We start from the raw sequence: 72,089 nt of genomic DNA, 5'->3' as shown, positions 1-72,089 counted from the left end.
CTTGGCTACATTACACTTGGTCCCTTGATCCACATCATTAATGTAGATTGTAAATAGTTGAGGCCCCAGCATGATCCCTGTGGCACCCCACTAGTTACCGCTTGCCAACCGGAAAATGACCCATTTATCTCGACTCTCTGCTTTCTGTTAGTTAGCCAATTCTCTATCCATGCTAATTTATATCTTATGCAGTAACCTTTTATGTGGCACCTTATCGAATGCCTTCTGGAAATCCAAATACTCCACATCCACTGGCTCACCCTTATCCACCCTACTCGTTACATCCTCAAAGAACTCCAGCAAATTTGTTAAACATGATTTCCCTTTCATAAAACCATGCTGACGCTGCTTGACTGCATTATGATTGTCCAAATGTCCGGCTACTGCTTCCTTAATGAAGGACTCCAGCATTTTCCCAATGACAGATGTTAGGCTAACTGGTCTATAGTTTCCTGCTGTCTGTCTCCCTCCTTTCTTAAATAGGGGTGTTACATTACAATAGGAGGAAGGGAAGAGGCCAGAATTAATTACAGAGTGATCACATACTCTTTCCATCCGGGACGCAGCAGTCCCCTTGACCATTATCCATGACCGCTCTATACCTGGCTGATGGCTCCCCTCCTCAACTCCACCACTTGTGGCCAGCAATCATTTAATGACAGTCATGCTGCCATGAGGAACCCAACTGAGCAGACCATTAGGGTGCTCAAGCAACTTTTCCACAGCCTTGACCGCTTGGGAGAAGTTCTTTAGTACTCGCTGGAGCGGGTGTCCCATTGTGTGGTGGTCTGCTGCATCCTCCACAACTCAGCCATCATGAGGGCGCGGCCCTTGGCACCACGGTTTTCGCAACCACCTCAGGAGGAGGAAGAGGAGGAGGGGGAGGAAGGGAAGAGGCAGGCAGAAAATCCCCATTCCAGACAGGCTGTCCGTGAGTGCATCATCAGACTTTGGTTCCCATGAATGAAACCCCAGAGCCCCCGTTGCTCAACACTTCCCCCACCTTACCATCCCTCTGTCACGGAACATCACAGCGTCCTCTTGGCCACAATGCTGACATGAAAGCCACCACAAAACAAACATTCCAAACATAATTTATAAATGATTAATTCCAATATTACATTACAAAGTCAACTAATCACACTTGTGCATTCCCCTAGTGCCTGTCTTTCATGTTCCTTTGCCTATTCTAGTGCTCCTACACAGTGCTACTCCAGTGGCTGCAGCATGGCTGGTGGAAAACTGCTGGCTTTCTGTGGGGGACACTGCAGATGGCCTTGCAGGATGACCTCAAGCAGCTCTGGATCTAGAAGGCCCGGCTGTAGACTGCACCACCTCGGCATGGGCGGCAGCAGTCTATGCTGGCTGGCTGACAGGCAATGGCACTGGTGGAGTGGCAGTGGTGGAATTACGAAGGCTGCCATCCTGAGAGAGGACAGCAGGTTCTTTGCTCCTCAGAGCCACTGCCACTCCCCCGGGGTGGCGCCTCAGCATTCCTAGCCATCTGTTGGAGGACAGATTGCTGGACTGCTGTGAGACCCTGCAATCCCCTTTCCATGTTGGTAAACCCAGCCACGATGACAGCAGTCTGATCTTGCGTGGCAGCGAGCTGAGCCTGCATGACAGAAGTCTGAGCAGCACTCAGACGTTGTTTCGCTTCCGCTTGTGCTGCAATGGAAGCTGCAACATCGCCCATCGCACCCAGCATCATAGTTGGGTCCACAAGTGCGCTAATGGAGTTGCCCATCATTTTCATTCTGGAAATCATGGGCGCCAAGCTCTGCGCAAATCCCTGTGAAACGTTGGAGCCGGACTCCTCCAAGCTCCCCGACAGTGACAATAGGCTCTTTGGTAGGTCTGCCATTGCACCAAGCATTTCTGTGTGCATGCCCATCACTCTTCTTCTGAAGGCCGTCCCATCGAAGTCCTCATCGGAGTCCTGTGTGCGACCTCGCCCTCTGGGCAGCTGACACCTGCGCTACCTTTTCCCCCTGGCCTGGCAGCAGCCCACTCGTGCCCGGTGACTCACCACATGCAGATCCTGCCTTTGTACTACCCTGTGAACTTCGTGCAGTGCTATTTTCTGAGCTGGTGCCTGGAAGTGTCAGATCGAGTGATGGTGCCTCTTCTTCTCAATCACTCTCCTCCTCTACTTCTTCCTGCACAGGCTGGGCTGCTGACAGTTCTTGAGCATCTGAAAGGAGAAAGGCATAAGAGCAGGGTTGTGGTGAGGGAAGGGGGGAGGGGAAAGCAAGATGTACGTGCTTACACCATCAGCAGCTTGTAAGTGAGAAGAGATTGCGGGATGAGGGGGAAGTGTGATTTGAGAAGAAGGATTAGGTATGAGCATACCGTCATCATCAACGGTTTCAGCCACGCCAATCGCCACGGCCTCAGTGACAGCTACTGCAATGATCTCCAGCACTGTCTCCTCCAGCTGGGTCAGGTTCTGCCGCCGTGCTTGCCCCCCACCTGTTTGCTCCTGCTCGCACCTGTTGTTGGCCAACTTGGCCTGCAAGAGAAAGGGAAGTGTGTCAATGAGTGTGGTGCAATGTGTTTGGGTGATGTGCCTGTCATGTTTAATAGCTGGCATTGTTTGCAAGGTGTCAGATATGGGTATGAGGTTTGCAGCAGTGGTAAGTGTGTGAAGGTGAGGTATGAGTGGTGATTGCTAGAGATTGTTGGTAGGTGAATGATGGGGGTATGGTGCATTGAGCAGTATGTGAGGCTCGTGGTGCAGTTGGTGGGACATGGCATTTGAAGATGCATTCATTCACCTTGACCACTCGCGTGAGGTCATTAAACTTCTTCCGGCACTGGGTCCATACCTGGGGAAAGACTGGTGGCACTGACTGCTTCAGCGATCGCCTCCCACTGCCTTTGAACAGTGTGTCTGGACGGCCTCCTGGCCCCCCTTGCGGGTAGAGGACCTGTCTCCTCCTGTAGACACCCTGCACCGAGGCCTCCAGTGCTGCATGGAGGACCAAGCTCCAGCTCCAGTCACAATGAGGTACTTCTCTCACAAAGCACCTCCCCTGTAAGAAGTGCAGACAGCCTTTCACTCTTCAGGCAACCTTTAAACAGAGAGCAGGCTCCACACAATATTGGGCCCCCTGTTGAGCACTGAGCCAACCAGTAGTGCTTTTAGCACTGGGCTCAGCGCGACAATCATGGTAATGAGCAGGCAGCATGAATTTTGTGTGCTGCCTGCACTACCTTCAACGGGCAGGGGCAGATTTCACATCATGATCTCTGTGCTCATTTTTGGGCCTTATCCAATTTAGCCCCCAAAATACTGGAACAGACAAGATGGGCCAAGTGGCCTGCTTCTCTGCTGTAACATTTTATGATTCCGTGACTGAGAATTGCCCAGGCCAATACCAGAATGAGACTTTCCGTTCCGTACACTTAAGGAGATTTTCAAGCTAACTCTTACTGTTTATGACAAGTTAGTTGAAACCATTACAGGTACAGGACGACAGGCTGATGCACAGGAGTAGTTTATCAGCAAACTTTTTCAAGCTGCTGCCTTAAAGCACAATAGGAGCATGAAAAAATGGAAGTTGTGCCAGGAAGTATTACTGCAACTGCTGAACGAACATAGACAAGTATGATAGCAAAATACTGCGGATGCTGGACACAGAAACCCAGTGTAAGCTCGAGGAACAGCACCTCATCTTCTGATTAGGCACTTTACAGCCTTCCGGACTCAATATCGAGTTCAACAATTTCAGATCATAACCTCGGCCCCTATTACATTTTTATATATATTTTTTATCCACACCTTTGTTTTGTGCCCTTCCCCCTTTTTTCTCTCTCCCACATGGCAGCTGTCTCTCATTCTGCCAGCGCATTTCACACCTCATCTAGAGCCGTCTTTTGTCTCCACAAGTCCTATCACCATCTCGTCTCGTTTTGAATACCTCTTAATGTCTCTTCACTTCTCTTTTGTTCTTTCATCCCCATTTCCCAGCCCCCAAACTGGCCTTTTAATCTGTTTCATTTCCTGTGTTTTTTCAGTCCCGACGAAGGGTTTCGACCTGAAATGTTGACTCTATTTCTCTCTCCACGGATGTTGCCTGGCCTGCTGAGTTTTTCCAGCATTTTCTGTTGTTATTTCGAACATAGACAAGGTCCGTCTAGTTTATCTTCTACCATCCTGGTAGTCGCATGATATAATAATGTTGTTGATTAATCATGCAAACCCAAAAGTCATTTATAAACATATAACAACAACAAACAACAACTTGTATTTATATAGCATCTTTAACGTAGTAAAACATCCCAAGGTGCTGCACAGGAGTATTATAAGACAAAGAATTTGACACCGAGACACATAAGGAGAAATTAGGGCAGGTGACCAAAACCTCAGTCAAAGAGGTAGGTTTTAAGGAGCATCTTAAAGGAGGACAGAGAGGTAGCAAGGCAGAGAGATTTAGGCAGGGAATTCCAGAGCTTAGGGCCCAGGCAACAGAAGGCACGGCCACCAATGGTTGAGCGATTATAATCACGAATGCTCAAGAGGGCAGAATTAGAGGAGCGCAGATATCTCGGGGGTTTGTGGGGCTGAAGGAGATAACAGAGATAGGGAGGGGCGAAGCCATGGAGGGATTTGCAAACAAGGATGAGAATTTTCAAATCGAGGCGCTGTTTAACCGGGAGCCAATGTAGGTCAGCGAGCACAGGGGTGATGGGTGAATGGGACTTGGTGCGAGTTAGGACACGGGCAGCCGAGTTTTGGATGACCTCAAGTTTATGTAGGGTAGAATGTGGGAGGCCAGCCAAGAGTGCATTGGAATAGAGTCATAGGTGGGGATCTTACCTGAAGAGGCGCGTTGGGGGTGGGACTGCTGCCTTTTGGGTTCTAGTCCTGCCCCCAGCAACGTCTGACTTACAGATGCTATTTTGCATCAATTGGCCTTGTTAAGCCTGCCCTGCGGGCTTGCCAGCCAATTAAGAGAAAGCCAGTGTCAGATGGCGTCAGTTGATGACGCATCATCTGCCAGTTTTCTTAAAGGGGCCACCACCATTTCTTTTTGACAGATGATTTTTTCAGTGTTTGACAGCATTGAGGTGCTGCAAACACTGACAATCACAGTACAAAGGTGAGCCCTTGCACCCAGGCTCTCCAGTGACTCTCTCCTTAGGCTAAAACAGATGGCAGCTGCAGGTGTGGTTACAGAAGTGATCTGTCACTGGTGAGAGAGGTTCTCCCAATGAAGTGGGGCTATACAAACACTTCAAAGCTTGTCACGTACAGAAAATTCTAAACACATTAAAAATGACTTTCCCAACATTTTCTTACCTCTGCAACTCACCAGTGTCCCATTGGATCCTTCACACCACTTCTGTAGCTGTCATCTATACACAAACATTACAGTGGACCCACAGCATGCCACATTTACCCTGGTGGGGTTTCCCGACGTCAGGCAGCCTGCAGTAGGTGTGTCAAAATTGGAAAAAGCTTCTTAACTGCCTGTTAAATACCGGTTAACAAGCAGTTAAGTGCCTATAATCATCTTCCCGCCGCTAGGAGTCGGGTCCCAGCGCAAATCGGGGACCCAACTCCTGGGAAGATTGATTGGAGGCGGGTTGGAAGCGGGTTCGGGACCCACTGCCAATCTTTTTGATTTTGCCAGCAGTCCCGCCTCCAAATCCGACCCCTGAGCGCCTGCAAAATCACCCCCATAGAGTCATAATGGCACAGAAGGAGGCCATTCAGCCCATCGAGTCCATGTCAGCTCTTTGTAGAGCAATCCAGCCAATCCCATTCCCCCGCTCTATCCCTGTAGCCCTGCAAGTTTATTTCCCTCAAGTGCCTATCCAGTCTCCCCTTGAAAACATTGAGTCTCCGCTTCCACCACTTCCTTCGGCAGCGAGTTCCAGGTCCTCGCCACTCGCTGCGTAAAAAAGTTTTCCCTCACATCCCCCCTGTATCTCTTGCCCAAAACCTTAAATCTGTGTCCCCTAGTCCTTGTACCATTGGGTACAGCCTTTCCCCGTCTAGCCTATCCAAACTCGTCATAATCTTGTACACCCCTGTCAAATCACCCCTCAACCTCCTTTGCTCTAATGAAAACAAATCCAACATCTACAACCTGTCCTTGTAGCTAAGATCCCCCATCCCCGGAATAGTCAAGTCTAGAGGTAACAAAGGGATGGATGAGGATTTCAGCAGCGGATGAGCTGAGGCAGGGGCGGAGACGGGTGATGTTACGGAGGTGGAAATAGGCGGTCTTTGTTATGCTGCGGATATGTGGTCGGAAGCTCATTTCAGGGTCAAATATGACACCAAGGTTGCAAACAGTGTAGTTCAGCCTCAGACAGATGTTAGGGAGAGGGATGGAGTCAGTGGCTAGGGAACGGAGTTTGTGGCGGGGACCGAAAACAATGGCTTCGGTCTAGTAACTAGTAAAACGGTAGTCAAAGGAAGGGTGGGGCTGATTAGTGACCAAAAAGGAAATCTTCTCATGGAGGCAGAGGGTATGACTGAGGAACTAAATGAGGACTTTGCATCTGTCTTCACTAGAGAAGAGGATACTACCATTGTAGCAGTAAAGGAGGTGGTAGTAGCGATATTGGATAGAATATAAATAGATAAAGAGGAGGTACTTAAAAAGTTGGGAGTACTCAAAGTAAAAAAGTCACCTGGTCTGAATGGGTTGCATTACTAGGTTACGGAGGGAAGTAAGGGTGGAAATTGCAGAGGCTCTGGTCACAATCTTCCAATCCTCCTTAGATATGCCAGAGGACTGGTGGATTGCAAATGTTACACCCCTGTTGAAAAAAGGGGAGAGGGATAAACTCAGCAATTACAGGGCAGTCAGCCTAATGTCAGTGGTGGGGAAACTATTAGAGACTATAATCCAGGGCCAAATTAATTGGCACTTGGAAAATTACGGCCTAATAAATGAAAGTCAACACGGATTTGTTAAAGGCAAATTGTATTTGATGAACTTAATTGAGTTCTTTGATGAAGTAATGGAGAGGGTTGATGAGGGTAGTGTGGTTTGGACTTTCAAAAGGTGTTTGATAAAGTACCACTTAATAGGCTTGTTAGCAAAATTAAAGCCTATGGGATTAAAGAGACAGTGGCAGAGTGGATACAAAATTACCTAAAGGATAGAAAGCAGAGAGTAGTGGTGAATGGTTGTTTTTCAGACTGAAGGGAAGTGTACAATAGGGTTCTCTAGGGGTTGGTAGTCGGACCACTTCTCTTTTTGAGCTTGGGTGTACACAGTATAATTTCAAAGTCTGCAGATGACACGAAACTCAGAAATGTAGTAAACAATGAGAAGGATAGTAACAGACTTCAGGAGGACATAGACAGACTGGTGACATGGGCAGACACAAGGCAGATGAAATTAACGCAGGGAAGTGTGAATTTTAAAGGGGGTGCTGGAACAGAGAGACCTGAGGGTGTATGTACACCAATCTTTAAAGGTGGCAGGACATGTTAAGAAGGCCGTTAACAAAGCATACGTGATCCTTAGCTTTATTAATAGAGGCATAGGGGGAAAAATTCAGTATCACCCCATTTGGGGCGCCATTATCGGCCGTGCGCAAAGTTTAGCGCCTGGCGCTAATTATCACCCCCGACGGCAAACTTGGCTTTTATCGCCCCTGGAGGTGATTGGAGCGCTAAATCAGGCGCTTCACACCTGTCTTAAGGCGCAAAGGCCAAGCAGCGAGGTGCTACCTCAGAGCGCTGGCGAAGCAAGGAAGGGCAAATCAAAATGAACCCGCAAAGTGCTGCTCAGTACTCAAAACTCCTTCACACAGCGTTGAATCTCTCCAGAAGTCTCTCTCTCTCTCTCTCTCTCTCTCTCTCAATGCGTGGTGCAAAAAAGGCAGGAAGCGGTCGCCTTTAAATAGTGCTCCTCATGTCCCTTTCTGACAGCAAATTGCTCCCCTCAACCTGTCGTTGCTAGCGGCAGGCGGTAAGGCAGGGGGCGCCACTCAATATCCGGTCCGGGGCGCTACCGGGGCGTTGCGCATTCGACTGACGTCACGATTTGCCGGCACAGGAGATCGTGGCGGTAGTGTTTAGTGCCGCCACAAAATGTCTAGTTAATTTCGTGAGCGGCGCAAACATCGCTGCGCCCAGGCACTAGTTGCTTTGCGCCCCATCAGCGCCCTCTTAAGGCGCTAACGGGAGGCGCAAACAACTGAATTTTTCCCCCATAGAGTACAAAAGCAAAGAAGTTATGCTAAACCTTTATAAAAACACTGGTTAGGCATTAGCTGGAGTATTGTGTTCAATTCTGGGCACCGCGCTGTGGCAAGGATGTTAAGGCTTTGGAGAGGATGCAGAAGAGATTTAGTAGAACAGTACCAGGAATGAGTGACTTCAGTTATGTGGAGAAACTGGGATTGTTCTCCTTAGACCAGAGAAGGTTAAGAGGAGATTTGATAGAGGTGTTCAAAATGATGAATGGTTTTGACAGAGTAAATAAGAAGAAACTGTTTCCAATGGCAGAAGGGTTGGTAACCAAAGGACGCAGATTTAAGGCAAGAGAACCAGAGGCGACATGAGGAAAATATTCCTTACACAGCGAGTTGTTGTGATCTGGAATGCGCTGCCTGAAAGGGTGGTGGAAGCAGATTCAATAGTAACTTTCAAAAGGGAATTGGATAAATACCTGAAGGGAAAAAAATTTACAGGGGAAAGAGCAGGGGAGTGGGACTAATTGGATAGCTCTACCAAAGAGCCGGCACAGGCACGATGGACCGAATGGCCTCCTTCTGTGCTCTGTCATTCTATGATCACATGAATCTATGATCAATCTCTATCAACTAGTCTATAGCAGACACAGATGTGAGGTAAGTAAACACCCCCATGGTGGAAAACTTTGGGAACTATAGGTCCAATGTCAGTTTTTCCCTCCCAAGCATGCTACATTTACCACACATCATGTCTCAAATTCTCTTAGGCAAATTACTCATATACTGTATCCTAAAGTATTATCTTCTGAAAGAAATCTGTCTGATTTGCATTTGAATGAATCAACAACATCTGCTTCTACCGTCTCCCTAGGTAAAGATAAAGATAAATGGTTAATATTTAAGCAGCACACTTCATTCCTAAACTAGATAAAAATATACATTCCGTAAACTTATACCACATGAAGCCATTGCTGGTCACATGATTGAAGGCAACGACGAGTGCAATATTGAACCACACAGACCACGGAAGTCCTAGATGCAATTATTCTGTCTGTGTTGAGTTAACCCATCTCAGTCAGGGTAGCAAGCAAAATCATTCAGACTTCAGACTTCCCACCTCTGGTCACTATTCAGTAACCCCTGCTGGAAATAGCGTGCATGTCAATGTTGAGTGAGGGGAGGATCAAGCTTAGCTGTGAAGCACTTCATGGTCTGTCCTACTGTCTAAAGTAAGGTAAGAACTTGAATTTTATAACGCCTTCTGCGACATCAGGACGTCCGAAAGCACTTTACAGCCAATGTAGTATTTTTGAAGTGTAGTCACTGTTATACTGTATAGACATGTCAGCCAATCTGCACACGGAAAGAAGGAAAGAGAGAAAGTAAAATCCATATAGCCTTTCATGATCTCAGAACGTCCGAAAGTGCTTTATAGCCAATGAAGTACTTTTGAAGTGTAGTCGCTGTTGTAATGTAGGAAACGTGGCAGCCAATTTCCCACAAACAGCAATAAGGTAATGACCAGATAATCTGTTTTAGTGAGGTTGATTGAGGGATAAATATTGGCCAGGACACCGGGGAGAACTCCCTTCTCTTCTTCAAATTAGTGCCATGGGATCTTTTACATCCACCTTCAAAGATTTCTGTATGTGAACCCCCAGGCCTCTCTGTTCCCGCACCACCTTTAAAATAGTAGCATTTAGTTTATATTGCCTCTCCTTATTCTTCCTTCCAAAATGCATCACCTCAAACTTCTCTGCATTAAATTGCATCTGCCGTGTGTCTGTCCATTTCACCAGTCTGTCGACGTCCTCCTGAATTCTGCTACTATCCTCCTCACTGTTTACTATACTTCCGAGTTTTGTGTCTCCTCCCTAGCACTTGAAACTCTGTCCGACCTCAACCCTTTTCTTACCTATGTCATTTGTTCCAACATGGACCATGACTTCTTGCTGTTCCCATCCCATTGTTCTGTGGCATCCTCTACCCTGGCACCAGGGAGACAGCACACCACGCAAGACTCATGTCTGCAGTGGTAGAAACATCTGTCGATACCTCTGACTATCGGGTAACATAGAAACATAGAAGATAGGAGCAGGAGTAGGCCATTCGGCCCTTCGGGCCTGCACCGCCATTCAACGAGATCATGGCTGATCATCCAAACCCTAGCACCCGGTCCCTACACCGACAGCCATCCCACCCAAGCCCTATCCCCGTAACCCCGCGTATTTAATCCCCCCTAACACTAAGGTCCAATTTTTAATTTTTTAATTTTTTATCATGGCCAATCAACCTAACCCGCACATCTTTGGACTGTGGGAGGAAACCGGAGCACCCGGAGGAAACCCATGCAAACACGGGGAGAATGTGCAAACTCCACACAGACAGTCACCCGAGGCCGGATTTGAACCCGGGTCCCTGGCGCTGTGAGGCAACAGTGCTAACCACTATGCCACCGTGCTAACTGCATTGCTACACTTCCCTGTGCCCCCCCCCATGTAGTCATTTGCCCCACGATGCCATGGATTTGCCTTAGACTGCACGCCCCTGAGGTGCCGTCACCCTGGCAGCACAGAAAGTGAGATTGCCATACTCCAGGAGGTTGCTGGCACTTCTGACATTTTCTCATTTTTATTGCCGATCACCAGCATTGGCTTTTTCTTTTCCATTTCTAAACAAGAGAATCCTTGTCTGGTGCCACCAGTTGAGGAAGGATGGGGTTAATGGTTTCATTAGACCTCAGAATCAACAAAATAACCAAACGTTCTTTTGTGCTATATTTACGTTTTCTGCATTTCCTCTTTTCTTTCCACACCGCGAGCTACCTCTGACTCAGCGACCAGCCCGGGCCAAGATCAACGGTAACATTTAAAGGAACAGATTTACCAGAATGGTTCCGGGGATGGGGGATCTTAGCTACAAGGTCAGGTTGGAGAAGCTGGATTTGTTTTCATTAGAGCAAAGGCGGTTGAGGGGTGATTTGATAGAGGTGTACAAGATTCTGACGGGTTTGGATAGGCTAGACGGGGAAAGGCTGTTCCCTCTAGTTGATGGTACAAGGACTAGGGGACACAGGTTTAAGGTTTTGGGCAAGAGGTACAGGGGGGATGTGAGGAAAAACCTTTTTACGCAGCGAGTGGTGATGACCTGGAACTCGCTGCCGACGGAAGTAGTGGAAGCGGAGACACTCAATGTTTTCAAGGGGAGACTGGACAGGCACTTGAGGGAAATAAACTTGCAGGGCTACGGGGATAGAGCGGGGGAATGGGACTGACTGTATTGCTCTACAGAGGGCCGGCACGGACTTGATAGACCGAATGGCCTCCTTCTGTGCCGTTATTACTCTATGGGCTGGATTTTATCAATGGAGGCGAGTAGGAGGCGGGACTCCCACTTTTGGGGTTGTAGTCCCGCCTCCATCGAGTTGTGGCCAACTCACGTGATTTTCCCTTGATTGACCTTGTTGAGCCCGCCCAGCGGGCTCAGCAGGCCAATTAAGGGCCACCCGGCAACAGGTGACATCACAGATTGACATTTCATCTGTCAAGATAATCTGTACTCTAAGTTAATTCCTTCCTCTCAGGCTGATTTAGAGATCTCTCCAGAACAGAAAGCAGAGGCTGCAGCTTTTGACAGCTCGCAGCCATTCTGCTATCTGTGCCGGTGGGCTGAGGGACTCCCGAGACCTGAAGGAAGGAAGCCTGCATTAGTAAGTAAAGGTGAATAAAACTTATTTAAACACTTTACACACACCAAACACACTTACCTCTGCACTCATGCACCCATCACTCACCTGAACACCGGACATCGCGAACCCTCCAAGTCCTTCAGCCCGATGGTCCGCCTCGCTAACTTGGCATGGTCTGGAGCTGTCGGGCAGCCCACACTTCAGGGATAAAAATAGGGATTAGGCTAAAAACTGCCTGTTAACTACCTGTTAACAGGCAGTTAATTGGCACTAATCCCCTTCCCGCCTCGGGGAGGCGGCTCCCAGCACAGGTCGGGTACCCGCCTCCTGGGAAACGGGCATGGAGGCGGGTTGGGTTCGTGCCCCCCGATTTCATGATTTTAACACCCCACACGCCATCATTCCCGCCTCCACGGCCCTGGGAAATTCTAGCCCATTATGACTCTATGACCTGGGGGTGTATGCACACAAGTCTTTGAAGATGGCAGGTCAAGATGAGAAGGCTGTTAAAAAGGCATATGGGATCCTTGGCTTTATTAATAGAGGAATAGAGTACATAAACAAAGAAATTATGCTAAACCTTTGTGAAACAAATGTAAGAAGTCACACAACACCAGGTTATAGTCCAACAGTTTTATTTGAAATCACAAGCTTTCGGAGCGCTGCTCCTTCGTCAGGTGAAGTGGAGAGATGCATAAAGACACAGTTCATATAGTCAGAGAATAATGCCAGATGATTACAGGTTAGTCCCCAGCTGCAGTATTCTGGCCAATTCTGGGCACCACACTTTAAGAAGGATTTCAAAGTGTAGTGTAGAGGAACAAAGGGACCTTGGAGTGCATGTCCACAGATCCCTGAAGGTACCAGGCCAAGTAGATAAGGTGGTTAAGAAGGCATACTGAATGCTTGCCTTTATTAGCCGTGGCATAGAATATAAGAGCAGGGAGGTTCATGCTTCAACTGTATAAAACACTAGTTAGGCCTCAGCTAGAGTACTGCGTGCAGTTCTGGTCACCACATTACAGGAAAGATGTGATTGCACTAGAGAGGGTACAGAGGAGATTTACAAGGATGTTGCTGGGAGTAGAGAATCTTAGCTATGAGGAAAGACTGGATAGGCTGGGTCTGTTTTCCTTGGAACAGAGGAGGCTGAGGGGAGACCTTATTGAGGTGTATAAAATTATGAGGGGCCTAGATAAAGTGGATAGAAAGGACCTATTTCCCTTAGCAGAGGGGTCAAAAACCAGGGGGCACAGATTTAAAGTAATTGGGGGAAGGTTTAGACGGGATTTGAGGGGAAATGTCTTCACCCAGAGGGTGGTGGGGATCTGGAACTCACTGCCTGAAAGGGTGGTAGAGGCAGGAACCCTAACCACATTTAAAAAGTACTTGGATGTGCACTTGGGATGCTCTAACCTGCAGGGCTACGGACCAAGAGCTGGGAAGTGGGATTAGGCTGGATAGCTCTTTGTTGGCCGGCATGGACACGATGGGCCGAAATGGCCTCCTTGTGTGCTGCAACTTTCTATGATTCTATGAAAGTCTTAGAGAGGGCGCAGAAGAGATTTACTAGAATGGTACCAGGGATGAGGGACTTGCATGGAGAGACTAACGAAACTGGAACTGTTCTCTTTAGAGCAGAGAAGGTTAAGGGGAGATTTGACAGAGGTGTTCAAAATCATGAAGGCTTTTGGTGGAGTAAATAATGAGAAACTGTTTCCAGTGGCAGAAGAGTTGGTAGCCAGAAGACACAGATTTAAGGTAATTAGCAAAAGAAGCAGAGGATTTTTTTTTTTTACACAGTGAGTTGTGGTGATCTGGAATGAATGCACTACCTGAAAGGGTGGCGGAAGCAGATTCAATCGTAACTTTCAAAAGGGAATGGGATAAATACTTGGAAAGGAAATTAATTGCAGGGCTATCTGAAAGGGGCAGGAGAGTGGGACTGATTGGATAGCTCTTTCGGAGAGCCGGCACAGGCACAATGGGACAAATGTTCCATAATAGTGGAGTATTAGTGAGAATAGATCATGCTGGAACTGTAGAGTGCCCTAGTCAAACCGTCCATTGAGCACTGTGTCCGGTTCTGGTCACCGAGACTGAAGAGAAACATTCAAGCACTGGAAAACCCACATGATTCATTCCTAGCACCGGAGCATTGAGATATGAGGAACGACAGTGGAGAAACTTGGGCTATTCTCCCTTGAGAGAAGACAATGGAGAGGCAACCTCGCTGAGATATATGAGATAATAAACAATATTAAAGAGGCAAATCCAAAACAACACTTCAAATTAAACAAAGGGGCACAGATTCAAACCAGCAAAGGGCAAATTTAGGACTACCATCAATGATCAGTACACTAAATAGACTTCTGGGTAAGGTTGTGCAGGTATAAATCTTTGAAATCATGTAAGAAATAACTTGATGCTGTGATTGGGGAAAGGCAAGGAACTGCAGGGTCTTTGGGAATGGATAAGTTATTGTTGTGTGGTCTTCCTCATCCATATTTCTGCTGTGATCTTCTAATTATGTTTCTCTGTTTATTTTATCAATCTAATGTAGTTACAAAGCCAACAGCTGCAGATACTGGAAATAGGAAAATGCTGGAAACACTCAGCACTCAACAGTCAGTCCCTATGGAGAGAACAGACAAAATAATGTTTCAGAGAAAAGCCTCCATGAGCGTACAATGTTTCTGATGAAAGGTTGGTTATAACTGAAATGCTAACTTGTCTGATCTCTCCACAGACGCTGACTGACCTGCTGAGTGTTTCCAGTATTTTCTGTTTTTGTTTCAAATGTATTTACTTTATTATATTTATACAGAGACCCTTAAGGAGGAGCTTGTCCCTTAGTTTGATCCCTGGTGTTTGGCACTGGCTGACCACAGCTGGAGTACTTCAATTCACGTCAGCACCCTGAGGGTTGAGAAGAGGTCAAATCATCCAGGGTTCCTGCCACTGCTCATTATCAGCAACTCGTGTTTGAACTGCATGTGTGTGGGTGTCATCAGATGGGCAGGGGGAGCGGGTTTGACCGTGACGCTACCACTGGTCGAACGGCATGGTGATGCACACTGTCCCAGACTCACATGTGGAGAATTGGTCTCTTGGGTGAGGTATTGGAGGGCAAACAGTAGCTGTGGAAACGTACTCCATCAAGGAGTCAATGACTCCAGGGGAGGAATGGAGCAATGATCTCTGACTGAAAACGGAAGAAGAATAAAGAGGAACTCTCATACTGTAATGGTCCTGTTAAGATTTGGGCTTAACGTGACCAAATAGATTGTTCATAACAATTGTCTGTTCTGGCATGAAGCTAGTTAGTGAACTCTCCTGTACAGTAAAATGTATTTTAACACAGACATATGAGTTGAAATACTCTTGTGAGATATTAGTGACAAATGCTTTCATATCTTTGTTGGAATGCCTTTGTCTGCTAATTTAAGAAAAGTTTAAAGTGGATAGGTTAATACCTTCAAGTTCTGGCAAACTTCAGGAAATCTTTCTTTATGCAGTGTGATTAATACTAAGAACTAACTTTTTGGCAGGGTAGAGAAACCTTTGGAATGATTGAAGAGGCAGTTGGGGGCTATGTTGGAGGAAAGAGAAATCACAGGTTACAATGGAAGGATGTGCTAGATGGGTCGAATGGCCTCCTTCAACTTTACTTTGTGTTCTTCATTACAAGAGCAAAGGAACTCCATAGAAATAGACTTCATAGAATCGCACAGCACAGAAGGAGGCCATTCCGCCCATTGTGCCTGTGCTGGCCCTTTGTAAGAGCTCTCCAATTCCCTTTCCCTTTCCCCATAGCCCTGCAAATTTTGCCCCTTCAAGTATTTATCCAATTCGCTTTTGAAAGTTATGTTGAATCCGCTTCCCGCGCCCTTTCAAGCAGTACATTCCAGATCATAGCAACTCGCTTTGTAAAAATAATTCTCCTCATATCTCCTCTGGGACTTTTGATTAGCTCCATCCATTCGTTTAAAGGGCAGAATATCATGTTCAGCATGCCTGCAATTTCCTGTTATGTACGACCCATCAATCGTGCGTCTTCATAAAATCTTAAAACCCTCGAGGTTGAGAACATCTTGAGGTTTTAGGTTTTGGAGCTTCTTTCAGAACGATGGCAGGTCTCTTTATCTTTCCCTTTGAGGTTCCACTTGTCAGATAACGTTGGTAGATTTTCTGCTCGTGAACATGAGAGACGTTAGCACTCTGCATGTTCACTTTGACGTTTCGGGCAATCATCAAGCACTTCCAGGGTAAGCATAACTAGGGCAAGGAACTTGATGGGGAGCAACTTCCCACAACAAAGGCTGTAATTTCTGCACTTGCTGTGCGTTTTAAAACCTTGACTTAGATTTTGCCTTAAAAAGATTGTGCATTAAAAGGCAGTGAAAAAGGCTAGTTTCTGAGTTGTAAAGAAAAAACACGACATGCCACAACAAATCATTTGCTGCATTTCTACCACTGTTAGACGTACAGTACAGCTCCTCCTACTCTGACCCAATGTTTCTCCCCATCAGCTTCCTGCTACACCCTTGCAATGTCTCTCGCAACAGCCATCCTGTGGTTCATTTTGTGAAAACGGATGTCAGATTACCAGTGCTTTGTGCGCAGTGTGTCCACTCTCATGAGGATTGAGCATCTGACCGTTAACAGTAGCGTCCTTACAGTTAACTGAATTGTATTCAGTGCCCAGGTCCCAGTGGTGCAAACCACTGTGAAAAGCCATTGCACCATTCACTCGCCTTTTGAGAAATAACTAATTGCTGTTACTCGCAAAAGAAGATCGAATCACAGAGTGGTTACAGCACAGAAGGAGGCCATTCGGCCCATCGAGCCCGTGCCAGCTCTCTGCAAGAGCACTTCAGCTACTCCCACTCCCCCGCCCCTTCCCTGTAGCCCTGCATTTTTTTTTCCTTCAGGTGCTTATCCAATTCCCTTTTGAAAGCCACGACTGAATCTGCCTCCACCACCCTTTCAGGCAGTACATTCCAGATCCTAAGCACTCGCTGCGTAACAAAGTTTTCCCTCATGTCGCCTTTGGTTCTTTTGCCAATCACCTTAAATCTGTGTCCTCTGGTGCTCGACCCTTCTGCCAATGGGAACAGTTTCTCTCTATCTACTCTATCTAGACCCCTCATGATTTTGAACATCTCTATCAAATCTCCTCTCAACCTTCACTGATCTAAGAAGAACAACTCCAACCAATCAGATCCAGCAATGCCTCCTTCCACGTTGGGCTAGAAATGTACTGATCAAGAAAGTTCTCCTGAACACACTTCAGAAATTCTTCCCCCTCTTTGCCCTTTACATTATTACTATCCCAGTCTATATTAGAATAGTTGAAGTCCCCCATTATCACTACTCTATAGTTCTTGCACCTCTCTGTAATTTCCCTGCAAATTTGCTACTCTATATCCTTCCCACTCGTTGGCGGCCTATAAAATACACCTAGTAGTGTAATGACACTTCTGTTGTTTCTCAACTCTAACCAAATAGATTCTGTCCTTGACCCCTCCAGGACATCCTCTCTCTCCAGCACTGTAATATTCTCCTTAATCAATACTGCCAACCCACCTCCTTCCTTCCCTATCTTTCCTGAACACCTTATATCCAGGAATATTTAGTACCCAATCCTGCCCAATTTTGAGCCAGGTCTCCGTTATCACCACGACATCATATTCCCATGTGTCTATTTGTGCCTGCAGCTCACCAACCTTATTTACCACACTTCATGCCTTCACACACATGCACTGGAAACCTACCTTAGTCCTTCTTGTACTCTCTCTTAGTCTGACCCCACCTAACACCGTACTATTTCTTATTCTAGTGCTATCTGCCTCTTCCAATCCTTTGTGTACCTTGTTTCTCCTTTCTAATGTTACATCCTGGTGCCCGTCCCCCTGCCAAATTAGTTTAAACCCTCCCCAAACAGCACTAGCAAACCCCCCTGCGAGGAATTTGGTCCCAGATCTGTTGAGGTGCAACCCGTCCGGCCTGTACAGGTCCCACCTCCCCCAGAACCGCTTCCCAATGTCCCAGGAATCTAAAGCCCTCCCTCCTGCACCATCTCTGGGCAAATATGTATGTATGTATGACTCCAGTGACTTGAGCACAAAAATCTAGGTTGACACTCCAGTGCATTACACAGGATATACGGCACAGAAACAGGCCATTTGACCCAACCAGTCCATGCTGGCGTTTATGCTCTACACAAGCCTCCTATCTTCTTTCCTCATCTAACTCTATCAGCATAACCCTCTATTCCCTTTTCCCTCATATGCTTGTCCAGCCTCCCCTTAAATGCATCTGTACTATTCGCTTCAACAGTAGCAAGTTCCATATTCTCACCACCCTCTGGGTAAAGAAGTTTTCTGAATTCCCTATTGGATTTCTTGGTGACTATCTAATATTGATGGCCTCTAGTTATGCAAGTGGAAACATTCTCTCTGTATCCACTCTATTAAAACCTTTCATAATTTTAAAGACCTCTATTAGGTCACCCCTCAGCCTTCTTTTTTCAAGAGAAAAGAGACCCAACCTGTTCATCCTTCCCTGATAGGTGTACCCTCGCATTTCTGGTATCATCCTTGTAAATCTTCTCTGCACCCTCTCCAGTGCCTCTATATCCTTTTTATAATATGGCGACCAGAACTGTACACAGTACTCCAAGTGTGGTCTAACCAAGGTTCGATACAGGTTTAGCATAACTTCCCTACTTTTCAATTCTATACCTTTAGAAATAAGCTTGGTTTGCTTTTTTATGGCCTTGCTAACCCGTGTCGCAACTTTTAGTGATTTGTGTATTTGTACTCCTTTGTTCCTCTACCCCACCTAGACTCGCACCCTCCAAGTGATAAGTGACCTCCCCATTCTTCCTACCAAAATGTAATACCTCACATTTTTCTGTGTTGAACTTCATTTGCCAATTTTATGCCCATTCTGCAAGTTTATTAATGTCCTCCTGTAATTTGTTGCAGTCCTCCTCATTATTGACTATCCCCCCCAATTTGGTGTCATCCGCAAGTTTAGAAATTGTGTTTTTGATTCCATAGTCTAAATCGTTAATGTAAATTTTGAACAGCAGTGGTCCCAGCACTGATCCTTGTGGAACACCACTACCCACCTTCTGCCACTGTGAATAGCCACCCTTTACTCCTACTCTCTCCTTTCAGTCCTGAAACCAGCCAGCAATCCATTCTGCTACTTATCCCTGACTCCACATTCTCTGACCTTGTTCATCAGTCTATTATGGGGTACCTTATCAAAGGCCTTTTGAAAATCCAGATAAATTACATCTACTACATTACCATTGTCTACTCTCTCTGTTACCTCTTCAAAAAATTCAATGAGGTTGGTCAAGCAAGACTTTCCCTTTTGAAATCCATGCTGACTATTCATTGTTATATTTTTGATTTCTAGATGTTCTTCTATTTTCTTCTTTAGTAGGGATTCCATTATTTTTCCTACCACCGATGTAAAACTGACTGGTCTGTAATTCCCTGGACATGTTCTATCCCCCTTATATATCGGTATTACATTAGCTATCCGCCAATCCTCTGGCACTATACCTTTTTCTAACGAATTATTAAATATGCGTAGTATTGCCTCTGCTATCTCTTCCCTAGATTCTTTTAAAATGCGTGGATGCAATCCATCTGGACCAGGGGTTTTATCTTCTTTGAATTTGATTAGTTTATTTAATATATCCCCTTTTTTATTTTAAATGCACTTATCTCATCACTACTCTCATCGTCCAATGTCATGTCCACTTGTTCTATCTCCCTGGTAAATACTGAAGCAAAATAATTATTTAATATTTCTGCCATCTGCCTATTGTTACCTGTGGTATTATCCTGTCTATCCCTTAATGGCCCTATTCCCATCCCAACCTTCCTTTTTTTATTGATGTGCCTATAAAATATTTTACTATTTTGTTTTATGTTCCTTGATAATTTAATTTCATAGTTCCTCTTTGCCTCCCTAATTGTTTTTTGACTTCTCTCCTAATCTTTTCATATTCTCCCTTATCATGCCCTCCCCTGCTGTCTACATACTTAATGTATGCCTCTTTCCTTACCCGCAATTGTTCCTTTATGGCTTTATTCATCCATGGAGTCTCATTATTGTTTAGTTTGTTCTTTCCTTTTAGCGGAATATATTTTTCCTGCACTCTGTTGAACACCATTTTAAATGTTCCCCATTGCTGTTCTATATCGTTATTTGCCAATATTGTTGCCCATTTTATTCCCCAAGTTCTTTTCCTAGCCCCTCAAAATTAGCTTTTCTCCAATCCATTCACCTGGTTTTTGTCATACTTATGTCCTTCTCAATTTTCACCTTAAAGTGTATTATATTATGGTCACTATTGCCTATATGATCCCCTACTTTTACTTCTCTTATCTGCTCTGGTTCATTCCCCATTATTAGATCCAATAGTGAATCTTCCCTTGTTGGGCTTTTTACATATTGGGTTAGAAAGGAGTCATGTACACACTGTAGGAATTCCATTCCCTTATCCCCTTTAATTACCTCTTCTGTCCAATTAATATTGGGGTAGTTGAAATCCCCCATGATTATTATTCTATGTTTTTTACTCATTTCCCTAATTTGTTTGCATATTTCTTCCTCCACCTCCCTTCCATTATTAGGTGATTTGTAGACTATGCCTATTAGTGTGATTGATCCTTTATTATCTTTTATCTCTATCCATATGGATTCTATTTTTGTCTTGCTGATATCTGCATCACTTTTTCTACTGCCATTATATTATCCCTAATAAGTACAGCTACTCCACCACACCTTTTTCCCTTCATATCTTTTCTACATATGTTATACCCTGCAATGTTTAATTGCCAGTCCTGATTTTTCTGTAGCCATGTCTCAGTAATCCCTACTATGTCTGGTTCCTCCCAGTGCATGATTGCCTCCAGCTCCCCTGTTTTATTACGGCCACTATGTGCATTGTTGTACAGAGAGTTTAACTCATTTTAATAGGGTTTCCTCTCACTTTATGTTTAACCATCTTTTTAGACTCCTGTTCTATAACTTTATTTGTTCCCTTGCCATCAATGTCCTCCCTTACTTTATTTTTTCCTATGCTCTCTTTTCCTGTTTTGTTTATATTTAGGCTGGTTACATTTCTTGTAGATCCCTCCCTCCATCTTACTAGTTTAAAGCCTTTGCCACCTCCCTATTAACCCTTTCCACTAGGACATGGGTCCCATCCCAATAATGAGGGAGTGCTGCACTGTCGGTCTATCAGATGAGACATTAAACTGAGGCACGGTTTGTTTTCTCAGGTGTGTGTCAAAGATCCCATGGTATTATTTCAAAGACGAGCAGGGGAGTTATCCCTGGTGTCCTAGCCAATATTTATCCCACAGCAACATCACTAAAACAGATTATCTGGTCATTGCTGTTTGTGTGAACTGTGCACAAGTTGGCTGCCATGTTTCCTACATTACAAAAATGGCTATACTTCAAAAGTACTTCATTGGCTGTAAAGTGCTTTGGGACTTCCTGAAGTTGTGAAAGGCGCTACATAAATGCAAGTCTTTCTTTTTTGAAGGTTCTAGGCAAAAACTCATTGCTTTGTTCTCCACCCCATTTCTGGTCCTCAATCCTACAGAACAATGTTGGCAGTCCACTAGCCTGTCTAGTTCCTGTTATTAAATCAGTTCTGCCCCAGATTTCACAGCTCATTATCAAACTGATTTTCTACATTATTTCTGGTTGCTTTTCTTGTATAACCTGAGAGCACCAGCATGGGAACAAATAAATGGAAATAAAACGGAATTATTTGTGATGTACAATATTCCTCTATAGACACTTCTAGTAAAAACAATCTCCGAACTAAGAGGAGATGGAAGATATGCTTCCATTCACCATTATTAAGCTGAGCAGGCATTGCTATCCTTTATATTCCTGACTGCAAAGCCTGGTGCACAAATCCAATTAAAAAGTTAAGTAATAGGAAACAAAAGCAAAACACTGCAGATGCAGGGAATCAGAAATAAAAACAGAAAATGCTGGAAACGCTCAGCAGGTCAGGCAGCATCTGTGGAGAGAGAAACAGAGTCAACGTTTCAGGTCGATGACCTGTCATCGGAACCGGAAGATGTTAGAGATGAACAGCTTTTAAACAAATGCAGAGCCAGGGAAAGGGAGGCAGGAAAAGTACAAGAGGGAAAGGCCTGATAGGATGGTGGGCAGGAGTGATTAAATGACAAAAGTGATGATGGTTCAACGCAAAATGAGTTGATAGTGAGACAGGTAAGAAACAAATTTTTTTTTTTATTCATTCACGGGATGTGGGCGTCGCTGGCAAGGCCAGCATTTATTGCCCATCCCTCATTGCCCTAAACTGCATGAGATGCTAGGCCATTTTAGAGGGCTGTTAAGAGTCAACCACATTGCTGTGGGTCTGGAGTTGGAGTCAGACTGGGTAAGAACAGCATTTTTCCTTCCCTAAAGGACATTAATGAACCAGATGGGATTTTACAGCAATTTAGTAGTTGCATGGTCCGCCTTTCTAGGTCCTGTTATTAAATCAGTTCTGCCCCTGATTTCTCAGCATATTATCAAACTTCTGATACTAGATTTTTATTCCAGATTTATTTATTTAACTGAATTTAAATTCCCCAGCTGCTGTGGTGGGACTTAGAACTCATGGCCGCGATCTTACCCGAGGAGGCGCGTTGGGGGCGGGACTGCTGGTTTCCGGGTTCTGGTTCTAGTCCCGCCCCCAGCCACATCTGATGAACTGATGCTATTTTCCCCCGATTGGCCTTGTTAAGCCCGCCGAGGCCCCGGAATTTTTTGACAGATGAATTGTCGGTGTTTGACAGCATTGAGGTGCTGTCAAACACTGACAATCACTGTCCAAAGGTGAGCCCTTGCCCCCAGGCTCACCAATGACTCTCTCCTTAGGACAAAACAGATGGTCGCTGCATGTGAGATTGCAGAAGCCATCTGTCAATTCTTCCGATCAGATGAGGCTTCACAGAAACATCAAATCTTGTCACCTGCAGATACATATAAACAGAATAAAAATATTTCTCACTACATTCTCTCACCTGCCATACTTACCTGTGCACCATTATGCCCATCACACTACCTCTGCAGCTGTCATTTGCACACTTGCACTGCAGCAGACCCACAGCTCGCCTCGCTGACCCTGGCGGGGTTCCCCGACGTCGGGAAGCCTGCATCAGCAGGCAGAAATGGTGAAAAGCCTTTTAACTGCCTGTTAACTACCTGTTAACAGGCAGTTAATTTGCTCTAATCCCCTTCCCGCTGCTAAGAGATGGGTCCTTACGCATCAGCACCCGAGCACATTGCTGCCTTTGAGGCCGGGGTGGCATCATCATGGCCAGATATAGTTAACTTTACGTTGTACACACATGGCTGCCACATAATGTGACAGGTTGGCACCAACCCACACCAACACTATAAAGCATCCCTACAATGCCCAAGCCATTCCTTTCACACTCACCACCATTACAGGGTGCACCGTTACGTCTCACCATTCATTGCAACTCACTAAGCCAATTCCAAAGGTGCACACAAATCTGTCCAAGACCAGAAAGTGTTGAAAATAAAGATTTTTATGTTTGACACCACATTAACAAAAACTTTACATAAACATTGTATTAAACACCCAAGTGCCTACCCTTGTGTGTTGTTAGTTGGTATAATTGCACTAGGATGAGGGCGAGTGTGAGGTGGGGATGTGATAATGTAGATAGAGAGAGGGGGATAGGTGGAGGTGCAAGGTAAGCTGGTGTGAGTAAGGATGTGCAGGAGTAGGGTAGGGAAGGCATGTGATGAGAGGCACTGCAGGATGCAGTAGAGTGTGGCTTTGTACTAACGTTTCCTGCTCTAATGAGATAATTGAAACATTTGCGGCACTGCATCCAGGTTGTCCTGACCACATCCCTGCTTGTGACCTCTTCTGCAATCTGCCACCAGGCTGTCTTGGTCTCCTGGGGAGGTCTCTTCCGCCCATCGAAAGGGAAGAGGACCTCGCTGCGTGCTCTGACTCCCTCCATAAGCATGAATGATGTCACCAGGCCTGCTCCATCTCATTGGGCTGGGTAACGTGCTAGGCAGGCTTAATAGGCCCCATTAAGGTAAGTTCATTTTCAGCAGCGGGGTCGCGACCTGCCACAGACACCAGCCGCACTCGACCCGCCCAGGTAGGCAAAATTCCGGCCAATGTGTTTGTGTAGACAGTTTGTTTTGATGAAATAGTTCAGGGAGGACTGAGGGTCACAATCTCTAGTTATGTAAGGCCAGGTCTAGGTTAGGAGGTGATTCTTTTTCCAGAGAATAGTGGACTTGTGGAACAGACTGCTGGCTCCTGTGGTGAACGCCGATTTGCTGAATTCCTTCCAGCGAGAGCTAGACCAGCTTCTGGCTGGGGCGGAGATCACTTCATACAAAGGATAGGTTATTGTACAACATTAATCAGGGTCAGAGTGGACTCTTGGGCTGGTTTCAATCGCCTAAGGGTGTCAGGGAAGAATTTTCCAAATTTTATTTTTCCTCCTAATTGGCCTTGGGTTTTTATCTGGCTTTTCGCTTCTCCCAGGAAAGTACATGGCTTTCGGATGAGGTGGGGAGTATATGTATTGTGATCTACAAGGCACCGCAGTTGTGTGGGACAGGGCTGGATGGACCATGGGTCTTTTCTTGTCTATCATTGTTGTGTGTTCATAATATACAAAGTAGCATCACTAATATCTCTGAGGTGAGATATTATACTTGGCAGGTGGGACACTAGGTATGCACCTTTGTACTCAGGAGGCAAGATGGTTTGATAGTTAGCATACCTCCTGGAGATAACTGTTGTAGTCTTATCTAAGAGACTGTGACAACACTGCTCAATGAAGAACCGCCATAAAGGGGAACAATTCAGAACCTCAGAGAAAGAAAGATTTGCATTTATAAAGCACCTTTCACAACCTCACGAAGTCCCAAAGCGCTTTACAGCCAATGAAGTACTTTTAGAAGTGTAGACACTGTCATAATGTAGGAAACACAGCAGACAATTTGCACTCAGCAATCACACAAACAGCAATGTGATAATGACCAGATAATCTGTTTTTAGTGATGTTGATTGAAAGATAAATATTGGCCAGGGCAGCAGGAATAACTCCCCTGCTCTTCTTTGAAATAGTGCCATGGGATCTTTTACACACCCTTGAGAGGGCAGTCGGGGCCTCGGTTTAACATCTCGTCCAGTAGATGGCACCTCCAACAGTGCAGCACTCCCTCAGCACTGCACTGGGAGTGTCAGCCTAGATTTTTGTACTCGAGTCTCTGGGAGTGGGACTTGAACCCATGACTTTCCGATTCAGAGGCGAGGGTGCTACCCACTGAGCCACAGCTGACAGAGAGTAAACAAGATATTGAGACAGACGCTGGGCTATTAAGAGTGTGCACATTGAATCAGTCACCCATTGTTTGATGAAGGCAACCAGCTTTTTGTTAAATAAATTTGCAATCTCAGAAACATTGTTGAGAAAGGCCCATCAAAACACCAATTTGGCTCTTAAAGGGGAAGGAAATTGTAGTACCTTGCATTCATATCATGAGCTGTGCATTGGTTGTGCAAAAGACCAGCACAGAAGTTATCTGTACGGAAATAGAAATAAAATATTTGCATTTTTATAGTTCCTTATGTCATTGAAATGTCTCAAACAGCCTCATAACATGAAAACGCTTTGGGTTATGAAGGTTATTACAGCAGCCAGTCTATCTCATAGTAACCAGAGGAAGTCTCCCTTGTGGTGACCATGGGAAACATTTCCCCACAATGCACAGAGAAAATCTTCTGAAAATAGCTCACAGAGGAAATCTTCTTCCAAGTTAACCAGAGGGAATTTTCCTGATCAGTGACCAAAGGAAATCTTCCCCTCCTATCGAAAGTGCCATCTTTCGGATGAGACATTAAACGAGGTGGGTGTAAAAGATCCCACGGCACTATTTTGAAGAAGAGCAGGGGAGTTCTCCACCATCCCCCCTCCCCCCGATGTCCTGGCCAATATTTATCCCTCAATCAACATCGCGAAAACAGGTTATCTGGTCATGATCACATGTGGGACCTTGCTGTGCACCAATTGGCTGCCACGTTTCCAACATTACAACAGTGACTACCAATGTTCTCTGGAAGCTGCACATGTGCGCGGCCGCGCAGTAATCGGCACGGTCCCGCGCAGGCAGGTCACAAGCTTTTCCAATTGAAACGCCCGCGCATGCACAGAAATTTAAAGGGACCGCGCATTGAAATAAACAGGCCGCACACAGCAAAGACAATTTAGAAGGAACATTGGTGACTACACTTCTAAAGTACTTCATTGGCTGTAAAGTCCTGAGATCATAAAAGGCGCTATATGAATGCAAGTTCTTCCTTCATCATGTAGTTAAATGACGTGTAACAAAAAGATCAAATGCAAATATAGTAAATTGAAACAATGATTTTTTTTGAATATGGCAAACCTTTCGTATTGTATGCGAAATCACGGTTTTTCCCTATGACATCCCTGTACTTCCACGCTCCCTGTAGTTAGGTGCTTGTTAAACTACCTATTGTAGTCCCTTTTCTGATAGCAGTACCCCTGTACCACTAACGGAATTTGGCTCATCTGACTGGTGACGTCCAATTTGGCATCCCCACTACACTTCAAGAAATAATTCATTGCATGATAAGCATTTTGAGACATTTTGATTTGATAAGGTGCTATCTAATTGCAACTAAAATACTATTGTTTATGATCAGTGGTACTCACTGATGATAGTATTAGGATACTAATGCCTCAGATAATCACCATTAAGGGCTTTGAGTGCAGCAGCTGATGAGATGTATCCGGAGCTCTCTGACGTAGGGTGCTGAGTCTGATCTGAGTTGTAAAATACAGTACCTTGCTTCTGAAGCTCCCTACTTGGGCCACAGGTGTCCTGTATTAACTCATAGCTGCTAATGATCTGTCTCAGAACAGACCATGGTCTATCCATAAGTTCAGAGAAGCCTTCCCTCACAGTTGACAGCAGTCTATCCAGGCCTAAACACAGAGCCCTTTCAATATTAAATCCTATCTGGATCAGAGCACTTTGGAGCAGTGGCCTCTGTTGCTTACTGTCTACATTGGATTGCAGCCATCATGTTGGTGGCCATTTCTTCCATGATGGACTGCCATTCCATGGGGGCGATTTTGTCAATGGGGGCATGTTGGAGGCGGGACTGCTGCTTGTTGGGTTTTAGTCCCGCCTCCATCGATTTGTGGCCAACCCACGCTATTTTCCCCTGATTGACCTTGTTAAGCCCGCCCAGTGGGCTTAGCAGGCCAATTAAGGGGAAGCTGGTTACAGAGAACGTCAGCGTATGACGTTTCATCTATCAAAAATTTTTGACAGGTGAATTGTCATCGTTTGACAGCTCTGTGAAGCTATCAAACACTGACCTTCTCTGTAGTTTGATGAGTTCTTGAATTCAAGACTCATCAAACCTCTTTCTTTAGCAGAAATTAGATGGTTGCTACATTGGAGAATGCAGCAGCCATCTGTCATCTCTGCTGCAGAGGTGCGAGACTCTCCGCATACCCAACTCTTGAAGCCTGCAGGAAGAAACAAAGATAAGTAAACTTTTTCTAACACTTTCCACTTACCTCACATACGCACCTCCCTACACTTGAACCCATCACTTACCTTCACAGCGCACTTTTGCACCCCTCTGACCCCTGCAGACCCACTGCTCGCCTCGGTGACCCTGGCGGGGTTCGCAACCTTCGGGAAGCCCACACTTGTGTGGGTAAAATGGGGATAATCCTCTTATCTGCCTGTTAACTACCTGCTAACAGGCAGTTAAGTGGCTGCAATCCCCTTCCCACCTCCAAGGAGACGGGACCCGGCACGGGTCGGCTACCCACCTCCTGGCAAGATGGCACGGAGGTGAGTTGGGGGCGGGATGGGCACCCACCCCCAGATTCTGCCATTTTCCCGGCAATCCCACCTCCACACCTGCCTCCCCAGGGCTGGCAAGATCGCGCCCTTGCTGTCTACATTGGATTGTAGCCATCATGTTGGTGGCCATTTCTTCCATGATGGACTGCCATTCATTGTGTATGTTGAAAATGGAGTAATGAACTCTGGAATCTCCCACTCTCTGGTCTATCATACAATGCTTTCGATATCTCTCTGATGCTCTAACACTCTCACATTGAAGATGGGCCTGCTACCTATCTGCCCTGTTGCGATCTTACATCTACTGTATCTGAGATTAAAACTCTTGCCCCTCCAAAATCATTGAACCAGTAGAAGAGCTATGAAATCTTTGTTGATATCTTTAGTGCATGGACATTTGATGGGTGTATATGTTCTTTCTCTGCTGTCACCATTGTTAAAATAATGGGCAATGGATGTCACATGAACGCATTAAACATTGATGCAACAAAAATACAGACAATAAGTTGATGGCTCACAAAATCATAACGTAATTACAGATGAGGAAGGGTATTTGGCCCAACCTAGTTCATCCACCACCTTCTCAAGGCCTTGCCAGTGACTCCCACATCCTGCGAATGGTTAATGAAAAAATCCATCCAGATTCATCCTCACATTCCATTGCAGCATTCAGCTGTTTCTTAAATGATTCCAGGGTTTTGACCTCTATGATTTCATCTGGAACTCCAATGCCTAGGCCCTAAGCTCTAGAATCCCCTCCCTAAGCCTCTCCACCTCTCTCCCTCTTTCTCCTCCTTTAAGACGCTCCTTAAAACCTAGCTCTTTGACCAAGCTTTTGGTCACCTGCCCTAATATCTCCTTATGTGGCTCGGTGTCAAATTTTGTTTGTTAACACTCCTGTGAAGCGCCTTGGGGCATTTTACTACGTTAAGGGCGCTATATAAATGCAAGCTGTTGCTGTTGTTATTGTGTTGTTCCTTTCTTCCTCTGAGTCAGAAGGTTGGGGATTCATAGTCCCACTCCACGGACTTGAGCACATAAAGTTAGGCTGACACTCCAGTGCAGTGCTGAGGGAGTGCTGCACTGTTGGAGGTGCCGTCTTTCAGATGAGACGTTAAACCAAGGCTCTCTCAGGTGGATGTAAAAGATCCCGCGGCACTATTTCGAAGAAGAGCAGGGGAGTTATCCCCGTTGTCCTGGTCAATATTTATCCCTGAACCAACATAACAAAAAACAGATTATCTGGTCATTATCACTTTGCTGTTTGTGGGACCTTGCTGTGGGCGAATTGGTTGCCGCATTTTCCATATTACAACAGTGACTCCACCTCAAATAGTACTTCATTGGCTGTAAAGCACTTTGAGACATCTGGTGGTCGTGAAAGGCGCTATAGAAATGCAAGTCTTTTTTTTTTACTTCCTCTTTTTCTTTCTGTGTATCTGTGCTGGTGCCTTGTACCATTTTAGTGGATGTGTGATGATGGAGGGGAGGTTGTTCTGTTGCAATATGTGGTACTTGTACTCCAGGTGGCCCAGCTTTATCTCTGGACAGAAAATGGAGCATACCAAAGAGGATTTATTGATGTGTCCATACTGAACGCAAACGACCACAGGTTTTCCAACTGCGATTGGTCACAGGTTAAGATGTGGTATACCAACTCATATAATCAAGGAGCCATTTACCAGAGTCTCTGACAGTTATGCTCTTATCAGCCTCACCCTCCCCTACCACAGTTCCAACCCTGACCCTGATCAGAGTTTTCAGTTGCTGTTTTTTCTGGCTCGTCAGTTAAACACTACTTTTTCTTGTCTCCTTGACACCGTTAAACTGTTCTCTGAGTTCGGCGTTAAACTGGCTTATGATTTCCTCGTGGCCTGTTTACTGGAGTGTGGATTAGGAGTAAGGGGCAGGGAAGGGAATGCACCCTCATGATTAGTTTGAGATTTTCCAATCAGCATGTCTGGATTACTGGTAGTTTACAAAGATCAAGAAGCTCATTAGCTGCTTGCTAAGCCATGATGATTGAGGCTTAACGCCTTAATATACAGCCAGTGGTGAGTTAGATGTGGTCTATAGGCCTTGGCTCAGTGGTAGCACTCTCGCCTCTGAGTCAAAAGGTTGTGGGTTCATAGACAAACTCTAGAGACTTGAGCCCATAACCCAGACTGATACGTCAGTGCAATAATGAGGGAGTGATACACTAGCAGAGGATAAGGAGTTAAATTGAGCCTGTCTACCCAATCAGGTGGATGTAAACTATCTCAAGGTACTACACAAAGAAGAACAGTGGCGTTCTCCCAGTGTCTTGGCCAACATTTATCCCTCAACCAACTAAACCAGGATGGGCCGGATATTCCGATCCCTACGGGTGGGTACGCGCTGTGTACCCTTCCGTAGGGACATCAGAAATGCCAGTTTCAGGCATGCACTGCGCCTGTGCTGGAAACCGGCATTTCCGATCTGTCAAGGAAGCTCTCGACAGATCCTCCGGCTGCCCGGGAGAAGGGCCTCTGCGGGGGTGAAGAGTTCTGTTTTTTGGAGACCCTCCGCCCACAGAAAACACTTACAATTCTTGCGCCTGGTAAAAGCAGGTGTAAGGCCTGCTTTTACCAGGGTAAGAGTTGGAAAAAAAACTTTAAAATTTTTTTTTTCCACTGATTTATCATTTAAAAATACTTTAAAGAAAGGTAAGTTATTTTTAGCTCTGTTAAAAACTTTAATTATTTTTTCAAAAATTTAAATTTTTGTTTAAAATAGTTAATTTATGTAATTTCAAGTCATTTTAAAAATGTGATTTAAAAAAAAAATGTATTTGAAGTTTTACTATGTTTTGGGGGTGATCTCCATTCATATATTTGACAAGTCTTCCTGTGGCCAATGGGAGTCGGGGATTTGGGTCAGGTGACCAATGGGAGTTGGGATTTGGGTCAGATGACCAATGGGAGTTGGGATTTGCTGGAATTGATTTAAAAGAAACAATTTTAAATAAAACAAAAGTTCAAGAAGTTTGTTAAAAACGGTTTGGAAGGAAATTCGGGGATTCTTAATCAACCATGAAGGACATCACCTTCCAGCTTGCTGTTTTCTTCATACGATGTCCACATTCTAGCAGAGGTCAACTAGTCCTGGGACTCAGTGAAGTAACTACTAACACTACTAACAATAACCAGCCCCAGGACAGTGACAGCGTAACACAGAGAATTCGACCCAACACAATCGTCGCTAAGCAAAAGGAAAAATATCTGTCATATTGGGCAGAAACAACAAAAACCCAAAGCAAACTCAATTGCTACTTGGCCCTAAACAGACAATACAACATGGCTGATTACCTGACCATGGTAAAGGGTAGCAAGCTGAGAAAAACCTTGACAATGTACAGACTTAGTGAACATAGCCTGGCGATCGAAAAAGGTAGACACAGGCAGACCCGGCTACCAAGAGAGGACAGGATATGCTCTCACTGCAGTCAGGGAGTGGTGGAGACAGAGATGCACTTCCTCACAGCTTGTAGAAAATATCAGGGCATCAGGGAGAATTTCTACCCAAAATTCACAAAAATATGCCCGGAATTCAGAAATTTGAATGACGACCAAAAACTCCCATACCTACTAGGGGAAGAGAGAAATTGTGTAACCTTAGCGGCACACTATGTCACAGCTTGCCATAAACAGAGGGACAACCACTAAATATAAGAAAAGAGTATATACAAATTATATGAATGTATATTTATGTATGTTTATACACTGTATGGATAGATCTGTATTTTTGTGAACAAACATGAATGTTTTTCGATGCTTTGGCAACATAAGATGTAACTTGTCATGCCAATAAAGCAATTTGAATTGAATTGAATTGAATTAATGGCTGAAGTTTCATCTTCTTAGCCTAAAGGCGCGGGGAGAAGTGAAGCTCTCCAGCTTATCATCTTGGCCTGGTCTGTGCGCATCAGTTTTACGCTGGGGTAGTGCCTTGATCCTCTGTGGCAATTGGGGAGGCAACAATTGCTTTTTTTTTGGGTGGGGGGCCGGAGGTGATGAGGCAAACTGTTGTAAAATCTAAAGCGGCCACAAAAAAGGGTGTGTGCACCATCTGCGGTTCATAGTGCCTGGGAACTTAAGGGAGCTCATTCTGGGTTGGTAGCAAGAAACTTCCTGTTATAGAACAAGAGCATCGTTGCAAAACATATGCCTCGTTATTCGTTACAGAGAAGCTAACTTCAAGTTAGCACAAAATCTGCCCAGAAAATTTGGAATGAAGGCGTATTTCCTTCATAGTGGTTATGCGTTTGTACAATTTTTCAACAATTGTATCTTATCTACAATTTTTTTTAAGTGAGCGGTTGTGAAAGGAACTAAGAATTTAAAAAGTGCGCATTTGTGAAATGGAATAAGAATAAATGACACAAAGTGTAGTTTTTTTGGTTAAAATTGCTGGTTTTCAATGTGCATGTGGGAATTATCGAGCGTTCTTGTCCTTTTTTTTGATCTGAGAATCAGTTGATAAGGCAAGCAGACGCTTCCTTGTGAAGCGTCATTTCCTGACAGGTACATGATGTAGTTCTCGGGAGGATCAGGCAACGATGCAGAGATGCTGTGGTTCTGCTGCGTGCTGGCCAACCTCGCACTTGCCAGGTGAGTCCTTCGAGCACTTTACTATCTGGCAGTATGTTATGTAGGCAAAGCTTTCGGTGTCCATGTACTTACTTACTTGTGTGGTGCACAGACAGACACAACCTGGATCTCAGCGCTTCCAAGTTTCTCATTAACAGCGATCCAGTCACTTTTCTACAATGTGCACTTGAAGAGACAGCACATCTCCGAAAGTGTGTTGCGCCTTCTTTCAGAAAAAAAACACTAAACTTACGCCTTGTGCGATTTGTTCATGATTTTTTTTACAAATTTAGTGATTGAAATAGTTGCGTGAATTCCTGTTTAGATCGCCACTTGATAACACAACGCGTTGGGGAGGGAGGAGGACGAAATGTGGTGTCTAGTAACATGTCGTTAACAGCCTGTGGTCGAGAAGCAGCTTTTTTTTTAAAAGTTTTTTTCCGGTGGAGTGAAAGTTATACGGGAAGCACCAACCACCTAGCAAGAGTGTTGAACCTGTGGAATTCTCTACCACAGAGGGCGGTGGAGGCCAATTCATTAAATATATTCAAGAAGGAGTTGGATATATTTCTTAAGGCTAAAGGGGTCAAGGGATATGGGGAGAAGGCAGGGACAGGGTACTGAATTTGGATGATCAGCCAGGATCGCATTGAATGGCGGAGCAGGCTCAAGGGGCCGAATGGCCTACTCCTGCTCCTATCTTCTATGTTTCTATGTTTCTCCAGCATAGAATGGACTTTGCTGGTGGATGAACGAAGAGAGTCCAACTCAGCATTAGTTATTACACACCAAGCTGGCAAGTGTCATATTAATAGAGCTTACATATTATAATATTAATGGCTATTTTATAGACTTCAGTTTTCTGTCGTGTATAAGTGTCAAGGCTGCTAGGTAGATACCATTTGAATGTGCCTGGCTTTGCAGCCAAGATGTTCGTTGCTCCTGATGTATGCTGATTCTTCGTGCGGGGCTGGGGGAGGGGGGCGGTAGTGCGGATAAAAGCAAAATACTGCAGATGCTGGAAATCTGAAATAAAAACAGAAAATGCTGGAAATACTCAGCAGCTCGGGCAGCATCTGTGGCGAGAGAAACAGAGTTAACGTTTCAGGTCAATGACCCTGCGTCAGAACTGGAAAAAGCTGGAGATGGAACAGGTTTTTAAGCAAGTGTAGGGGCAGGGAAAGGGGGGAGGGGAGGAAAGAACAAAAGGGAAGGTCTGTGATAGGACGGAAGGCAGGAGAGTTAAGAGACAAAAGGGATGATGGTGCGAGGCAAAAGGAGATGGTAATGGGACAAGTTAAGAAACAAAAGATGGCTCTAGATGAAGTGTAAATGGCAATGGCAGAATGATTGACAGCTGCCATGTGAGAGAGAGAGAAAAAAGATAGGGGCAGAGGTTATGGTCTGAAATTGTTGAACTCGATGTTGAGTCCAGAGGGCTATAAAGTGCCTAATCGAAAGATGAGGTGCTGTTCCTCGAGCTTACGTTGAGCTTCATTGGAACAGTGTGAGAGGCCGAGGTCAGAGTGGTCTGAGTGGGAATGGAGCGGAGAATTAAAGTGACAGATGACTGGAAGCTTGGGGTCAGATTCTATCCTCCGCCACCGACGCACGGTGACTTTTCTTCCCACTTAGCCATTTGCATCACTTTTCTTTAGCAAAGCATTTCTGTGGCAGAAACGTGCAGCTCCACCCCCCCCCCCACCTCGCGTTCCACCTCCCCACTGCAACGAGGAAGAGAAAGGGAAGTCACCACATTGTGATCCGCGGCCACCAACCCACGTCCTAAAACTCCCGTCACAGACAGTGCTGGACTGTCAGCCTGACCAGATTCGATTTTGGTTTAGCCCGGGTGGCTGCGAGTTTAAGAAGGGTGCGCCTAACAAGTGGGCACCTAATGGGCTCTATGCCAGCCATGGCTCGGCGGATAGCCCGCTCGCTTCTGAGTCCGAAGACTGGGACCTGAGCACAAAATCTAGGCTGACACTCCAGTGCAGTGCAAAGGGAATGGAGCACTGTCGCAGGGTGCCGTCTTTCGGACGAGACGTTAAACCGAGGCTCCGATTTCCCTCTCGGGTGAGCGTAAAAGTTCCCATGCCGCTATTTCGAAGAAGAGCAGGGAAGTTATCCCCAGTGTCCTGGCCAATATCAACCAGTATCACTAAAAAGCAGATTATCTGGTCATTATCTCATTGCTGTTTGTGGGATCTTGCTGTGCGCAAATTGGCTCCCGCGATTACAACAGTGACTACACTTCAAACAAAAAAAGTGCTTCATTGGCTGTAAAGCACTTTGAGATGTCCTGAGCTCATGAAAGGCGCTATATAAATGCAAGTCTTTCAGTTTATATTTCTTGCTGGGTTAGAGTTTAGGAAAAGCTGATAGCCCTATTGCACCTCGCTTAAAGTGTGGCCACTCTTTCAAGTGACAGTGACAGCCAGCGAGCTACTCAAGCAAAGAGGAGCCGGCGACTCAGCTGTGCCCAAACGCGGTCTCCACCCGTCTCCGTACCCGCACTGTGTCCACCAGGGGTAGGGGGGCACTGGATCGGGAATCCCAGCTGGCATTGTCCTCTTCCCTATCCCAGCCCTGAGCAGCTGAGGCAGATTACAGCATACCGGTAGCTGCCCCGATTCTGCAATGGTGTGGAGATGCCGGAGTTGGACTGGGATGGACAAATGTAAGAAGTCACACAACACCAGGTTATAGTCCAACAGCTTTATTTGAAATCACAAGCTTTCGGAGCGCTGCTCCTTCGTCAGGTGAAGTGGAGAAATGCATAAAGACACCGTTTATATAGTCAGAGAATAATGTCAGATGTTTACAGGTAATCTTGCCAACTGCCATTTATCACACCTCGGCAGAGAGATAATCACAGCAATCAAAGGTGTGAATGGTGTCCAAACAGGTCAGTCAGGATACAGCCCACCTGTATCACGACCCGGAATCATGTGTTTTTTTTTTGCATCAGTGGGATAGCAATTTGCAGCTTGCTGCCACCATCTGTTTTTTTGGTTGGCGGCGATTGGAAACGTGTTGTTTATCTGCACTTGTGCGTGGGCGGGCTCAGGTATCTCTACGCCTTTTTTTAGTTGTGGCCCAGCAGGTGCATTGTGGGTTTTTGCAGCTGGCACTTGCAAGAGGATGGTAGCAGCGACTGATGATGCCGCTGACACGAGCCATGTGTGGCCCCATGGGGATGTCTCTTTTGGAAAGTTCTCGATCGCTGCCTGGTCACTGGGCGTCGGCAACTGAACGGAAGCTGTTTCCACAATGGGTGCAGTCTCGCACCCTGTAGCTGCATTGCCAGTTGGTGTCTGCAGGGCTTCTGCGCCAGTCAGCCACCCACCCTCTTGGATGGGCATTAGTGCAAAGGGCAAGAGAGGAAAAAATAACATTTTATAATATTCAACATTTTATTTCCAAACTCTTTTTTTTGAAAAAAACGACGGCCCAGAAATTGCTGGGAATATAACAGCGAGTTTAACGCGCCAGGCTTTATTAGCGCGAAACCTCTCAGCATCCACCCTTATAAAATATAAATGAAGGACTGCACATTGGAAATTTAAAAACAACCTGCTTTTGCTTTTCCTGTGTGACAGGATGATGCATAATGAGAATGGGAAAGATACAGGGTCATAGAGTCATAATGGCACAGAAGGAGGCCATTCGGCAGATCGAGTCCGTGCCGGCTCTCTGTAGAGCTCTGTAGGAGTCAATTTTCTACCTGTTGGCTGGCCGTAATATTGAGGATGAGGGTTGGCCGCCCATTATAGAAACTGCCCAACATTCATCTCCATTCAAATCATTGGAAATGAAGATCCGAATGGGGGTCAACTTTGAGTGGCCGTCGCCTGGCATTCACGGGGCGGTACTGGCCTCAAAATGGATCCGGTTGCCTTACCGCCCTGTTAACTCCGGCCAGCTCCATTTTGACACGGGCCTACCGCCGGGTGTCCAAAGCGGCTGCCTGTTTCAGGCGATAGTCCCCTTTTAATATGGAAACTGGGATTCCTATGAGGTAAATAGGACGCGGAGGCTGCGCAGTGCGGGCTCCGACCAGTTCTGCAAGCGCTGGAATGGAAGAGGCCCAGCTAAAGCCAAGTGGTGAATTATTTTTGTGGGCCCCGGAGAAACAGGTGTGCGTTGGGGAGGAACATTGAGGCAGTAAAATAGAATATCTAAACTAGCTCGGTGTGGAGAGAGGGAGGAGGAAACTGCATCTCAGACAAGACAGATTGTCGGGTAGAAGGCAGTCAACTGGTACATATACCCAGGGAGACACAGATGAACCAGAGGCGGGTGGACACTAGTGTATGTGAAAGGTTGTAAATCTATCATAAGATGTGTATGCTTGGATGCTAGAAGCATTAGGAATTAGAAGTCAGAACTGGAATGATACAGCACAGAAGGAGGCCATTCGGCCCATCGTGCCTGTGCTAGCTCTATGAAAGGGCTCTCCAATTAGTCCCACTCCCCCTGCTCTTCCCCCATCGCCCTGCAAATTTTTCCTTTTCAAGTATATATCCAAATCCCTATTGAAAGTTTCTTTTGAATCTGCTTCTACCACCCATTTAGGCAGTGCATTCCAAATCACAACTTGCATGAAAAAACTTCTCATCTCCCCTCCGGTTCTTTTGTCAATTCCCTTAAATCTGTGCCTCTGGGTTGGTAACAGACCAGTGGAAACAGATTCTCCCTATCTACTCTATCAAAACCCTTCATGACTTTGAGCACCTCTATCAAATCGCCCCTTAACCTTCTCTGCTCTAAGGAGAACAATCCCAGCTTCTTCAGTCTCTCAACCGGTGTCTGTTTTGGCAGTAAGGAATGAAAATGGGGTGGGATTTTCAGAAACATGGCTAAATCCAGAGGAATGAAATTAATATAACATTCAGGGGTGCAGAAACTTGTTAAAAGGATGATCAGAGGGGACAAAAAGAGACCAAGAAAAATGTATAGCTTTAGACTCAGAATATGCAAATGAGAAAGTCCTTTAGTATTTCAATCGTAGGAGGACAATAAGTGAAGTATTCAACAACAACTTGCATTTATATAGCGCCTTTAACATAGCAAAACATTCTAAAGCACTTCACAGGAGCGTTATAAAACAGAATTTGACACCAAGCCACATAAGGAGATATTAGGGCAGGTGACAAAAAGCTTGGTCAAAGAGGTAGGTTTTAACGAGCATCTTAAAGGAGGAAAGAGAGGTAGAGAGGTTTAGGGAGGGAATTCCAGAGCTTAGGGCCTAGGCAGCTGAAGACATGTAAGAATTAGAAGCAGGAGTAGGCTATACTTTGACCTCAACTCCACTCTCCTGCCTAATCCCCATATCCCTTAATTTCCCTAGTGTACAAAAATCTATTTATCTCAGCCTCGAATATACTCAATGATTCAGCATCCACAGCCTTCTGGGGCAGAGAATTCCAAAGATTCACCACCCTCTGAATGAAGAAATTCCCCCTCATCTCAGTCTTAAATGGCCGACCCCGTATCCTGGGACTATGCCCCCTAGTTCTTGACTCTCCAGCCAGGGGAAACAACCTCTCGGCCTCAATCCCCCTCAGAATCTTGTATGTTTCAATGTGATCACCTCTCATTCTTCTAAACCCCAGAGAGCATAGGCTCAATCTACTCAACCTACTCTACTTCCACCCCCCTCACTGAAGCTTCCTCTCCCAGCTACACATTTAATGACACCAAATCTCATCTTGGCCTCTCCCCCTACTCACCTGCCACAGTCTGTTCCTTCATGCACCTTAGCCTCTTCCATCCCTTCTGCCTCTCACTTAAAATAATTGCCATTTACCATCCTCCCAAGGACAACGTTGACCTCGTTACTAAGATCCTCTTCCATAGCCTCTACACTCAGTGTCTCATCATCAACCTACACAAAACCTCCCCCCAGCCCCTCTCCTCTGATTTCTCGGCCCTTCTGTCCTAACTAAATCTCACTCTTCACGTAAACTTTTCCACCCAAACCGAGGAGTCACCCTCTCAACCTTGTCCTCTTACTTGGCCTCTCCATTTCTGAAGTCTTGATCATTGATAAGGCTATCCCTGACCACCACTACTTTCCCTTACCACCTATATCCTGCTACCTTCCTCCAACTTCAGTAGCCTTACCTTCCAGACTGGAGAAGAATCTCCTCCAGCTCCCTCACAAACTCATTCTCAAACTACCAACTCCATCCCCTCTGGCCTTCCACACATCGTTACACCTCTGGCATTGTTGACTTGTTCAACTGTTTCCTCGCCTCTGCCATCACTACTTCTGTTCTCACTAAATCACTCACCATCTCCACCGCTGCCATCCCTCTGATACAGTTCCCATCTTCCCTCCCTTAAACCCAAGGGCCACAAACTCCTGTGCACCTTGTACACGACTGCTCCAGTTATTCATTGCTAGAGCCTGTTAAGCACTAACATGCCTACTTCTCCTTATCTAAATCCTTCCACTACTCCTGAAAAATGAAGGCATGATTGCTTCTCTCTAGGGTGACCCACCTTCTCAAACCCCTTTTCCCTTGCACCTCCAAGCTCACCTTCGACACGAAATGATGAGAGCGCACAGATCCCTTTGTTTCTGAGATTGAGACCCCCTGTGCAGCTGTCTCTTGCAGTGCCCCTTCCTCTCCCCCTGCCTCTACCCATTCCCAGTCCCCCTTCCTCTCCCCCTGCCTCTACCCATTCCCAGTCCCCCCACTCATCCAACCCTATCCAGTCTGTTACTGATGATACCACTCTACTTTCAACTTCCTTCAGACTGCCTGTCAGCCTGGCTCAGTGGTAGCACTGTTTCCACTGTCAGGAGGGTCGGTCACCAGAAGGCACAGATTTCAGATAATTGGCAAAAGAACCAGAGGGCAGATGAGGAGACTTTTTTTTTTACACGATGAGTTGTTATGATCTGGAGTGCGCTGCCTGAAAGGGTGGTGGAAGCAGATTCAATAGTAACATTCAAAAGGGAATTGGATAAATACTTGAAAAGCAATAATTTTCAGGGCTATAGGGAACGAGCAAGGGGAGTGGGACTAATCGTATAGCTCTACCAAAAAGCTTGCAGAGGCACGATGGGCCAAATGGCCTCCTTCTGTGCTGTATGATTCTATGAAGGTTTTGTGTGTTCGGTATTTCTCTTAGTGCGTGTTCATGTTTTTTTCTAAAATTATTAACCGGAGGAAATTTTGATGTAACGTGTTTACCTTGTCACTACAGAGAGCGAGCAGAGGAACTTGTATCTCTCTGTGACGGCCTCAGGTAGAAAGCTTTTTCGTATTGGCCCAATTGGAAAAGTGCCAGGGGTTCAATCCATACTCAGCGTCATCTTTTGTTCAGTTACACCAATGAAACTCTTGGGGAAGAAGTTTTAACCATCTAGACAGTCCCTTCACCACGAAGTGTCAAGTCTGCATTATCAACATGACTCCCCACCGCCACACAATCAATAACCAGAGTGAAAAATTTCCAGTTTTTACATCAGTCATTTCATTTCCAGTTAAAAGCAGCTTCTTTGAATATCCTGTAAATGTGCCCTGTGACAGTGACAAGGCAAGATTTAACGCACACAAAGGCAGTCGCACATCAGAGACTTTTGTTTTCTGTGACAGAAGGGCAGAGCCTCCATGACACACTCAGGAAAGCAAAAAAGGGTCCGATTTTAACTTGTACTGACTGGCGTTGAGGGGCGGTAACAACGCCGAGGTGCGGTCGGTAGCCTTACTGCCCCAGTGACGCCAACGATGCGACCGCCGCCATTTTGAAAGGGGCCTACCACTGGGAGCCCAAAGCGCCTGCCTGTTTCAGGCGGTGGAACCATTTCAATATGCAAATCAGGTGTCCTGGGAGGACCCCAAGCCGCCATTTGTGGTTGGACCTAGTCGGAATGTGGACCGTGCGCACTCCAGATCGTTTCCACGGGCGACAGAGGAGTAAGCGTCCGGCCGAGGCATGTCTGGTATTATTTCTGTGGGTCCAGGAGCAGCAACAGTGACTTTAATAGAAAGGACTTTCAGTTGGGGTGTGTAATGGGTGGCTAATGCGATATTGCCCGTTTCACAAAGGTAAAATAAGCCCCCCACCCCCCCTCCCGGTAAGTAGATATATTCAAGTACATTAATTTATCCTGGTTCAGTTGGGCCAAGGAAACAAAGGCACCCGGCCTAGCTTGAAGTCCTATTGGACGCAAGTCTCCTTTCTGCTGTCTATTAAGAACCTATGTAAAATAAATTTGGAGAATTTCAAACCAGTTACTAATGGGCATGGAGGGAAATATTGGGCAGGACATTAAAAATAGCAACATTCATTTTCATCAAGGGATCCTTTCTTTCTTCCCTAGAAGTGTGCCGCCCATTTTCTTTTTTGTTTTGCTCTGAAAGCATCAAAATTGGACATAAACATTTCAAATCAGATGGCTTATCACCGAACAGTCAGCGCTGCCGAAATACAAGGAGGCAGGAATCAAGCGGTGGAAGAGAGCAGCTTGTCTGAACATTGTTGTAAGCTCTTCAAATTGCAGCGTGTGTCTTCAATTACTTTCAATTAGACAGAGTGATGTCCACATTACAAACAGTGGCTACACAGCAAAAGTACTTCATTGACTGTAAAGCGCTTTGGGACATCCTAAGGTCATGAAAGGCCCCATCTAAAACTTGGCTGCCCGTGTCCTAACTCGCGCCAAGTCCCGTTCGCCCATCGCCCCTGGGCTCGCTGACCTACACTGGCTCCCGGCTAAGCAACGCCTCAATTTTTAAATTCTCATCGTTCCACCAGCCCCGCAACTCTCCGAGAACTCTGCGCTCCTCCAATTCTGGCTTCTCGAGCATCCCTGATTATAATCGCTCCACCATTGGCGGCTGTGCCTTCAGTTGCTGAGGCCCTAAGCTCTGGATTCCCTGCCTAAACCTCTCCGCTTCTCCACCTCTCTCTCTTCCTTTAAGATGCTCCTTAAAACCTACCTCTTTGACCAAGCTTTTGGTCATCTGTCCTGGTATCTCCTTATGTGGCTCGGTGTCAAATTTTGTTTGCTAACACTCCTGTGAAGCGCCTTGGGACGTTTTACTACAGCAAAGGCGCTATATAAATGCAAGTTGTTGTTGTGTAATGTAAGTCTTTCTTTCTAGACAGGGGCCTAGAAATTCGACAGGTCAGTGCCCATTCTTCGGGGGCTAAATGGTCCCCTAAGCCTTGAACATGACGGGCAGGAAGCGGAAGTGCGCCGCCCGCCATATTGGTAAAAGCCAAAAAATTGGCGCGCGGTGCCCACATCTGAAACAGGCGATAGGCTCTTTGCGTATGTAAGTAAAGGGGCATAAGGCCTGATTGAGGGCCCCGCTGTAAGATTGGTTTGCCCTGAGGCAGCCAGCCAGGAAAACCAGGCCACGTGTTTAAGAAACCACTCAAATTTCACTGCCGTTTGACTGAACCACAATATTAGTTTTACATCTAGCCCCATATTTTTAACTGTCGTTTTAACCAATCAAAAATATAGAAGCCTGGAAATTCCTGTTGCCAACGTTATCACTGGAACATTTAATGAGGTCGTATCACGTTCCTCTCTCCCTGTTTTAAAGTCTCCATGAAAATAGTGGAGAGAGAATCTGGATACAAACCTTTAAACCGCTTACGTGACGATATCAGTGGCAGTCGCTTCTAGCCTATAGCCTTTTTTATTTCTTTATTATTTTTATATTTCCTTGCCTCCAGAATGTTACCACAACCTCAGGGTGTTATGTAACATTTCGCTGAGTGCAGTGTGCCTGAGAAATATTGGGCAATTTTGTTAGCATTTTTGAAACCAAAATGCTGAGATGGAGATATCCCTCACGCTTCATAATTGTGCTCTTCGAGGGCCTGTTTTGTCTTTATATAAGGCAGGAGCTCATTGAAATCTGTAATTACACAGTTAAAGGGGCAAGGCCAGCCTTGGCGAAGGAATGATGGCCTCCAATTGCATCGCCCCTGACAAACTCCGCTTCTTAACTTTTTATTGTATTTACATTCCGCTGCAGGAAGTTGCTGGACTGATGAAAGAGAGCGGGAACTATTTACTTTCAGGGCAATTGCTTCACTGCCACCTTATGTTTTTGGAGAATATCCCTCTCTGCATACAGTCCGTGCACATAAGAGACCCTGGGCCTGACATTCCTGGGTATGGGAGTGGGCCGGAAAAGAACATTTCCTCCCATGGGTGGAGCTGGGGACCAGGAATTTGGGGCACAACCCGATTCTTCCGGGATTCCGTCTGCCTCAGCTGAAGTGCCCCTTTAAATTCTAGTGGGGGGGGAGAGAGGGGGTCGTTATGGCGAATCATCTGCCTGCACCCTCCCCCCCACCCCCCCATGTCAAGGGGGGCATGTCTGATAGAGTCCCATGCTACCACAGCAAATTCTGCCCATTCTGCCCTTGTAAGGCCTCAGAGGAACTCAAACCAACTGAGAGCTGACATGAATCCCACTGAGGTCCTTATAAAACCCCAAACCTTCATGAAGGCAAGGCACTCGATTCCAGAGAGGATTGATTACCTTCCTCAAAAGGTCTGCTTTCTCCTCTGTGAGCGGAAGAGGTAGAAAAGATGATTCTCGTTGGGGATCCTATCTGCCATTTGCGTGGCATTGCGTCACTCTGTCATTCTTACTGATGGTTCAAGGGTGGGCACTTCCCCCAACCACACAGATGACCCTGTCCCCGCAATTTGGGTCTGTGTTGTTGGGCATGAGTGGAGCGGGGTTCCACTCCACTGCACTTGTGTGGGCAGAGTGGGACTCCAGCAATATCAGGGTCATTGCAGTTCCGTGGAACGAACGCAGTGCAAGGGGATTCCCATTGCCCAACTTCGTGGATAATGGGATTACTTTGGAATGAGCTAACTTTGAAGTGCACGTTGAAAGGTTAGTGCAAGAGTGAATATGATCGCTCCTGATGTTTAAACTGCACTAAAGGATTAATGTCGAAAAATAATTATGTGGCACCTTATCGTGCTCCTCCAACATCTCAAAAGTATTTCATATACATTGAAGACCAGTGACCATTGTAGGAAAACACGGCAGCCATTTGCACACAGCAAAATCCAACAAACAGCAGTCGTAGATTGGCTGAGGGAGGAATGTCAGCAATGGAGGAATTCCCTGTGGCAGGAGAGTGCACACAACTCCTATTCTTGCTGGACTGCAGTTCCTACTCTTCAATACACTAGATCCTAGTTACACTGTACTCTCTTTTGGCAACTTCCTGACTTTCATTTCCAGTGGACAGGGACACTTAAAATAGACCCCTAGGACTACAAGTACGTGAAAACCTCTCACGCTTTGCTGAAGAACCTTGTTAACTCATATATTGGAAAGACCCGGGGTATTTTTGTGAGACAACGTGTTTAAGCAGTTTCAATGTAAAATAGAGGAAACTGGCTAGAGATTTTGATAGTTTGTTTTGTTTCTGATATGTCAGTCCAAATGATGGTAGATCTTACCCGATGTCAGTTAAATGTGCCTATGAAGTTCATGGAGCAGCGTCCCCAGTTCTAAAGGTAAGAACATTCACCTTTTCAACTTATATCCCACAGTGTCAGCTGTGGTGCAGTGGATAGCATGCTCACCTCTGAGTTAGAACTAGTTGTGGGTTCAAGTCCCACGCACAGAGGCTTCAGCACAAAAATCTAGGCTGACACTCCAGCGCAGTACAGGGGGAGCGCTTCACTGTCAGAATGGTGCCGTCTTTCGGATGAGACGTTAAACCGAGGCCCCGTCTGCTCTCTCAGGTGGATGTAAAAGATCCTATGGGTCTATTTTGAAGAAGAGCAGGGGGAGTTCTTCCCAGTGCCCTGGCCAATATTTATCCCTCATCCAACATCACTAAAACCGATTATCTGGTCATTATCACCTTGCTGTTTGTGGGAGCTTGCTGTGTGCAAATTGTCTGCTGTGTTTCCTACATTACAACAGTGACTGCACTTCAAAAAGTACTTCATTGGCTGTAAAGTGCTTTGGGACGTCCTGTGGTCGTGAAAGGTGCTATAGAAATGCAAGACTTTCTTTCTTTCTTTCTAAAATCCTCATTACAGTTGAAGCCACTCTACAAGGAGCTTAGGAAATGGGCTAAACTGGGGACAAGCCAAACTTTAAATCACGAGTTCTTTTTAGTCATTGTTAACCTCAACATTAAAATTAGTGTTACATTGGCGCGCTCTATGGTATTGTTAAACCATATTTCTTACCATAGACCCTAGTTCCTTAGATAGCTTGCATGCAAATCAGTAAGCTTTAATTAGGTTTCTGTATTAAACGAGGAAACAGAAAATAACGGATTTTTTTTTAGGTAAGAATCTAAACAGGATATGATACAGAGGCCAGGTTCAAATCTTAAACATGTCGGGTAGAAATTCATTTTGGCCCCTTTTTGAGCCCAGACCGAGTATTACTCAGGCAGTGCGCACCCTAACCAAGAGGCCCGAGGCCGGCCCGAACTTGGGCCATTATGCGTGAGCTGCCTGTTGCACCTCCATAGACAGCTTGTGCATTTGAACTTCATCTTATTGAATGACGGAGCAGGCTCGATGGGCCGAGTGGTCTACTCCAGCTCCTATTTCATATGGGCGTCACAAATGTTGGGCCACTTGCCTCCTTGGTGGTGGTCCGCAGGTAAGTCCCAGGAGAAGGCCTGACTCTTGTCCCACTCATCTCTGCCCAATTTCACAGAGGAGGCCTCCTACCTCTCTACTGCCAATGGGCCTGGGACTTCATCAGGGCTTGGAAAGAGGAAGTGGAGAAAATGGTGAGTAGTTAGCAGCTAGTGGAAATGAAAGAAAGAAAGGCTTCCATTTATATAGCACCTTTCGCGACCTCAGGTTATCCCAAAGTGCTTTACAGCCAACTGAGTACTTTTTGAAGTGTAGTCACTGTTGTAAAGTAGGAAACGCGGCAGCCAATTTGCGCACAGCAAGCTCCCACAAACAGCAAGCTCCCACAAACAACAATGTAATACTGATCAGATAATCTGTTTTTGTGATGTTGATTGAGGGATAAATATTGGCCAGGACACCGGGGAGAACTCCTCTGCTCTTCTTTGAAATATTGCCATGGGATTGTTCACATCCACCTCCGAGAGCAGAGGGGGCCTCGGTTTAATGTCTAATATGAAAGACGGCACCTCCGGAAGTGCAGCACTCCCTCAGCACTGCACTGGAGTGTCAGTCTTGGTTTTTGCACTCAATGGCACAAAAATAGTTTGCTCAATGAAGCACCATGCTATGATGTAGACTGAGTGAAGGGGATAGTTAAGTGATGAGAAATGGATGGTTATAGGGTCAAGCACCCTGTAGCACACTTCTCCCTGCTTCGTACTCTGCAGCAGCTCGGGCACTCTCTCTGCCCATGATAGCCACAGCAACCTCTTCAGCAGATAAGAACACATTAGGGGATGGAGTCCTCCTCCTGTGCGGCTCCTGTCTCTGGCATTGTGCACTGGTTTGTCCTGCAACTCCTGTTAGTGAGTGGCGTGCTGAAGACTTCTGAACACTTGCGCGTGACGGTAAAATAGTCTGTCTGGAAGCATCAGGTGTGTGCAGGAGGGGCCATTAATTGTGTGAGCAGTGGCAGAGTTTGGAAGTGGTAGCAGCGGGGGGGCCACTGAAGGATGTTGCAATGATTGGATGAGAGAAAAGTGAAGCGGGGTCAAGTTATTCAGTGGTGCTGTTACAGTAAAGTGGTACAGGGCTGTGCTGACAGTGACAAGACTGTGAACGGGATTCCTCGTAGCAGCTCGGGGTCAGGTCATTGAACTTCTTCATCCCTGGAATGAGAGGGTTGTCCTATGAGGAGAGATTGAGTAGATTGGACCTATACTCTCTGGAGTTTAGAAGAATGAGAGGTAAGATACTGACTTGGATAGAGAACTGGTTGGCAGACAGGAAGCAGAGTTGGAATAAACGGATCTTTTTCTGAGTGGCAGGCAGTGACTAGTGGGGTACCGCAGGGATCAGTGCTAGGACCCCAGTTATTCACAATATATATTAATGATCTAGACGAGGGAACTAGATGTAATATCTCCAAATTTGCAAATGACACAAAGCTGGGTGGGCGTGTGTGCTGTGCGGATGGTGCAGAGAAACTCCAGTATGATTTGGACAGGTTGGGTGATTGGGCAGATGCATGGCAGATGCAGTATAATGTGGATAAATGCGAGGTTATCCACTTTGGTGGCAAAAACAGGAAGGCAGATTATTATCTGAACGGCAATAGATTGGGAAAGGGGAAGTGCAACAAGACCTGGGTGTCCTTGTGAACCAGTCGCTGAAGGTAAGCATGCAGGTGCAGCAGGCGGTTAAGAAGGCAAATGGTATGTTGGCCTTCATAGCGAGAGGATTTGAGTACAGGAGCAAGGATGTCTTACTGCAGTTGTACAGGGCCTTGGTGAGACCACACCTTGAGTATTGTGTGCAGTTTTGGTCTTTTTATCTGAGGAAGGATGTTCTTGCCATGGAGGGAGTGCAGTGAAGATTCACCAGACTGATACCTGGGATGGCAGGAATGACGTATGAAGAGAGATTGGGTCGATTGGGCTTGTATTTGCTAGAGTTTAGAAGAATGAGAGGGGATCTCATTGAAACTTATAAAATTCTAACAGGACTAGACAGACTAGATGCAGGAAGGATGTTCCTGATGGCAGGGGAGTCCAGGACCAGGGGTTACAGTCTAAGGATAAGGGATACGCCATTTAGGACAGAGATGAGGAGGAATTTCTTCACCCAGAGAGTGGTGAACCTGTGGAATTCACAACCACAGAAGGCAGTTGAGGCCAATTCATTAAATATATTCAAGAAAGAGTTAGATATATTTCTTAAGGCTAAAGGGATCAAGGGATATGGGGAGAAAGCAGGGACAGGGTACTGAATTTGGATGATCAGCCATGATCTCATTAAATGGTGGAACAGGCTCGAGGGGCCGAATGGCCGACTCCTGCTCCTATCTTCTATGTTTCTATGTGATTGAAACATCTAAGATTCTGAAGGGGATTGACAGGGTAGATGCTGAGAGGTTGTTTCCCCTGGCTGGAGAGTCTAGAACCAGGGGGCATAGTCTCAGGATAAGGGGTTGGCCATTTAAGACTGAGATGAGGAAGAATTTCTTCACTCAGAGGGTTGTGAATCTTTGGAATTCTCTACCAGAAAGGGCTGTGAATGCTATATCATTGAGCATATTCAAGGCCGAGATATAGATTTTTGGACTCTGGGAGAATCAAGGGATATGGAGATCAGGCGGGAAAGTGGAGTTGAGGTCGAAGATCAGCCATGATCTTTTTGAATGGCGGAGCAGGCTCGAGAAGCCGCATGGCTGACTCCTGCTCCCAATTCTTATGTTGTTATGTTCTGCACTGCTTGTAGGCGTGAGGGGTTAAACCACGGGCATTTACACGTCTAGCCATCTCGGACCTTCTTCCCTGGCAGTATGGCCGGAAACCTTTCTCTCATCTGCTGGAAATAATATATTCTTCCTCCTCCTTATTTCCTCAACTAAGGCCTCCAGGGCATAATCGGAGAATCTGGGCACACTCCCAGTCGCAGCTTATGGGCAAATAGAAAGGAAAGTTGAAGACCAATTATCACAGTAGTATGGATAAAATAGAGACAAGAGAAGCTGCAATGGAAAGTGGAAGTTGATGGTGAAATAAAGAGGCCCTTTCAAGCGACAAGTGTTTACTTGTATTGTGCCCAGGAGTACCAGAGAGATGCCCACCCAGATTGGTGAATGGTATTTAAACACCACATGGCACCAGACTTCATAGACAGTGACGAATAGCTGTAATGAAATAAATAAATACTTGTCATAATAGGGGGCAATCAGCTTCTTGAAATGCAACATTTTGAAAATGAAAATGGTTTAATGTAAAAAAAAATGTGAAATTTCCCTGAGTGGCAGTAAGTGAGAGGGAAATTCCAAACCAAATGATGCAGAATAATGATCAATTCCTCTGTGGTTGATGGTGCTGGTTGAGGAAGAGTATTCGACCATATATGGATTCTTTATGATTACGTGAATACGTGGTTGGTACTTTAGTTCAACAACCCATCTGACACATTGTACCTCTGACAATAGATCACTGCCTAAACGCTGCCCTGGAATTTCCACCTGGATTATGTCCACGTCCAGCAGTGGGGTTCAAACCATCAGCTTGCTGACTTGGAGGTGATGTCGCTGGGAAGTGAACCCAATCAAACCGCTTTCCCATTCATATTTCAAAATAGAAGTGAGAAGGTCGGTAACTGTTATAAATCTCATCATCATCAAGAAACTACTCATGAAATAACGCTGGACGGCCAGCTGGTGGCGCCGTCCAAGGAGTATAAATACTTGGGCATGGGCCCAGCTTGCTCAGGGACATTTTGTAAGACAGGAACTAGTGAAGTACAACTAGACCTCCATGTTCTGAAACAAGTTGATTAAAGCCTTGCTTTATACTCAAACCAAGTGCGTAGTGAGTTTTATTACGTCAGTAACTATCTGGGTATATGTTTGTGTTTCCTGCTGTGATCAGTGACGAGCCAAAGTTTCACCTTTGAACTGTTACCTGCAGGCATCTTTGGGCCCATCAGAAATAATGGAGGAATAATATTGCTGAGGCTTTGCCAAGAAAATATCTCTATTAAGGAGAAATACAGAAAGTACTTGCATTTATATAGTACCTTATCACATCCTTAGGATGTTCCAAAGCACTTCACTTACTTGTCGTCACTCTTGAGATATGGACAAACGTGGCAGCTAATTTGGGTAGAGTAAGGCACCACAAACAGCAAATGAATTCATGATTAGATAATCTATTTTTGGTGGTGGTGGTTAAGGGAGGAATGTTGGCCAGGGCAATAACAACAACAACAATAACTAGTATTTATATGGCACCTTTTAATGTAATAAAACATCCCAAGGCACTTCACAGGAGTGTAATCAAAAAAAATTGACACCGAGCCACATAAGGAGATGCTAGGGCAGATGACCAAAAGCTTGGTCAAAGAGGTAGGTTTTAAGGAGCGTCTTAAAGGTGGAAAAAGAGGTGGAGAGGCGGAGAGGTTTAAGGAGGGAATTCCAGAGCTTAGGGCCTTGGTAGCTGAAGGCATGGCCACCAATGGTCGAGCATTTAAAATCAGGGATTTTCAAAAGGCCAGAATAGGCAGAGTGCAGAAGTCTAGGGGGATTATAGAGCTGGAGGAGGTTACACAGATAATAATGGGTGAGGCCATGGAGGGATTTGAAAACAAGGATGAGTATTTTAAAATCGAGGCGTTGCTTAACTGGGAGCCAATGTAGGTCAGCAAGCACAGGGGAGATGGGTGAGCGGGACTTGGTGCGAGTTAGCACATGGGAGGCAGAGTTTTGGATGACCTCAAGTTATGGAGGCTAGAACTAGGGAGGCCGGCCAGGAGTGCATTGGAATAGTCAAGTCTAGAGGTGATAAAGGCATGGACGAGGTTTTCAGCAGCAGATAAGTTGAGGTAAGGGTGGAGACGGGCGATATTACGAAGGTGGAACTGGGCAGTCTAGAGGTAGGAAGCTCAATTCGTGATCAAATATGACACCAAGGTTGCGAACAGACTTGGTCAGCAAGGGCACTGGGGAACGCTCTGCCCTTCTGTGCAGAGTGCCACGGGATCTTACATGTCCACCTGAGCGGGCAGACTAAGGCTTGGTTTAATGTCTTATCTAAAAAGTGAAGCGTTGGCCTAGTTTATGTGATCAAGTCCATAGCGGGGTTGGAACTCACAACCTTCTGACTCAAAGATGAAGAATAAAACACTGACACTGTCTGATCACACTTGCCGTTCAACCTCTGCTTGACTAAATGAAGTGTGCTTTCTGTATTATAGGATCTATTGAGATAAAGATTAGGATGGGTGCCACCATGAAGTCTGAAGCAGTTTAAGTAACAGTGTTGATAAGCCTCTTGAAAATACTGGAAATCTGTTGAATTACCCAGCATCCTTTGGGGGAAAGTCAAGTACAGGAAGCTCTCGATTTACTGGCACCCAAACAATCGGAAAACTCGGTTAACCGGCAAAATTCAGGAGTAGGTTCGGGTAAGTTTTTCTTCATATTAGTGGCCGTTCCTGGATCTGTGGCTGTGTAGTTGGGGTTCCTGCACTTGTTGCTAAGCAACAGGGACGCGTGGTCTGTGGCTGGGGTTCCTGCAGCTGTTGCTAAGCAACAGGGAAGCCTGGATTTGTTGCTGTGTACGGAGCTCTCATACCTTTTAACTATAACTCTCTGTAATCCGGACTTTTTGATAAACCGGCACCACGCCGGTCCCGTTGGTGCCGGATAAAAAAGAGTTTCCTGTAACGTGCTGTAAAAGGTTAATACATTTTGATATTTCTAATACTTATTTGTATATTTGAATTAAATATTTAATTTCAACTGCATTTGGTTCCCTAGGGGGTTTCAACACCTCTTGCTTCTGGGGTCTTGGTTGAAGTCCAACGCAGATTCACCTGAATAATATTGAAGTGAAAATTGTTGAATTATGAGGACAGGTTACATAGACTAGGCTTGTATTCCCTTGAGTACAGAAGATTAAGCAATGATCTAATTGTACTGCTTAAGATGATTAAAGGAGTTGACAGGGTAGATAGATAATTATTTCCTCTGGTGGGGGAATCCAGAACAAGGGCCCGTAACCTTAAAATGAGAGCTGGACCATTCAGGGATGATGCCAGGAAACATATCTTCACACAAAGGGTAGTGGAAATCGGAACCTCTCTCCTCCAAAAAGCTGCTGAGGCTGGGGGTCAATTGAAAAATGTCAAAACTGGGATTGACAGATTTTTGTTAGACAAGGGTATTAAGGCATACAGAACCAAGGTGGGTAGATGGAGTAGAGATTCAGATCAGCCATGATCTAATTGAATGGTGGAACAGACGCGAGGGGCTGAATGGTCTTCTCCTATTGTTATGTTCCTAAATCAAGCCCAGACTGATGTGATGAAAGGCTCCTCCTGTAAAAAAATCTTTGTTATATTAGTTCGTCACAATCTCACCTCAGCCCAAATACAACTTAGCACTAAACTTTCAGGCTCAGGGAAGTTGCAAGGTGGCTGGTTGGAAAGTGGAGACATCCAGATTTGTGCAGTTCAGGATGCTCTGTTGAGGTTGTGGTTGGCGCACACATTTGAGGCAGAGTACAGATAAAAGGAGAAGTCTGCAAATAATAAAAATCTGAAACAAAAACACCAACGTGCAGGAAATGCGTAGCATCTGAAAAAAGAGACAGGTTAAGACCCTTTTTTCAGAAATAACAGAGCTGTCACGTCATTTGAAGTGAAACTCGCTGCTTTTGGTTTACAACTGTGACCTGCTTTGATCGTCTTGGTTAGGATGGGCTGACTGGCTTTCCTCATCCGAACCTAGTTTGTGATCTAGAAATAAGCAAACGTCTAGACTTGACTATTCCAATGCTGTCCTAGCCAGCCTCCCACCTTGCACCCTCTGTAAGCTTGAGCTCATCCAAAACTCTGCTGCCCATATCCTAACTCGCATCAAGTTCCGTTCTCCCGTCACCCTGAGCTCGCTGACCTACATTGGCTCCCGGTCTGGTAGCACCTCGATTTAAACATTCTCATTGTTGTTTTCAAATCCCAACATGACCTCGCCTGTCATTATCTCTGTAACCTCTTCTAGCCCTACAACATTCTGAGATCTCATTGCCTATTGCGCATCCCCAATTTTCGTCACCCCACCATTGGCGGCAGTGCCTCCTGCTGCCTAGGCCCTAAGCCAACATGTTCCCGTAAAGGCCAAGGGTGGGACCAACAAGCCCAGGGAACCTTGGATGTCATGGTATATATAAGACTGGATTAGGAAAAAAAGGGAGGCTTTTGGCAGATACAAAGGACTAAAAACAATGGAAGCCCTAGATGTGTATCGAAAGTGCAGGGGGGTACTTAAAAAAGAAATTAGGAGAACGAAGAGGGGGCATGAGAAAACATTGGCGGGTAAAATAAAGGACAATCCCAAGGTGTTTTATAAGTATATTAAGGGCAAGAGGATAACCAGGGAAAGAGTAGGGCCCATTAGGGACCAAAGTGGCAATTTGTGTGTAGAGCTGGAAAATGTGGGTGAGGTTTTAAATGAATATTTTGTATCTGTGTTCACTATGGAGAAGGACGATGTAGGCATAGAAATCAGGCAGGGGGATTGTGATATACTTGAACAAATTAGTATTGAGAGGGAGGAGGTACTAGCGGTTTTAGTGGGCTTAAAAGTAGATAAATCCCCAGGCCCAGATGAGATGTATCCCAGGCTGCTGTGTGAGGCAAGGGAGGAGATTGCAGGGGCTCTGACACAAATTTTCAGATCCTCTCTGGCCACAGGGGAGGTGCCAGAGGACCAGAGGACAGCTAACGTAGTACCATTATTCAAGAAGGGTAGTAGGCATAAACCAGGGAATTACAGGCTGGTTTAACGAAGAGTGCAGGAGAGCATGCCGGGAACAGAACCAGGCATACCGAAAAATGAGGTGTCAACCTGGTGAGGCTACAACACAGGACTACTTGCATGCCAAACAACGGAAGCAACATGCGATAGACAGAGCTAAGCGATCTCACAACCATCGGATCAAATCAAAGCTCTGCAGTCCTGCCACATCCAGTTGTGAGTGGTGGACAATTAAACAGTTAACAGGAGGAGGAGGCTCCAAAAATAATCCCCATCCTCAATGATGGTGGAGCCCAGCACGTGAGTGCAAAAGACAAGGCTGAAGCATTTGCAACTATCATCAGCCAGAAGTGCCGAGTGGATGATCCATCTCGGCCTCCTCCTGAGGTCCCCAGCATCACAGATGCCAGTCTTCAGCCCATTCAATTCACTCCACGTGATGCCAAGAAACGGCTGAAGACACTGGATACTGCAAAGGCTATGGCCCTGACAACATTCCGGCAATAGTACTGAAGACTTGTGCTCCAGAACTAGCTGCGCCCCTAGCCAAGCTGTTCCAGTACAGCTACAACACTGGCATCTACCCGGCAATGTGGAAAATTGCCCAAGTATATCCTGTCTACAAAAAGCAGGACAAATCCGACCCGGCCAATTACCGTCCCATCAGTCTACTCTCAATCATCAGCAAAGTGATGGAAGGTGTCGTCGACAGTGCTATCAAGCGGCACTTACTCAGCAATAACCTGCTAACTGATGCTCAGTTTGGGTTCCGCCAGGGCCACTCAGCTCCTGACCTCATTACAGCCTTGGTCCAAACATGGACAAAAGAACTGAACTCAAGAGGTGAGGTGAGAGTGACTGCCCTTGACATCAAGGCAGCATTTGATCGAGTGTGGCATGAAGGAGCCCTAGCAAAACTGAAGTCAATGGGAATCAAGGGGAAAACTCTCCATTGGTTGGAATCATACCTAGCACAAAGGAAGTTGGCTGTGGTTGTTGGAGGTCATTCATCTCAATCACATGATATCACTGCAGGAGTTCCTCAGGGCAGTGTCCTAGGCCCAACCATCTTCAGCTGTTTCATCAATGACCTTCCCTCCATCATAAGGTCAGAAGTGGGGATGTTCGCTGATGATTGCACACTGTTCAGCACCATTCGAGACTCGTCAGATACTGACGCAGTCCGTGTCCATATGCAGCAAGACCTGGACAACATTCAGACTTGGGCTGACAAGTGGCAAGTAACATTCGTACCACACAAGTGCCAGGCAATGACCATCTCCAACAAGCGAGACTCTAACCATCTCCCCTTGACATTCAATGGCATTACCATCGCTGAATCCCCCACTATCAACATCCTGGGGGTTACCATTGATCAGAAACTGAACTGGACCAGCCATATAAATACTGTGGCTGCAAGAGCAGGCCAGAGGCTGGGAATTCTGCGGCGAGTGTCTCACCTCCTGACTCCCCAACGCCTTTCCACCATCTACAAGGCACAAGTCAGGAGTGTGATGGAATACTTTCCACTTGCCTGGATGAGTGCAGCTCCAACAACACTCAAGAAGCTTGACACCATTCAGGATAAAGCAGCCCGCTTGATTGGCACTCCATCCACCACCTTCAACATTCACTCCCTCCACCACTGGCGCACTGTGGCTGCAGTGTGTACCATCTACAAGATGCACTGCAGCAACTCGCCAAAGCTCTTTCAACAGCACCTTCCAAACCCACGACCTCTACCACTTAGAAGGACAAGGGCAGCAGACGCATGGGAACATCACCACCTACTAGTTCCCCTCCAAGCCACACACCATCCTGACTTGGACCTGTATTGCCGTTTCTTCACTGTCGCTGGGCCAAAATCCTGGAACTCCCTTCCTAACAGCATTGTGGGTGTACCTACACCATATGGACTGCAGCGGTTCAAGAAGGCGGCTCACCACCATCTTCTCAAGGGCAATTAGGGATGGGCACTAAATGCAGGCCTAGTGAATGAATTTAAAAAAAACTAACATCAGTGGTAGGGAAATTATTGGAAAAAATTCTGAGGGACAGAATTAGTCTGCACTTGGAGAGGCAAGGATTAATCAAGGATAGTCAGCATGGCTTTGTCAGTGGGAGATTATGCCTAACCAATTTGATTGAATTTTTCGAGGGGTGACTAGGTGCGTGGATGAGGGTAGTGCAGTTGATGTAGTCTACATGGACTTCAGTAAGGCTTTTGACAAAGTCCCGCATGGGAGACTGGGTCAAGAAGGTAAGAGCCCATGGGATCCAGGGCAATTTGGCACTTTGGATCCAAAATTGGCTTAGTGGCAGGAGGCAGAGGGTGATGGTCGAAGGTTTTTGTGACTGGAAGCCTGTGTCCAGTGGTGTATCGCAGGGATCGGTACTGGGTCCTTTGCTACTTGTAGTGTACATTAATGATTTAGATATGAATGTAGGAGGTATGATCAGTAAGTTTGCAGATGACATGAAAATTGGTGGAGTGGTAAATAACGAGGAGGGAAGCCTCAGGCTACAGGACGATATAGACAGGTTGGTCAGATGGGCAGAACAGTGGCAAATGGAATTTAACCCCGAAAAGTGTGAGGTGATGCATTTTGGGAGGACTAACAAGGCAAGGGGATACACAATGAATGGTAGGACCCTAGGAAGGACAGAGGATCAGAGGGACCTTGGTGTGCATGTACATAGATCCCTGAAGGCAGCAGGATAGATAGATAAGGTGGTTATAACGGCATATGGTATACTTGCCTTCATTAGCCGAGGCATAGAATATAACAGCAGGGAGGTTATGCTGGAGCTGTACAAAACGCTACTTAGGCCACAGTTGGAATACTGTGTGCAGTTCTGGTCGCAACACTACAGGAAGGATGTGATTGCATTGGAGAGGGTGCAGAGGAGATTCACCAGGATGTTACCTGGGCTGGAGCGCTTCAGCTATGAAGAGAGACTGGACAGGTTGGGGTTGTTTTCCTTAGAGCAGAGAAGGCTGAGGGGGGACCTGATTCAGGTGTACAAAATTATGAGGGGCATAGATAGGGTAGATAGAAAGGAACTTTTCCCCTTAGTAGAGGGGTCAATAACCAGAGGGCATAGTTTCAAGGTAAGGGGAAGAAGGTTTAGAGGGGATTTGATGAAAAATTTTTTCACCCAGATGGTGGTTGGAATCTGGAACTCACTGCCTGAAAGGGTGAGTAGAGGCAGGAACCCTCACAACATTCAAGAAGCATTTAGATGAGCACTTGAAATGCCATAGCATACAAGGCTACGGACCAAGTGCTGGAAAATGGGTTTAGAAAAGGTAGGGCTTGATGGCCGGTGTGGACATGATGGGCCGAAGGGCCTCTTTCTGTGCTGTATAACTCTATGACTCTATGGCCTAGAAATTCAGTGGACTGCGCCACCAGTTAGCGCCCAAAGAGGGCACTTAGTGGCTTTAGTGCCACTGGCCATGCCCCCCGCGAAATTTAGTGGGGCGGTAATGGCGGCGTTAGCCTGTAGCGCTGCGCCGCCACCGATGACGTCATCGGTGAGCGCAGCGCCCCGATCGCGATATTGGGTCGCGCCCCCCCGCTGTAACGCTGGTCGCAACCTGCGACCGGTTCAGGGGGGCTGACCTGCGGCGGTATTGGCGCTAATTAAAGGGGAGGTGCGGGGCGTCCATTTTTTTTGCTGGCCGCCTACCAGCACCTCCTCGCGACGCCGTCCCCGGCCTCCTGAGCACCCCCTACCCCCAGGCAGTGCCGGCTGTGTCCCAAGAGCCCGACACCTCTTCTCGGTGCCGGGCTCTTTTGCCAGCACTCGCGATCCCCGATCGCGCTGGTGCAGGCCCCTCCCCTTTAAGAAGGGGAGGAAGGCCTGCAGTACCGCAGCACGCCATGCCGCTGTCCAAGAGGGGCGCGGGGCGCCTCGAGCAGCACCGCACTTCCGTCTGGGGCGCTGAAACTGAATATCGGGCTGGCGCAAGCGGCTCCGCCCGGAGCGGTAATTCTGGCGCCCAGTCGAGCTTGGCGCGAATTTCTAGGCCTATGGCTCTAAGCTCTGGAATTCCCTCCCTAAACCTCTCCACCTCTCTGCCTCTCTCCCCTTTAAGACACTCGTTAAAACCTACCTCTTTGACCAAACTTTTGGTCACCTATCCTAATTTTATTTTTATTCGTTCCTGGGATGTGGGCATCCCATCCGTAATTGCCCTTGAGAAGGTGGTGGTGAGCCGCCTTCTTGAACCGCTGCAGTCCGTGTGGTGAAGGTACTCCCATAGTGCTGTTAGGGAGGCAGTTCCAGGATTTTGACCCAGTGATGATGAAGGAACGATGATATATTTCCAAGTCAGGATGGTGTGTAACTTGGAGGTGGTGGTGTTCCAATGCGCCTGCTGCCCTTGTCCTTCTAGGTGGTCGAAGAAGCCTTGCCGAGTTGCTACAATCCATCTTGTAATCTTGTAGATGGTACACACTGCAACCACGGTGCACGGGTGGTGGTGGGAGTGAATGTTTAAGGTGGTGGATGGGGTGCTAATTAAGCGGGCTGCTTTGTCCTGGATGGTGTTGAGCTTCTTGAGTGTTGTTGGAGCTGCACTCATCCAGGCAAGTGGAGAGTATTCCGTCACACTCCTGACTTGTGCCTTGTAGATGGTGGAAAAGCTTATATCTCTTTATGTGGCTCAGTGTCAAATGTTATCTGATTACTCACCTGTGAAGAACCTTGGGATGTTTTACTGCATTAAAGGCTTTATATAAATGCAATTGATGTTGTTGTAGTTACGATTTTCAATCATAAATCCCAGTCATAATATTTCCCTGATGTTGATTGCTCTGATGACAATAATTATTCTGTTTATAACAGTAGCATGACATATGATGTAATAATAGAAAACCATTTTATTTCTAGTTCTGTATTCACTTATTATAATCTATGCTGTTCATTTTATTACTTCTCGGGATGTGGGCATCGTTGGCAAGGCTGGCATTTATTGCCCATCCCTAATTGCCCTTGAACCGCTGCAGTCCGTGCATTTATAAAGTTTCCATGCAAACGTGCATTTTTTTTTTCTCATGTTAACATCAAAAGATTTCTTGCTTTTGAGGGGTCTGGTTATGAATTATTATTATTAACGTGGTGTCTCCTTTCCTCCTCTTTAAGCTTGAAGAAAATTTGTCCATTCGTTGTGGATGAAGAGGCTTCTGATCCTCTTTGGTTCACTTCACCATGGCTGTGAATGGAAGCCAGTTGGACAATGATACTCTGGCAATGCTCACAAACAATATGATTAAGAACACTCTTCCCATCGTTTACCTCATTGTTGCCGTCATCAGCCTGCCTGGGAATGGGTTCTGCTGCTTTCTTCTCTGCCGCACGCAACCAAAGACACCATCCGTCATATTCATGATCAACCTCACCATCACCGATCTTGTGCTTGCCTTCTTTTTGCCCTTTCAGAGTGCGTACCACTGGAATGGAAACAACTGGACCTTTGGAGCTGACCTGTGCAACGTGGTTACCGTGCTGTTCTACGCTAACATGTACTGCTCCATCCTAACGATGACTTGCATTAGCTTGGAGCGCTACGCGGGCGTGGTGCTGCCAATGCGCTGTGCCAGATGGCGGACCAACAGGTACGCACTCGCGATTTGCTTAGGAATGTGGGCGCTCATCCTCATCATCCTGCTGCCGCTGGAGATAACAGACTTGACGTATGAAGTTCACAAACTCAACATTACCACGTGTTTTGACATTCTGAAGAAAGACATGCTTCCTTCCAAATGGGCCTGGGCGACCTTTCTCTTCACCTTGTTTGGGATCCTTTTCTTGATTCCATTTTGCATCACCGTGTACTGTTACATTCGAATCATCGCCAAGCTGATCAAGACCTCTTCAAGTCACGCCAATGCACAAAAGAAGAGAGCAATTTGCTTAGCTTTAATCGTGCTCTTGGTGTTTATAACATGTTTTGCACCCAACAATTTTATCCTTCTCATCCATATAATCAACCGGATCTTTTTCGAGAGAGGGATTTATGCTGCTTATAAAATCACTCTCACCCTGAGCTGCTTAAATAGCTGCCTCGATCCCTTCATTTATTATTTTGCCTCCAAAGAGTTTCGTAAGAGGCTCAGAGCATTCTTGGGGATGACATACACCTCAAGTCAAGGAAGTTTAACTGAATACAGAAGGGAGAGTATTCTCTCGATGAGATCAGGTATGCAAAATCACCATTTTGAGGCTTTGGAGATGCAGTTCACATTGAATACAACAAATGGATCAGCATAGATTAGAGAAAGAAAGAAAGACTGTCATTTCTGTCACGCCTTTCACGACCACCGGACGTCCCAAAGCGCTTTACAACCGATGGAGCACTTTTGAAGTGGAGTCACTGTTGTAATGTGGGAAATGCGGCAGCCAATTTGTGCACAGCAAGCTCCCACATACAGCAATGCGATAATGACCAGATAACCTGTTTTTGTTATGTTGGTTGCGGGATAAATATTGGCCAGGACACCAGGGAGATACTCCTCTGCAGAAGGGAGGCAGAAAGGAGTGCATTGTAGTATTCCCCCCTGATAAACCTTCACCTGATGGGAATATTCCTCGGTTATCTGATTGCAGATTTTAATAATGAAACCGAAGTTGAGAATGAGTAATGGTCCAGTAGTTCTGGCAGTAGCTGGAGGAATTCCAAAGCCACATCTGAGATTAATTCTCAGATTCGACATATGTTTGAACAGGGTCACCATAAATTGGGTTGGTTTCCCCAGTTCACAGCTAAGGCATTGAGCCAGAGGCCATTGTGACAGGGACATCCCTCGTCTTCTTTGGGGGTTGCAGAGGATGGGGGTTGGAACACCATCTGTGGCGGTATCAACATGCAGAAACTTGACCAGTCATTGAATGTGACTGAGAGTGGTGAAGGAGGAGTCCAAAATACAGTCAGGCAAAAGATGAATGTAGCAACGGGGACTTGGACTTAAGGCACTTTGATGTTATAGGGTCGGGAGGATGGTAGGCTTTGTTTTTAATTCTCAGTTCTTAAAAATACGCCAAGGTTTCTGACGAGGGCTCATCGACCTGTAAAGTTAACCCTGCCTTGCTCTCTCCACAGATGCTTGCCTGACCTGCTGAGTAGTTTATAGAACTTTCTGCTTTTCATTCAGATTTTCAGCACCCGTGGTATTTTGCTTTTTATCAGATCCCCACTCCCAGGTTAACATTACTCTCGGGGATTAATAGGCAATATGAAAGCTCAGTATTTTAATAATACTGTACAACTTCATGTTGTCTATTAATAAAACGATTGTATATCGCAGACAAAAGCCCAACCAGTTGCATCGGTTTGTTTTTGTTAGTCATAACGCATTTCATAGTATTTGCATAAAGGACCACATAAGTGAGTGATAGTGGCAAATGAGATTTAATTTGTCTTTGAGCGCATTCTGTATCCACACGGTCTTTCATTTCTTCCGCAGCATTATAAATGTGAATGTTTGTTGTTGTATACTTGCACCTGTCACGTACTGTACCAGCTCGTTGGGGATAAGAGAGTGGGCGCACATGTATAGGAAGAAGTCAAGAGTGGGACAGTTTTCAAAGGAGACGAGAGTTCAGTTAATGGGAGGTCCAAAGATTTAGCACAAAGTCAAGGATCAGCAGAAATGATGTTTACCTGTGTCATGAAATAAATTAGCTCGTTCATTCTGAGTTCATGAGGCCCACTGTCAAGTCCTAGAGGGTTTTGCATTCCAGGATTAGGGAGAGGAAACTCCACTGCCCAAAGATGCCTGCTGGAGAGTCCAACTGTGTGCAACAATAACAAAAACCTGCATTTATATAGCGCCTTTAACGTAGTGGAAACGTCCCAAGGCGCTTCACAGGAGTGTAAACAGTCAAAATTTGACACTGAGCTTGGGCAAAGAGATAAGTTTTACGGTGTGTCTTATAGCAGGAGAGAGAGGTAGAGAGGCGGAAAGGTTTAGGGAGGGAATTCCAGGGCGTAGGGCCTAGGCAGCTGAAGGCACGGCCTTCAATGATGGAGCGTTGAAAACCGGGGATGCTCAAGAGGACATTTAGGACTGAGATGAGGAGAAATTTCTTCACTCAGAGGGTGATGAACCTGTGGAATTCTCTACCACAGAAGGCTGTGGAGGCCAAGTCACTGAATATATTTAAGAAGGAGATAGATAGATTTCTAGACACAAAAGGCATCAAGGGGTATGGGGAGAGAGCGGGAACATGGTATTGAGATAGAGGATCAGCCATGATCATATTGAATGGCGGAGCAGGCTCGAAGGGCCGAATGGCTGACTCCTGCTCCTATTTTTCTCTGTTTCTATGTTTTTAGAATTGGAGGAGCGCAGGGATCTCGGTGGGTTGTAGGGCTGGAGGAGGTTACATTGATGGGGAGGAGAAGAGGCCATAGTGGGACTTGAACGCAAGAATGAGCATTTTAAATTCGAGGCCTTGTCGGACCGCGAGCCGGTGTAGATCAGCGAGCACATGGGGTGATGGGTGAACGGGACTTGGTGCGAGTTAGGACGGTACATATTGAGATCAGCTGTGCTGTCGCTATAGTCGAAATGCCTGCCAACACTCGCCATGCAGATTCATGCGTGGAAAATGATCACCGGGGATGAGATACAGGAAACCAGCTGATGCCTGTGAAATCACATCCCAGATAATGTCAGGGGCCTCAGGATAGGAGTGAAAGAAGCCTGGAAAGAAACTCAATAAAAATTCTAGTGAAAGAAACATCGCCAAATACAGTTTCTGCACTTGTTCTCGTCCTGCTCGGCGTTAGGCAACTGGCTCAGGGATAAAGCAAGTGTTTCATCATTTGATCAGGATAGATCTCAAAGCATTATGATCAACCTGAATCGTACTGCAAAACAAGAGGTTTGCCTCCGTCTGAGCAACACATTAGAGTCCCTCAGGGTATACTCAAAGGTTCTTCATTCTGACGTTCTATTACGCTGCTGGTGAATCTGATAGGCACTGCAGTTTAAAATTCTGTGAAGTTGCTGTTACCTTGTGGAGAACTATTTTTCCTCAGTAGCGTTCCGCTTCTATCCATGTAACATTATTTTTTTTTACCAAACACATCGGGGTAAATTCCCGACTTCACTGCCTGGGCGGTAATCTGGCGAAAATCCACCCTTTATCGAACCTATCCGATTTTTCATTCCATTGATGTCATTGGGTGGGTGTTACAATGAGCGGGCAGTCTGCGCCGCCAGATTACTGCCCCGGCGTTGAAGACTAGCATTCGAGGCCCTGTTCATATCGCTGGGTGTACCGTGAAAATGACTGTCCTTCAGTTATCTCGGGCCCTGGAAACCCCGCAATGTCACGTTCAATTTTCATTAATGAATGATACCCTAACGTGCGCACCAGAACTTCCCCATCCCAAAAGAAAATAAACAGAATAAATCAATAACAGAGTGAATTACCCAAGTAGCTAAAGTGCTTGTGTCGGATTGCACCTCTGATTCAGAGGTAGCAGTCTGAATGGAAAGGGACATGTACCCTCCAGTGAGTGAAGCTACACTGGGGGGTGTCCAGCAGTTGGTCAATAAAGATGCAACAGCACACTGGGGGAGAGAGCGGGGGCTGAAATTGGGTGCAATGTGTATTGGGGATTTTAAAAGAATCCACCCCTTATTTTCATTGGCCCACCAGAGAGCACTCAAAATGGAGTCACACGATAAAGGCATGCAGAGCTAGAGACACCATGAGAGCTAGAAGATTACAACATGATAAAGGTCAATTGACATCATAGATTGTGAGATCAAATTAGTGGTTATTGTATCTGATCTGATTTCCGAGATTACATAGCTGCCTCCTTGTACCTGCGTCTTTGTATTTATGTGTTTCCTTTATTTTTCGCTTGTAACTGTTGCCTTATTCTTGCCATTTTTAGTTACAGTGCTAAGTTGTTTAGGTTCATTTGGTTCTGTTCGATAAACTGTCGGGTGATTGTTGTATGGGTAGGATGATGGGTGGGGGGGGGGGGGAGTTGGTTAAATGTGATTCCCAGATCACTGCTGCAGGCTCGCCAACAAACTAACTGGTGACAATTGCACACGATTACAAAGAAATTCGATAAAAGAAATTATTTGTCTTTTGGTGAGTTTTTGTGCCCCACATAGTGAGGGATGTCAGCACTGTGTAATGGAACACGTCCACTATCAATTCTGTTTCCACTGTGTCTTAACAACTATCTATGTGAAAAACATTCTCAGCACCTCTCCTTGCTGTCCAATATGTAACACATGCTAGCCAATGTGTGATTCCGTATGTAGACACACTGGACTGTGTGTTACTCAGTGTGTAACACATCATGGCTTGTGTGTTATCCACTTTATGCTGCTCCATTTTCTCCCATCAACACTGAGGAAGTGGAAACTAAAAAAGAAAAACATTCTCACTGAAAATAATAAGAATTGCTAATAACACTACGACCCACGGATTATCACATGAGATCAAAATCCAGCCTCAAAAGTCATTCTTGTAGTGCCCGCAAAGAAAATGTTTTTCTCAAATCATGATCCGATCCGATCCGATCCTCCAATGCTTTTTTAAGGGTTCCTTGCTGAAACAAAAACCTATGGGGGAAAAATTCAGTTGGTAGCGCCACCTGTTAGCGCTTTAAGAGGGCGCTAAGAGGGGCGCAAACCAACTAGCGCCCGGGCGCGGCACTGCCCACGCCTCCCGCAAAATTCAGCGGGAGGTTAGTGGTGGCGCTAACCGGTAGCACCCTGTGGCGCTGTGCCGCTGGCGATAACGTCATTGGTGTGCACAGCGCCCCGCTCACGCCCCGGCCACGATCTTCGGGGGCACCCCCTGATTTACCGCCGGACGCTATGTCCGACAGGGTCAGGGGGGTGTACCTGCGACCGGGGAGGCGCAATTTAAAGGCGAGGTGCGGGGCGGCCATTTTTGTTGCTAGCCGCCTGCCAGCACCTGCCTCCGCTCCCGTCCCCGGCCTCCTGACCCCCCCCGCCCCGCGGATTGCCGGCTGCGCTCCAAGAGCCCGGCAATTTTAGAATAAAATGTGAAAAATGCCAGACAATTGCCTTGTATTGAAATTCCCCTTTTCTAAATGAGGTTGATGTGTTTACAAGATAGTTACGGATGAGGAAGGCTATTTGGCCGATCTTAGTTCATCCAGTCAGGACAACCCTAAACTCCCCCCAATGCAGCATCCAATCGTTTCGATGAGGTTGCCTCCACTACCCTATCTGCGAATCCATTCCACGTGTTGATGACTGTGTGAGCGAGGAGGTTCTAGATCTATCAGTCCTAAATTTACCTTGCACTGGTTTGAACCTGTGGCCCTTTGTCCGACTCCCGCTATTTCGTTTAAAGTAATTTTTCCCTGAAGCAATCAAATTGATATGAATCTCATTGGCGTGCTGTTGTTCTTTTTAATTCATCCTCCTTCCAAAAGGAAGGCTAAAATAATGAATGAGCAAGTCTGATGTGTTATCTATATATATATTTATGAATGAATATTATTTGAGAGAGAAGCGAATAATAGTGTGAGCAGGATGGGCTGAATGGTTTGTGTTCTCTCCTATTCTCATGCACTTATTAATAATTTGCTTGTTTGTCTTCACCAAAGCATTAGTATTGGAATATATGTTATCAATTTTACGGTTTCTTTTTTACATCGAATAAGTTTCCAGCGACAGATTGAAAAACTATGCACTCAGAGCACACAATGCTGATTTGTTCAAATACGCACTTTGCACAACTCTGCGGTATTTATCCTGCGCTTTTCAGAAAATACTTCTTCTGTAACTGACTGTTGAACTGTCTCGTTGAATAATACCGTACTTTTTTAGCATGTAATAATCTGTGCTTGAACAGAGCCTTATTCTAAATGTGGTCTTGCGGTACTGGAATATATTCATCGCAATAGAGATCTCATTCCAACCCTGGCCACAATACACACTGGCTTGCTGAGACCAGGGTGGACTGATGAAGCTGTGAACTGATTCCTGAGTCCTTAACTACCGGTTATTTCCAATGCTGCCTCCTTGATTTCTGTTCCTGAGTTGTCACATGTTTTGAATAAACAGATATTTGATGTTCTCGAAACAGTCGTTAAGTTTTTTGTGGCATCAGCAGATGGGTGAAGGGCCAGGACACCACCAAGGTTGAAAAGAATAGGAACATATGAATCCTGAATCTGTTTCTCGCTGTCTGTGTCTATATGTCCCGATCTCTGTCACCCTCCCCCTCCCTCAGTCTCTCATGGGTGTCAGCCATGGCTCAATTGGTAGCACTCTCACCTCTGAGTCAGCGGTTGTGTGTTTAAGTTCCATGTCAGTGAAACTTGAGCACAAGATCCAAGTTGACACTTCAGTGCAGTGCGGAGGGAGTGCTGCATTGCCGGAGGTGCAGTCTTTTGGATGAGACATTAAATCGAGGCCCTGTCTGCTCTCTCAGGTGGATGTAAAAGTTCCCACCGCACTATTTTGAAGAAGAGCAGGGGAGTTCTCACCGGTGTCCTGGGCCAATATCTATCCCTCAGTCAACATCACTAAAAAAAAGCAATTGGTCATTATCACATTGTTGTTTGTGGGTGCTTGCTGTGCACAAATTGGCAGCCGCATTTCCTACATTACAACAGTGACTTCCAAAAAGAGGACTTAATTAGCTGTAAAGCACTTTGGGAAGTCCTGAGGTTGTGGAAGATGCTGTATAAATGCAAGTCTTTCTTTTATTTCTTTTCATTTGACCCAGCTGCTAATTATGCTGGTTTCTGAGGCTCTTGCATCTCCTCTTACACCACTTTCCTGCATCCAAATGAAACTGGCAATAGAGCAGCCATGACAAGCAGATAGAACTTACTGAGGGTAAATGAGGCACTAAGGGGGAGAAATTCGGTGTAGCTCAGGAATGGGCGCTAACTTTAGAAAAGTTTGAGATTTAGCGCCAGGCACTAATGATTCAGACTGCACGCAAAATTCAGTCTCATTGCTGAAAGAAAGGATTGGAGCGCTAATGGCCTAGCTCAGTGGCGTTAAACTCAAAGTGCTGACCATTATATCAGGTGCAGTCTAATCGCAACTCATCATTACCACAGGATTTTCCCAGTACTTAAAGGGGAGGTTCATTGATACTGCAGCACCTCATTCTCAGCATTGCTGGCTGTGCAGCTGCCTCAGCGAGGAGAAGCACAAGGAGAAGGAGCCGGAGGACTGAAGCAGAGTGATTGAATGCTTCAACAAATGCTACGAACCACCATCTGAACCATAAGCTTCACACACTGTCCAAAGCACCAGATCCCCAGCGCTCACCCACCAACAATCTCTTCCTACCAACATTCACACCCATATCTCATGCCTTACACACAATGACAGCTATTCAACTATGGCAGGCACAAGGATCTTTAGTTGTTGGAATGATTGTGATATGTTTATGCATAAATTTATTCATGGAGTTTGCAATATTTTGTGGCCTCTTTCATTTCAACTTTGCGCTCAGGAGGATGCTGTGATATGGCGTGACAGAGGGATGGCATGATGGGCATGTGGTGAGCAAAAGGGATCTGGGGTTTAAGTCATCCTGGTGTGAGACTGGAGGTCTGTTTGGAGGAGGTGGCAGAGTTCTGTGACCACCACCTTGGTGACGCGAAGCCCTCTAATGCACTGCTCCTCGCTTCATTGAAGGTAGGAGAAGTGCTATCGGAATACACTCGGAGGGTAAGGCCTCCTGTTGAGAGCCCTGATGGCCCTCCTCCCTCTGGCCACATGTTCCAGTCTTTCTCGCTGCTTCCGTCGTAGACCCTGGAGGGTGAGGTCGACTGTCAGTGCAGCCCCCATTAATGTAAGGAAGTGCAGCACTTTGATATGTTGTGAGAATAAATGTAACTAATTTTAGTTGCCACAACACTCCTGAAACTAAAGAACCTTTAAATGACTGACTTAAACTGTTGCACAATGGCAAACTGACAAGGAAGCAGTGAATCAGCACTAACCTGACAGCTGCGACTCATTGCTGAAGATGCCTTTAAATACCACCCTTGGAGCCGGCATCCACCTGCTTGACACCACCTCTCCCTGTCGCTGTCGGGACAAGGCGCTAAGGCAGGGGGTGACAATGAATTTGGCAGATCGGGCGCCCAGTGAGTGTTACACGCTCACTGACGTCACGATCTGCCTGCCTTTGAAGTCCTCGGTGGTAACTGTTAGTGGCGGCGTTACCAGGGGGCCAGATTTGGTGTGCGGCGCTGGATTCGCCTCGCCCCGGCGTTGCTGCATCAGTGTCCCGTTAGCACCCCCGCCAGGCGCTAACCAACTGAATTTCTCCCCCTTGATATCAGATAGAGGCTAGAAGCTGGAAACTCCCCTGACAATCCAAAGAGCTCACTAGTATACATAGCTCTATGATCCAATTATCTGCAGGTGATTGCCCCTTTAACTTGTGCTTCCAGTGGCTGTCAGAGACCAATCATGCTAGGTTTCACTGGCGGGTTGGGCGCAGGGTGGGACCCGCACAATTTTGAGTTAAAGTAGCGTTGGGAGTCCTTATGACATTACAGCACTCTGATTGGTGGCTGCCTGTGCTAGCTAAAAATTCACGGATAAAATGATGGCTGGTGTGAATGCAACAAGAATGGAGCAGTAAGTACACTGCAGCAGTTTTAATCGCCCGCCGGCAGGGGTGGGTTAAAATTGCCCCTTTAGCCTATTGCAATATATTGAAATGTATGTTCCTGTCTTTAGATCTCCTTGCATCTGCACCATTTCCCACCTGATAGGACCTGATTCGAGGCTTATGCCAGTTCTGCTCTTGATTGTACTATAGGAAATAAAGTAAGACTTACGTAGTTCATAGCTCAGGACATCCCAAAATGCTTTACAGCCCATTACATACTTTGGAAGTGTAAGTGGTCATTGTTGCAATGTAGGAAATGCCTCAGCCAATTTGCGCACAGCAAGCTCCCACAAACAGCAATGTGATAATGATCAGATAATCTGCTTTAGTGATTTTGGTTGAGGGATCATATTGGCCAGGACATCGGGGAGAACTCCCCTGCTTTTCTTCGCTATACTGCAATGGGATATTTTGGGCTGGATTTTCATTGAGGGGGCGGGTAGGAGGCGGGACTACAACTTTCAGGGTAGTAGTCCCGCCTCCATTGAGTTCTAGCCAACCCACGCGATTCTGACTTGATTGACCTTGTTGAGTCCGCCCAGCAGGCTCAGCAGGCCAATTAGGGGCCACCCGGCAACAGGTGACGTCACAGATAGATATTTCATCTGTCAAGACCTTTTGACAGATGAAATATCAGCGTTTCACAGCTGTTTGAAGCTGGCAAACACTGGCAATCTGTATTCCAAGTTAATTCCTTCCTCGCAGGATGATTTAGAGATCTCCCCGGAACAGAAAGCAGAGGCTGCAATTTTTGACAGATCGCGGCCATTCTGCTTTCTGTGCCGGTGAGATGAGGGACTCCCGAGACCTGAAGGAAGGAAGGCTGTAAAGGTAAGTAAAGGTTAGTAGAACTTCTTTAAACACTTTACACACACCAAACACACTTACCTCTGCACTCATGCACCCATCACTCACCTGAACACCGGACATCTCGACCCCTCCAAGCCCTTCAGCCCGCCTCCTCTAACTTGGCGTGGTTTGGAGCCGTCGGGAATCCCACACTTCAAGAATGAAAATAGGGATTAGGCTAAAAACTGCCTGTTAACTACCTGTTAACAGGCAGTTAATTGGCACTAATCCCCTTCCCACCTCAGGGAGGCGGGTCCCAGTGCGGGTCGGGTACCCGCCTCCTTTGAAACTGGCATGGAGGCGGGTTGGGGGTGGGATGGGTTCGTGCCCCCCCCGATTTTGGGATTTTAACCCCCCACACGCCTCCACGGCCCAATGAAAATCCTGCCCTTTATGTCCATCTGAGAGGGCAGACGGAAAGACAACGGACTGGATTTTCATGTAGGAGGCTGGACTACAACTTTCGGGGTTATAGTCCCGCCTCCAACGAGTTCTAGCCAACCCATGCAATTTTGACTTGATTGACCTTGCTGAGTCCGCCCAGCAGGCTCAGCAGGCCAATTAGGGGCCACCCGGCAACAGGTGACGTCACAGATTGATATTTCATCTGTCAAGACCTTTTGACAGATGAAATATTCGCGTTTCACAGCTGTTTGAAGCTGTCAAACACTGACAATCTGTATTCTAATTTAATTCCTTCCTCTCAGGATGATTTAGAGATCTCCCTGGAACAGAAAGCTGAATGCTGCAATTTTTGACAGCTCGCAGCCGTTCTGCTTTCTGTGCCAGTGAGATGAGGGACTCCCGAGACCTGAAGGAAGGAAGGCTGTAAAGGTAAGTAAAGGTAAATAAAACTTCTTTAAACACTTTACACACACCAAACACACTTACCTTTGCACTCATGCACCCATCACTCACCTGAACACCGGACATCTCGACCCCTCCAAGCCTTTCATCCCGACGGCCCACCTCCTCTAACTTGGCGTGGTTTGGAGCCATCGGGAATCCCACACTTCAACCTCAAAAATAGGGATTAGGCTAAAAACTGCCTGTTAACTACCTGTTAACAGGCAGTTAATTGGCTCTAATCCCCTTCCCGCCTCGGGGAGGCGGGTCCCAGTGCGGGGCGGGTACCCGCCTCCTTTGAAACTGGGATGGAGGCGGGTTGGGGGCAGGATGGGTTCAGGACCACCGATATCGGGATTTTAACCCCCCACACGCCTCCAATCCCGCCTCCACGGCCCAATGAAAATCCTGCCCAACTTCTCCGACAGTGTAGCTCTCCCTCAGTACTGCACTGGAGTGTCAGCCTAGATTTTGTGCCCAAGTCTCTGGGGTGGGACTTGAACCCACAACCTTCTGATTCTGAGATGAGACAACTCAACTTGGGTTGACTTGCCTTAAGATTTTCTCCACTCTTCCTATTAGGAAATGTGAAGCCACTAGCCATCTCCTCGCTGATGACACAACTGAGATAATGAACTCACTGTGCCATGAATTGCAACAGAGAACCGCATCCTACAGCTTATTGCAATACAAAGGAATGGAACATAAATCACACTGATGATAATCTTTCTCCTGGTGATAAATGGTCTTGAACACCAACATATCAGTAACAAAAACAGAAAACGCTGTCAGCACATAGGGGGAATTTTAACCCTGATGAACAGGTGGGTTGGGGGCGGGTAGGTTGTTAAAATAAGTTATTTTTAGATCACGACCACAACCTGGCTCCAGCGCGTCCACTTTTAATGGTTTAACGGAGGCACATTTGCATGCCTGCAAGTAACCTACTCGCCACAGTTAGATCCTTAACTAATGAACGTGGGCGGGTATTAACGCAGCAATTAACATCTCCAGCATGGTTTTTGCAGGGCTCGGGAAACTAACGACAACAGCAACAACTTGTATTTATATAGCGCCTCTAACGTAGTAAAACATCCCAAGGCGCTGCACAGGAGTGTTATAAGACAAAAAAAAATTGGCATTGCGCCACATAAGGGGAAATTAGGGCAGGTGACCAAAAACTTGCAAGATAACGGAATGTTGAAGATGCGCTTTAGGTGCCTAGATAGATCTGGAGCCGTCCTTCAGTACTCGCCAGCTAGGGTGTCCAGAATGATAGCGGTGTGCTCTGTCCTGCACAACATTACGCAGCAGAGAGGATTGCAGGTGGAAGAGGATGAAGGTGCTTATCACTCATCTTCAGATGAGGAGAACATTGAAGAGGAGGAGGAGGAGGAACATGCAAAGCAATAAATTTTATGTGTCCCTATAAGAAAAGGAAACTTTAGCAACATAACGGCCCAGAATTTCGGGTCTCCACGGGTGAGTATGCACGGGGTACTCACCCGTAGGCCCAATGGAAGTGCCGGTTTCCTGCATGCACTGCGCATGCGCAGGAAACCGGCACTTCCGTTCCCCTGAAAGAAGGGGTTCAGAGGTCGAACGCGTGCGCGGGAGAGGCTGCGCGTGCACATCGAACTTCATTTTTTTTTGCAGGTTTTCCCGGGAGGGTAAGCCTGCAGAAGTTAGAACATTTTTTCCACAGGTTTATTATTTTTAAATACTTTAAAGAAAGGTAAGTTTATTTTTAGCCCCGTTAGAAAATAAAATTATTTTTTTCAAAAATTTAAATTATTGTTTAAAATAGTTATTTCATGTAATTTATAGTTTATTTAAAAAATGTGATGTTTTTTTAAAATTTATTTGAAGATTTAGTGCTGTTTTGGGGCTGTAGTATTTATAAGTCTTGACAGCACTTCCTGTCAGACTTATGAATGGAGCATTCCCTGCTCTGATTGGCTGTCCATGGCCCACGTGATCCCAGGGGACGCATCGAACTAACTGCGCCCCTGGGATATGCAAGCACTGCGCGCCGGCAGCTGGACCAGGCCCCGGATCGGAATTCCACGCGGGCCCACAGCTCAATGCCCGGCATGCTAGGTAAGTGCAGATCGGGGGCTTGCACCGGCGGGAAGCCCCCGACCCGAATTTCTGGGCCAACATTTTGTCTATCACCCATGTGCGTACCCTTGATGAATTACAACTGCCTTCTCTTACGCTTCCTACCACTTCTATGTGGTGCATCCCGTGTGGCTTCAGCAGAGGTAAAGGCAGCTGCTCCGATTCCTGCCCTGACAGCTGAGATGCACTTGGCCTGTGACCTCTGAGTTTTGGAGCCCCTGAGGGCCCAGCCAATGAAAGCTCCATCTGTACCTGTGCAAGGGCAAACCCGGTCATCAGGAGACGAGGCAGCATGCCGGGCACTGGCTGGGGGCTGGGCACGGGTGAGAAGTGGGAGCACTTTGAACGGAGTTCCCGCTTCCATATCTTCTTTCGCCATCATCCCTCTCCCGGACCAGCGTCAGTACGTGGCTAAGTTCCTGATGCACCTCTAGCATCTCCTTCTCAATGTTGGCCCCGGGGTTCAGCATCTGTGTCCAGCTCAGCAGAGCTTGGAGAGGATTGCGACCCCGATGTGAACTCTCCACAGCTGTCCCTGCCACCAGTGTCTGCTCGTGCTCACTTGTGAGTTGTGAATCACCAGGTGAAACCCCAACTAACTGTCTAAGTGGACCAACCGAAGTGCGAGTATTTGCGTTGGTGCATGACTGTACGTAAGAACATAAAAATTAGGAGCAGGAGTAGACCATCGGTCTCAGCCTTGAATATACTCAATGATTCAGCATCCACAGCCCTTTGGGGTAGAGA

The 72,089-nt window shown here is 46.2% G+C and overlaps 1 protein-coding gene and 1 long non-coding RNA gene across 2 annotated transcripts; both read left to right on the top strand.

Moving 5' to 3' along the window:
- The first annotated feature begins 32,395 nt into the window (after nucleotides 1-32,395).
- LOC147112095 (uncharacterized) lies at nucleotides 32,396-49,227 on the top strand. The gene is made up of 3 exons (XR_015079863.1): nucleotides 32,396-32,463; nucleotides 43,891-43,969; nucleotides 48,534-49,227. It is a non-coding gene; the product is annotated as an uncharacterized LOC147112095 (long non-coding RNA).
- An 8,791-nt stretch (nucleotides 49,228-58,018) lies between these two features.
- On the top strand, nucleotides 58,019-62,868 carry LOC147112094 (P2Y purinoceptor 8-like). Its single transcript, XM_085999609.1, has one exon. It carries the CDS (start codon nucleotides 58,077-58,079, stop codon nucleotides 59,136-59,138), a length of 1,062 nt encoding a protein of 353 aa, XP_085855735.1. The 5' UTR covers nucleotides 58,019-58,076; the 3' UTR covers nucleotides 59,139-62,868.
- The last annotated feature ends 9,221 nt before the right edge of the window (nucleotides 62,869-72,089 follow it).

This window comes from Somniosus microcephalus, chromosome 10 (assembly GCF_052327205.1).
Source record: "Somniosus microcephalus isolate GS21.2 chromosome 10, FLI_Smic_1.0, whole genome shotgun sequence".
Lineage (NCBI taxonomy): Eukaryota > Metazoa > Chordata > Chondrichthyes > Squaliformes > Somniosidae > Somniosus > Somniosus microcephalus.
This window is presented reverse-complemented; position numbering and strand designations above follow the sequence as displayed.

Bases quoted from the DNA above. Each gene is read 5' to 3' on its own strand.
- LOC147112094 (XM_085999609.1), top strand. From the start codon at position 58,077: ATGGCTGTGAATGGAAGCCAGTTGGACAATGATACTCTGGCAATGCTC.